Source organism: Ursus maritimus, unplaced genomic scaffold (assembly GCF_017311325.1).
Source record: "Ursus maritimus isolate PB19 unplaced genomic scaffold, ASM1731132v1 scaffold_29, whole genome shotgun sequence".
Lineage (NCBI taxonomy): Eukaryota > Metazoa > Chordata > Mammalia > Carnivora > Ursidae > Ursus > Ursus maritimus.
Window position 1 is genome coordinate 3,709,254 of NW_024425452.1, and position 70,848 is coordinate 3,780,101.

The 70,848-nt window shown below is 43.7% G+C and overlaps 2 protein-coding genes and 1 non-coding gene across 4 annotated transcripts in view; 2 read left to right on the forward strand and 1 right to left on the reverse strand.

Annotated features, from left to right (window-relative positions):
- Nucleotides 1-2,969: 2,969 nt before the first annotated feature.
- On the reverse strand, nucleotides 2,970-3,073 carry LOC121105749. Its single transcript, XR_005838398.1, has one exon. It is a non-coding gene; the product is annotated as a U6 spliceosomal RNA (small nuclear RNA).
- A 16,546-nt stretch (nucleotides 3,074-19,619) lies between these two features.
- Nucleotides 19,620-41,318, forward strand: SPATS1 (spermatogenesis associated serine rich 1). The gene is made up of 8 exons (XM_008691960.1): nucleotides 19,620-19,668; nucleotides 26,893-27,040; nucleotides 29,222-29,346; nucleotides 30,612-30,773; nucleotides 35,129-35,249; nucleotides 35,842-35,904; nucleotides 40,928-41,043; nucleotides 41,290-41,318. The coding sequence occupies exons 1-8, from the start codon at nucleotides 19,620-19,622 to the stop codon at nucleotides 41,316-41,318; spliced, it is 813 nt and encodes a 270-aa protein (XP_008690182.1).
- Nucleotides 41,319-48,953: 7,635 nt separating this feature from the next.
- Nucleotides 48,954-70,848, forward strand: part of CDC5L (cell division cycle 5 like) — a 46,439-nt gene continuing 24,544 nt past the window's right edge. The window contains exons 1-9 of one of the 2 annotated variants that reach the window (XM_008691852.2): nucleotides 48,954-49,264; nucleotides 51,554-51,657; nucleotides 53,238-53,399; nucleotides 53,990-54,117; nucleotides 55,447-55,546; nucleotides 61,976-62,194; nucleotides 63,994-64,138; nucleotides 65,675-65,863; nucleotides 70,375-70,532. In XM_008691852.2, the coding sequence (XP_008690074.1) occupies nucleotides 49,220-49,264; nucleotides 51,554-51,657; nucleotides 53,238-53,399; nucleotides 53,990-54,117; nucleotides 55,447-55,546; nucleotides 61,976-62,194; nucleotides 63,994-64,138; nucleotides 65,675-65,863; nucleotides 70,375-70,532 (1,250 nt within the window). In that variant the 5' untranslated portion in view covers nucleotides 48,954-49,219. The remainder of the gene's footprint in view (nucleotides 49,265-51,553; nucleotides 51,658-53,237; nucleotides 53,400-53,989; nucleotides 54,118-55,446; nucleotides 55,547-61,975; nucleotides 62,195-63,993; nucleotides 64,139-65,674; nucleotides 65,864-70,374; nucleotides 70,533-70,848) is intronic. The other variant, XM_008691853.2, reaches the window with a different exon arrangement.

A 70,848-nucleotide genomic window follows, 5' to 3' on the forward strand; every position in this document is an offset into this window, starting at 1 on the left:
TTGCAATTATTATCTCTGTTAAAACTCCATGTTCAAACCGATTGCTCCATCTTTCTTCAGCGGGAGCCCCTTAGATTTGACTTCCAAGTCCTTTTGTCTTGACCCTGGTAGTCACTGATAGGTTTCTTGCTTTCTGTTATGGCGAAATATTTCTGGCTCACATGGCACATTTTTTTTGCCTTAAAACTGCCATTTCCAAAAGTCCTGGTTACTTTTAGTGGGAAACGATATTTCCAAACTACAAACTGGGTGCTAGGGATGCTCATTGCTACTGGGTTAGTCATTGTTTCTAGGTTTTTATGGGGGACAGAAATAGGAAGAATATCTATTTACAGATAAAATGCTCCATTAGAGGTGGGTTTTTTGTTTTTTGGGTTTTTTTAGAGAGAAAGAGAGCAGGTGGCAGGAGGGAAGTGGGGGCAGATGGAACAGGAGAAAGAATCTGAAGCAGGCTCCTCACCCAGCACAGAGTCTGATGCAGGACTCCATCTCACCCTGAGATCAAGACCTGAGCTGAAATCAAGAGTCAGACGCTTAACCAACTGAGCCACCCAGGCGCCTCTCCATTAGAAGATTTTAAGCACAGGAGTGACATGACCTGCTTTATGCTTTTGAAAGATCCTTCCACTGTGAGAGGAGGGACTATGAGGGCATGAGGGGGAAGCAGGAATGCCTATTAGGATGTTGTTTAGGACAAGACTGAAGCAGCAGAGAGAAGAAGTGCTTGGATTCAGGCCATATGTGGACACAGCTATGAATGGGATGCGGGGTAGGAGGGAAGAGACTCATTTCTAAGTTTATGACCTGAGGAACGGGGCGCCTGGTGCTGCCATTCAGTGGCATGGGAGAAGCCTGCAGAAGGGGCAGGTCTGTGGAAGGGAAAAGAAGAGTTTGCTTTGAACATACTAAGTTCAGACATCTTGGAGATGTCACTTGATGGGTACACAAGTCTGGAGTGCAGGGGCAAGTCAGAGTTGCAGCTATAGACAGGGCAGTCTCTAGTACACCGGGGGTCCTGGCTGAGCTAAGATCTTCTAGTGGAAGAGCGAGATGAAGGAGAAGCAGAGAGGCTCAGTCCTCAGCTGCATCCTGGGGAGCTGGAAGAGCAGAGTCCCACAGGAAAGCTTGAGAAAGCACTGGGGCTCAGGAGGAAAACGAGAAAGAGGGTATTCACCCCAAAGCCTCAAGAAGAGGAGATGATGTTCGAGAAGGAGGGAGTGGCCAGTTGTATCAAGTGCTGCTGAGGGTTGGGCAAGATGAGAGTGGAGACCTGACCAGAGGACGGAGTGAGATTGGAGAAGTTTCAGTGGGCGGCTGGGAAGGAAAGGCCAAGGCGATGAGAGGGGCGGGCTGAGAAGGCGGACCCAGGAAATACAGACAGCTTTGGAGGGAACTGGCAGGAACAGAAGCAGGAAAAAAATAGTAGAGGCTGGAAGGGGCTGTGGGCTCAAGAGACCATGTTTCTTTCTTTGTAAGAACAGCCACATTACGGCTTGTCTGTGTGCAGATACGTAGGATCCGGCCCAGAGAAGAAACGTGATCAAGCCAGGGAACGAGAGGATTACTGCAGCGGCAAAGTTTTTAAGTATTTGAAGAGATTGAAAACTTCAGTACAAAGTGGAGACATAGGCCACAGCCAGGGGCTGTGACACTCCTTCTATCATATGGTTCGGGAAGGCGGTTCGGATACCAATGCTAGGAGGCCGGTGGAGGTAGGGCTGGGACAGCGCGGGAGTACTCCTCCTCCTGGGTCTACTTCCTTAGTGAACATGTAGTGAGCAGAAGAGATGAAACTGCTGCCTTGAAAAGCTCCTTTAAAGCAAACATGCATTTGATTCTGTTTTTTAAAGATTTTATTTTTTATTTGAGAGAGAGAGCGCACGCGTGAGCAGGGGGAGGGGGTGGGGGAGGGGAGGGGCAGAGGGAGAGGGAGAAGCAGACTCCCTGCTGAGCAGGGAGCTGGGGTGCAGGGCTTGATGCAGGATCTCAGGACAGTGTTGGCTGCTCATTTCAGATCCGGAGTAATAATAACTTTTTTGTGACTCTGTAGGGTAACAGATGGTAGCTGGATTTATTGTGGTGATCATGTCTATAAATATCTCAATGTATACGAATAGTGGAATCATTATGTTGTGCCCCTGAAACTAACACAACGGCCTATGTCAGTTATACTTGAATAAAAACAGAAAGACTTGGGGGCACCTGGGTGGCTCGGTTTGTTGACCTGCTCTTGGTTTTGGATCAGGTCATGATTTCAGGGTCCTGGGATTGAGCACCACGAGGGGTTCCACACTCAGCAGGGGAGTCTGCTTGAGGATTCTCTCTCTCCCTCTTCCCTCCCCCCACTCAAGCATGCTCATGAGCACACGCGCTCTCTTTCTTTCTCTCAAAAAAATAAATAAAATCTTTAAAAAAAGTAAAGAGGGGCACCTGGGTGGCTCAGTCCTTAAGCGTCCTCCTTTGGCTCAGGTCATGATCCCAGGATCCTGGAATTGAGCCCTGCATTGGGCTGCTTGCTCAGCGGGAAGCCTGCTTCTCCCTCTCCCTCTCTCTCTCTCAAATAAATAAATAAAATCTTAAAAAAAAAAAAGTCAGAAGGGCCCCTGGGAGGCTCAGTCGGTTAAGCATCTGCCTTTGGCTCAGGTCATGATCCTGGGGTCCTGGGATCGAGCCCCACGTCAGGCTCCCTGCTCTGTGGGGAATCTGCTTCTCCCTCCTTCCGCTGCTCCCCCTGCTTATGGTCTCTCTCTCTCAAATAAAATAAATAAAATCTTTTTAAAAAAGTATAAAAAAAAGAGCGGCCTAACTGACTGAGCCACCAGGCACCCCACAGTGGCTGCTATGCATTCCTGTCAGCAGTGCACCAGGGGCCCCATACCCTTAACACTTGTTATTTGGTATTTTTCTCATGGTAGCCATCCTAATGGATGTAAGGTGTTACATATTACATATACATGCAAGTTTTTTTTTAATATGTGGAACACGTCACAAATTCGCATGCGATCCTTGTGCAGGGACCGTGCAGGTCTCCGTACCGTTTTAGTTTTAGTACGTACGCTACCGAAGCAAGCACACAGTAGATGACTGAAAAACCCACAACACTAAATGTGCAAGAGGAGTTGAACTATTTATTATTTTATTTTTTTAGAGAGAGAGCACGAGCACACGCAAGTGCATGTATGCCCGAGAGCCTGGGCTGCTGGGAGGGGCAGAGGGAGAGGGACAGGGAGAGAATCTGAAGCAGGCTCCACACTTGCTGTGGAGTTTGACACCGGGGCTTGATCTCAGGACCCTGAGATCATGACCTGAGCCGAAATCAGGAGTCTGATGCTTAACTGACTGAGCCACCCAGGCGTCCCGTGAACTCTTTTTGATAGCAAGAGTAAAGGGTAGAAAAGGCTTAAAAAACCTCTCTAAACAAATAAAGTCTAGTTCATGGTAAGCCTGCCAAAGTGTTTAGGAGTGGAGTGGAGTGTCCTGATATTTGCAACTGACTTTGAACTGACTTTGAATTGCATCAGAAACGGATTCATTGACGGATGGGATAGGTGTGTGGTGTGGGGACAGGGCACATACAGACAAAAGTTAACAACTGTAGAATCCCGGTGGGCATATGAGTGCTCACTGTATCATTCTTTCAACTTCTCTTTGTATTTGAAGTTTTCGTGATCTTTTCTTGGGGGAAATTTTATTCGTCTTGGGGAAGGTTTGCTGCGAAGGAGTGAGAGTCCTTTAGTGAACGGGGCCTCAAGAGGCTGAGGGGACCCCTCCAACAATGCAAAGGTCCTCAGGGGGAAACTGTGGGGGACCAGCTGGCCTAGAACTAGGACCCTGGAAGTACATGGGTGCCAGGGTAGGACAGGAAAGAGTAAAAGGATCAAGGTGACCAGGTATGGAGAGTGGGGAAGAAGGAGGGCAATTGGAATCTACCTTTGAATGTCCTTGGACAAGGAGATTACATATAGTACTTACTGGTTTTCCTGTTGTCTTAGGCACTTAAAGCTCAAGAGAGCCAAGATAGCAATGTGAGCTAGTGGAATTCAGCTTGCCACTTGGGCAGGATTTCCAAAGGCCAAGATAGTACCAGGGCTCAGGGTTAGGTTCTCAGGATTGCGAATCCAGAAATGAAAACATCTGAGTGCCCCATGTGTGCCCAGATCCTGCTAGCCCCCTTCACGGGAGTTTACTAACAAACCAGAACGGTGAGATTGGGAATTGCTGAGTGGATCAGATGCTTGGGGCAGATGGCCATTGCATTTTCTCTCCTGTGGGCTTGAGAAACCAATATCTACAGAAGCCTCCTTAGCGAGCAGAGCAACATAGCGAGGGAATGAGTGGGATGCTGGGTAAGTGGCTGACACTGACTTAGGCTGGTTGGATGCAGGCCTGCAGGTCCAGCTGGAATGTTTGCCTTGGCCGGACTTAGCACACTCTGCCCTGGACAGGGCTGGAGACACATTCCCACGTTCTTGACCCGTGGTCTTCTCCTTTCCAGATACTACACTTCTTCCGTTACCAGATTTTTTTCCTTCAGGTGACACAATGGATTAGGTTGTGACATCTTACGTCAGTTATCCCCTGGGTATTTTCAATGACTTCTTAACCACACTTTGCATGCAGGAGTCAGAGGTACCTAAGGTCACCCCTGGTTGGGGGGTGGGAGGTGCTAAGAAAGAAGAAAGGCTGATTGTAGAGACAGATCGCCAGCTGAATACCCTATTTAAGTCAGATCCTTTTCAGGGTTTATAGTCTCTGTGGCTTCTGTTTGGATTTAATCCTGTGAGTTTTTCATGCCTCCCACTTATCCTTCCCAGCTGGTACATGGAGCCACTTCCCATGCTTTGGAAAGTGGCATTTTTCTGTAACATTCTATTCCTACAGCACATCTTTGGTTTGAGCTAAATCAAGTCTCCACTTACCACTGATGTTGAGTCTGATGGGATTTTCTCTCACCATCCCAGCAGCAGCTCCTAACAGAGCAGCCTTTACCTGACTGGCAGATAGAAAATTACGCATCGTCACGATCTTGGCTAACGGAGGTATTGTAGGCGTTTGTCAAGACTTGTGTCAAAACATTTCATTGTGTGTAATTAAAAAAAACACACCCCTAAACCGATATTGAGTCTAGTTGATGACATGCAATGCTGAACTGTTTAGGGGATAAAGTTTTCTGATATTTGTAACATGTTGTGAAATGCATTTGAAATAAGGTGAATTTCGAGATCTTCATTTTAGACAGTGGGGAAACAGACACAGAGCTTGTAGGCCACGTGTTAATGGCGCAACATCGCTTACTGATTTGTATGTAAAAAGTAGTATTTATTAAGTTTTTTTCTGATTTCAGAAGAAGTTCATGTGTATTGTAAAAAAGCTGAAGATTTGAGTAGCTTCATTTCAGTGTGGTTGCGAATGATGAGGTTGTGTTGGGTGGGAAAACACCTTTCCGTTGTGGGCCTGAGATACTCTGGTGCTGCGAGGGGCTGGAAGAGGGGGTAAGGTGTTAAATAACAAACGTTCAACTGCGGAAATTCGAAAGATCGAATTGGCTTTATTAATCGATTCATAAATTGGACAGCACCCCGTCTAGCAAGTAAAGGAGATCTCCAAAGGGCTACAGAAAAGGAATTATTTTTAAAGGTGGAGAGGGAATGGGAAAAAGGAAATGATCAGCAAAGAATCCATTGTTTTAGGCAAGGTCGCCCTCCTCAGGGGAACTGCAGGGGTGTGTCAGTAAATTTCTTAGGGCTGCCCAGGAAATTCCTGTGTTGACAGGTGAAAGGCCACATTTCCGAGGGGTTGACCCTGCAATTAGGTTAGGTATTAAGTCTGGGTTTACTGACTTGGAGCCTTAACCTAAGTGACACCATGTTGGGCCTGTGGTTTTCATTTTAACAATACACAGAGAGCATGTCCCTGAGCCCTGCCCCGTTGCTCAGCAGTGGCTTCGACTAGCCCCTCACTGGCATTGGCGGAAGTGCCTGAGAAGCTTTCTTAGGGGTTGCACGAGTATGAATCTATTCTCTTATCAGTGTTGACCATGGCCAGGGGTCCTGGGTTGTGTTTTTTCTTTCCTTGAGAGAATCTGGAAAGAAGAAATTCTGGGGGCGCCTGGATGGCTCAGTCGATAGAGCAAATGGCTCTTGTTCTCAGGGTTGTGAGTTCGAGCCCCATGTTGGGGGTTGAGTTTCCTTTAAAAAATGATAAAGGAATTCTGTATGTAATGCTATGAAAATACCTCCAACGGTGAGAGAATCGTGTGAACGTATGCTAGTGCTGTGCACAAAGGGATAGAGAGAAAACATACATTTGCTTGGCTAGCTCTGGAAGGGGCACACAGCAGTAACGGTGGGTTCCGTTGGGATGGGTGGAGGTAGGGCCTGGCTGGATGGGGGAAGCGATGGGAGCGAGGTTTGCCTTGTATAGCTTTCTATAGTGTTTGATTTTGCAACATATGTACGTGGATTCCTATTCAAAATTATAGTATGGAATAAATAAAAAGGGTTAATTTTTATGGGCTTCGGCATTCCCTGACTAATCACGATTTCAGTCATAAGGACCAGCACTACACTGTGACAGACAGATTTTGTCTTTTTTTTTTTGAGAGGGGGAGGGGCGGGGGGGGAGAGAGAGAGAATCTTAAGAAGGCTCCACGCCCAGCGAGGAGCTGGACGCGGGGCTTGATCCCACGACCCTGAGATCATGACCTGAGCCGAAATCAAGAGTCGGATGCTCAACCGATGGAGCCACCCAGGCGCCCCCAAGACTCTGTGTCTTAACAAATGTGTCAAGGTACAATACTTTGATTTTATTGATTGAATTTATTGGTTGATTTTATTTCTCTGTTTTTTTTTTTAATTTTGTTTGTTTATACTATAGGTGTGTTTATCATCACATGCTTCCCCTTTCATAGAGATACGTGGGCAGACCCCCGCCTTTGTGGGACTCGGGGGATGCAGGATAATGTTGTCTTCTAGAGCGCATGCTACAAAAGCAGACATTATGTGATGTTTGTGGTTCCTGGGAATCAAATCCGGTGACTCGCCAGGGTATCTGACTTCCCTGTGGCTCCCACCTTGTTGCTTGAGCTTTTAGGGATGCAGAGGTCGTCACTCTGGCTTTGGTCTCGAGACTTCTGATGAGAAGCCCTTACGCAAAATGTATTGAATAAATTAGAACACAGACTTCCATTATCCCGTCTTGAAACGGGGCCTCTGTCTGTCTGCGAGTTTGTCTGGAGAATGCAAAACCAAACACAGAATAAGGAATCCTAACCTTAATGCGATTTTCATTTGCTATCAGCTTACTGCGTTGTCTCTGAGATGCTGTTAAAAATACATGCAGGATGTGCATGAGATGAAACAGATCAAAATTCAGATTGACTCCAATTTCCACTGCCACTCCATTGCTCTGGCCCTCTGGCTTCTAGAGGCTTTAGCCATCTGGGGCCCAGCCCAGAGCATGTGGGTGAGGACAAAGATCCCCTGAGCCGCAAGAAGAGCTGCCTTAAAGCTCGAGAAGCTCAGTTAAGGAGGGTCCTTCCCCCCCTCACTCAGGGCCTGTGGAATTAGTAACGTATTTTATATTAATAATAATAGCTTTCCCTTATTGGGCACTTACTATGTGCCAGGTAACATGCTTTCTATGTAACAACTTAGTTAATCCTCACAACCCAACGAGGTAAATTGCTATTATTGTTCCCATTTTATGGATGAAGAAACTGAGGGAGGTTAACTGATTGCTTAAGGGTATACAGACAGTGAGGGATAGAACAGGAATTTCAACCCAGGCAGCCCAGCTCCCGAGCCTAGCTTATCAACCACTTCTCCTGACTTCCCGGCTGAGCGTGTGTTTGCACGCGTGCGTGCATGCATGCGCGTGTTTAAAACTAAAAATCTTGGCTAGTCGGTTTTCCAGCTCTCAGCACATTAATAGTGGGGCCACTGGAAGCAAGCATATTCGTAACATCAAGAGATGGCCTCATGGTGATGGAGCCGAAGAACCCACAACCCTGAGCAATCTGGGTCCTTGCTAGGAGTCAGCCCTGCACGGTTCAGGGTAAAGCCATGATGAAAAAATGTATAAAGGACGGCTGTGGCAGACACTATAAGCCGGCCCTGATGTTCAACATCCCCTTCTCTCTCTTAGTGCGAGAACCCCCCAAATTTCCCATGGACCGCACCTGCTGGGTCTCTCTTACTGCTAAGCATGGCCGGGTGGCTAAATTTTGGCTGCTGGACTCGGAGAAGTGAGATGTGCCCATTCGCACAAGCTCTGCCCTCTGCCTTTTTCTCTCCACAGGCTGGGATGTGGTCTTAGGGGTCCGGGTGGTGAGAAGGGAAACCTCCAGGGATAACAGCAAGGGACGAAAACAGCTTCACCCCGATCCTGGGGAGTCGCATCGGGTGCCCTGGACCAGGCATTCTTGTGTTCCGGGCAAGAGAACGAACTTTCTCATTTAACCCATTTTATTTATTTTTATTTTTTAAGAAAGATTTTGTTTATTTATTTGACAGAGAGAGAGAGACAGCCAGCGAGAGAGGGAACACAGGCAGGGGGAGTGGGAGAGGAAGAAGCAGGCTCCCAGCGGAGGAGCCTGATGTGGGGCTCGATCCCAGGACTCCAGGATCATGCCCTGAGCCGAAGGCAGACGCTTAACGACTGAGCCACGCAGGCGCCCCTCATTTAAGCCATTTTAAATCTCTCCCTCAGAGCAGCCAAACTCACAAGCCAATGAATACACCTAGGACGTCGAGGAAAGGTTACATTATGTTTGCTGCATTTTGTTAACAAACCAAGGAAATATTCAAAGCATTTTAGAAAGAGCTCAGTAACAGGGTTTGAGGCCTAATAGGGGCCACATTACGTGTTTGGAAACATCCCGGAAACTTTCTCAATGCTGGCAGAAAAAGGAGTATACTCCACTTGGTTGTTGTAATATGGGGAGGATAGAAATTCAGTTCGGTCCCACAAATATTTATGGAAAGGCTGCTATGGGCCAACAGAGCCCTTGCCCTCAGGGTGCTTACAGTCAAGTGGGGGGTGTACAAGGACACTGGCAGGTGAGCACGTGGACATAAAAAGTCATCAACGTTGGTGGGCACATACTGACCCTGACCTGGGGCATCGGGCGAGGCTTTCTGGAGGAACCCGCAAGCAGAGTCCTAAGGCTGAGTGGAAGCTTTGCTGGCCATGGTTCTAGCTCCTGCCAGTGTTACACTTTCCTTAAACAGAGGAGTATCTGTGTGTTATGGAAGCTGGAGCTGAAAAGCCCATTCTGAGGATTCTCTGCCTTGAGAAATGTAACTCACGAAACTAACATCTCGAGTTTCCCTCTTTTTCCTTTCCTTCTCCTTCCAAGATCTTCCCATGCATAGGACAGATTCCAGTAAGCTTGAGGGTAGGGATGTGGGTAAGCAGATGTTACCTAGGATATATCCTCCAGCAATCAGGAGGGTCTTAGCTAATAGTGTCTGTTCTTTCATCGTTAAGTAGCGGTAAGAGCTGAAGGAGTGGCCTCAGAAATTAAGCGTGTGGTCACGAAAGGATGGGTTGGCTCACTCTCTCGCCCTCAACGACAGGCTGAGAGATAATGGGCAAGGTTTTTAACTCCAGTTGTCAGTTCTGTGGATGATGATGTTACCCTCCCTGGAGCAGGGGACTGTTGGGAATGATAAATTGAAGGTATTAGAGGGCACTTGGCAGCCTGAGAAAGAAAGGCAGTAATTAATGACTTTGGAGCAGTCTCGTGAAATATTGATGCCTGAAAGACACTTGACATTTTCTTTTCCCCAGACACTACGAACTCAGGAGAAGCATCCAGACTGTGGCAGTTGGGGTAGAGGGGTGAGCTGCAGAACACAGAGGAGAAGCTAAGAAAGACAGCGTAGAGCAGTCAGGAGAGCTGTCTTTCCCTGGACTGGGGTTTGAGGCTAGCTTCCTTGGGACCTCACCCCAGACTTTCTTTACCTTTCTAGTCCCCAGAGTTAGGACTTGGGTCTGATTTTAGCTGAGCCCTAGTCAAGCCAAAATTTAGCAGTATATGGTCATGGATTTTTAAAAAAGATTTTATTTATTTATTTGAGAGAGAGAGAGAGAAAGAGAAAAGGCGCAAACTGGGGGAGGGGCAGAGGGAAGGGAAATTGCTGGCTCCACGCACAGCGTGGAGTGGAAGCTAGGAGCCTGCCACCACGGGGGGAGGGGGAGGGCTCCATCCCAGGACCCTGAGATCATGACCTGAGCTGAAGTCAGATGTTTAACCTACTGAGCCACCAGGCTGGTCATGGATTTTTAAGAAAATTGCTTAAATTTTATTTTAAGGAAACTTGCCCCCCCATATATGTGCACACACACATACATATACCTGTGTGTATATATATGTACACATATATGTATGTACGTATATATACATATAAATGTTTTTCTTTGGGGTGCCTGGATGGCTCAGTCAGTTAAGCATCTGCCTTCAGCTCAGGTCATGATCTTAGGGTCCTGGGATCGAGCCTCACAGTGGGCTCCCTGCTCAGTGGGGGGTCTGCTTCTCCCTTACCCTTTGCACCTCCTCCCTGCTTGTGTTCTCTCTCTCTCAAATAGATAAATGCAATCTTTTTTTTTAAAAAGATTTTATTTATTTATTTGACAGAGAGAGACACAGCCAGCAAGAGAGGGAACACAAGCAGGGGGAGTGGGAGATGAAGAAGCAGGCTTCCAGCAGAGCAGGGAGCCCGATGCGGGGCTCGATCCCAGGACCCTGGGATCACGCCCTGGGCTGAAGGCAGATACTTAATGACTGAGCCACCCAGGCGCCCCATAAATGAAATCTTTTAAATTAAAAAAACATAAATGTTTTTCTTTGACTTTTAAGGAACACTTGTCACAATTTGTTTTTCATGCAAAACTGTGGCCGGATAAAAAAGATCCTAAAAATGAAATAAATAAAGTATCAAAACAAAAAGCCCTTGAATTTTGCTGAAATGAAATTTCAATTATAAATAAGAAGGCTTCTGTTTACTTGTAATGAACATTGTCCTCTTTGACATAATAGATAAATCTATTGAATAGTAACTCTTTGGCACACTGAGCTAAGTACTTGAATTTTAATTTAATCGCTCCCTGCAAAAAAAAAAAGAAAAGTATAAATTGCTTCCTGATGTTCTTAGGCGAGAGTGAAATCTGCAGCCTAGGCTAGGAAGCCCTGTGTCCCGAGCTCTGCGTCCCCCTCTGCATTTTCTGTCCCCCTACCCGGTTTCACTTTCTTCACAGTACTTTTTTGTATCTCTCATCTTCACATTTATTTCCCTCCATTTAAAAAAATTATTTATTTGAGAGAGAGCATGATGCTGAGCGGGGAGCCTGACCCAGGGCTCAATCCTGGGACCCTGAGATCATGACCTGAGCCAAAGGCAGACGCTTCACCGACTGAGCCACCCAGGCGCCCCTCCACCATTTTTAACCTTGTCATTGAAATATAATATAGGTGCAGAAAAGTGCATTTAGGTGAACTGCTGGATGGATTTTCCGATCGTCATGGGCTTAAGAAATGTATTTTTCTTGTGAAATATACAGAACATCCTTACCATTCTAACTGTTTTAAGTGTACAATTCGGTGGCATTCAGGACAGTTGCATTGCTGGGCCACCATCACCACCACCCGTCTCCAGAATGTTTTCGTCTATCTCAGCTGAAACTGTGTCCCCAGGCAACACCAGCTCCCTACGCCCCTCCCCAGTGCCCGGGGAACCAGCATTCTGCTTCTGTCTCTATGCATTTGACTTCTCCGGGGACCTCCTGCAGGGCCGTGAACTTCTGATAGGAAGTGGACTGCCTGTGGCCCTAAGACCAGACACAATGTGCCTCTCGTTTCCTTTTACTGGTGTAAATTAATTAATGTCCAGCTGAGTGCTGACAGTCCCCAGCCAGCAAAGGTGCTTGAAGACTGTTCTCATAGATTTTTCTCTCGTTTCCTATCATCACCGGGAGAACTGCTCTGCCGCTAATGTTTCAGAGTCGGATTGTGGTCTCCAGCGGGAGTAACAGGAGCTGCCCAGTGAACTGCTCTTGCCTGTCACAGTAATCAGTGGATTCCTTCCGTTAAGTGGATTTGGTTAAGTGCTCAGTGGTGGTTTGAATGCCATCTCTTAGAATAAATCGAAGCCATGTTTGAAGGATGCTGCTTCCAATAGTGATGATTTCTGAATTTTTCTTCTTCATCTGCTCTGAAAGGCTTGCTCTCTAAATATGAAGGTTTTGTATTCAAGCGTCTCTGCTTAGAAGAAAAATGTGTTAAGTATGCAGTTCTGCCTCGTTCCTGCCCCAATTCCTCCCCTAAGTCTGAATCCTGTGTAGCTGAGCAAGGAACAGCTGGAACTTATAAAGACCTGTTTCATCCGGGGGAAAGGCACATCTGGTTTAGAGTGTTTTTGGAAAATGAAAAAGCAGAATCAGAATTTGAAAAGATTGGAGTGTGTTGGGGGAATGTGTCCATGCCTTATTCCAGAGCTTGAGAATCGTGAGGACATTTGGTTTGGAGGAAGCGGGCAGTCCTGCAAATGAGGCCTCCCTCTCTCCAAAGCCTCATAGAACCAACCCAGTGAGCGGTCCAGGCGTCAGAAAAGTGGATCAGAATTTTGTCACAGGAGTTGGAGAAGACAGAAGAGAAGCTGTGTTTCCCTCCACTTTAAAGTAACAAGGACCGGGGCACCTGGGTGGCTCAGTCGGTCAAGTGTCTGCCTTTGGCTCAGGTCATGATCCCAGGGTCCTGGAATCGAGTCCCTCATCGGGCTCCCTGCTCAGCTGGGAGTCGGCTTCTCCCTCTCCCTCTGCAGCGCCCTCTGCTGTTCCCTTGCTTGCGCATGCTTTCTCTCTCTCTCTTTCTCTCTGTCTCAAATAAATAAATAAAATCTAAAAAAAAAAATAAAGTAACAAGGACCAACAACCTTTAACCCCTGTTGTTTTGGAGGGACTACTGAGGATGGATAAGTTTCATTGGATGAAATTATGGTTCTCAAAGCATAATGCCCTTCCTGTATTGGAAGTACACGGCCACGCCCTGTGCCACGTGAGTTTGTGTTTATTCCCCCACTGGTATGGATGGAGGCTCTGTCCTCCCTTCAGTGGTTTTAGGCTTTCCCACATAACTTGCTTTGGCCAACAGAATATGGGCAGAAGTGACAGCACGCCGTTTCACTCAGCCCCCTTGTGCTCATGCCAGTTGACGTGAGAAGAGCATGCCTCGGGGAGATGCTGATCCAGGAGCATGAGGCCAATCTCAGGGAGCAAACCTGAATCTGAGCTGCACCTTGGAGCCAGGCTGACCCGCAGCCTAAAGTATATTGACCTTGTTGGCCTCTAAATTCATGAATGATTGAATACATGCTTGTTGTAGGCTGCTAAGATTTGGGGAAGTTTGTTACAGGGCAGTATTATGGCAATAGCTGACTAATGCAAAGGCCAAAATGCAGAAGCAGAGAGTAGAAGGTTAAGTGAAGCAGACGGTTAATGCCTAAGGAAGGAAGTGACGGTGGGGCCTGCACAAAAAGCGAGTAGGGAAGGGCCTCCAAGAAGAATAAGGTGAGGACAAGAGGCAAGGAGTATTAGAGTTGCCGCAGCTCCTGCAGATATTGCGATGGGCCGTGGCATGGGAGCAACACACACACACACACACACACACACACACACACACACACACACCCTAGCCCCTCTGTGCCTTTGATGAGCAGTGGGCTTTTCTGGTGTCATTGTTCAGTGTCATCTGGGAGGTTTCTGGGGAGGGAGTCGGTGTTGGATTCCTAGGAAGGTGTAGACTCCCGATTTTAGGGTCTACCTGGGCTCGTGGTTGCAATATATGGATGGAGCACTAATGGAGAGGTGGGGCATGTGAGATCTAAGGACAGAACTCTGCTGAATGGGTATTAGCACCATCAAAATGTGTTTTTTTTTAATTTAAATTCAGTTAATTAATATATAGTGTATTATTGGTTTCAGAGGTAGAGGTCAGTGATTCATCAGGCTTATATAACACCCAGTGCTCATTCCATCCCATGCCCTCCTTAATGTCCATCACCCAGTTACCGAAATGGTTTTGTTTTTTTTTTTAAAGATTTTATTTTTAAGTAATCTCTACATCCAATGTGGGGCTCAAACTCATGACCCCGAGATCAAGAGTTGCACCCTTTACTGACTGAGCCTGCCAGGTGCTCCTGGGATGGGCCCTTGGAAGCACATAAGCCTGGTGTGAGCTGGGGTCTGTAAGGTCTTGTGACCTTGGGGAAGTAATTTAATCTCTTCCTACGGAGAGTTGGAGAACGGAAATAGTCTTAGTACCTACCCCATAGGCTTGTCCTGAGCTGTGAGAGACAGTGAGCCCCTGCCACAATGCCCGGCACAGAGTGAGGCCCTCCACCAATGACCATGCTGCCATTTTGTAACAAGAACTGATATCCAGTGTTCGGGAAGGAATTGACACATCTTGTTTTTCTGAGCCTAGATCTTTCATAAAGACAGGAATTCCACCCAATGGATTATGAAGTCCTGAACTCTTACTGGCCTACTCCGAGCAGAAAGCAGTTCTCCCACCATTTTTTACGTTCTTGTTCAGTCCACATCAGTCCAAAGTCACTGGCTTTTGTTGTCCCTCTTGTTTTCTCAGGGAAGTCTGTTTATTCTGAAGCTTGTAGGGGAGAGCAAGGTGGAGGCGGACCCGAGGAACAGATGGCCGAGCTCAGAAGGGTGCCCCACCTTACACCAGCTTGGGCTGTGGGCAGCACTATTTTCTAGTTGGCTCTTCCACCGCGAGCTGGGAAGCCCCTCTGTCGCACCTATGGGGAATAAAAAGGATCAGATGACCTTATCACAACTTCAGCTGCGGTAGACTTAGCGAGACTGTTCTCTAAACACTCACTTGCATTTATTTTCCTCACCTACTGTATATGACTGCTCGGTTCTGTCTTGTGCTCTCCTTTTCCAGGGGGAGAATTTTCCAGATCACTGGGCTCCCTGCCCAGCCATTTTTACATTTTTCTTAGCGTTTGTGTAGAGGAGCCCATTTGCCCCAGAAAGCATTTGCTTCCAATAATCGGTCCTTCGGGGGGCTCTTTGTCCTTGGTCCTGGTTCAATAGCTGAGTGGGGACACAAGGGGATTTAGCCCCCCTCTTCACAGAGCATGTGGTGATGGGGTAAGGGGGATGCCCTCACTCCCTCCCCAAAGGCCTCTGACTCTTCAACAACCTGCAACAATGAAAATGGCTTCTACTGTTTTCTCTCCTCTCTCTTTCCCCGAGAGAACAGGCCAAATGTTGTTCGGGTCCTCTTGCATCAGATTTGAGTTTGTACTTCATTATAGAAATCTAGTCATAGCAGGAAATGCTCTTAACAAAAGTGCACACTTGCTGGCTTCTTACCATGTGCCTGTCATTCTAAGTGCTTTATGCGTGTTTATTCATCAATCCTCTCAATTACCTTTCAGAGTGGGTACTACCATTGTCCTCCTTTAGAGATGAGGAAACTGAGCCTCACAGAAGCTCAGGAGCTTCCCTGGAGGTGCACAGCTGCCTCCCCCCAGCCCTCCCTCCTCTTTCTTCCTTATTTCCACTGCCTCTCGAGGTTGCTGGGGAATGCATTCCATACAGGTCAGCCTCTGGGCACGGAGTAGGGTGGGGACAGTGGGAAGTGGACCCGGAGAGGCACAGGGAGGATATGAGGATACGTGGCATACACCACTTTCGCCTCCTTCTTCCAACGAGGGATCTGCAGGGACCATGTCTTATTGGGTCAAACCTGCTCTTCAAGGAATTCACAGCAACCCCATCACATTCAGCCTTCTCCCTTCTGAATCTATAGAGAATGGGCCTTGCACTCCATTTGCTGGTATCCTTACGCTGTGTGTCTGTTTTATATATTGTGTATGTTATTTATATATATTTAAAATCTTATTGGTTTATGTTACTTTGATATCCAGGCCAAGGGGAGTTTTGTGCTTGTGGGGACAAGCATCACCACGGGCCTCTCCGGGGCAGTCTGGCAGCCGAGGATGGGAATAGCCTGGTCGGCACGGAGATGGCAAATGGACCCTCATCCTGCTCAGAGCACATACTGAAGGCAAGAAGGTTCTCGTGGAGTGGCTGAGACTCTCAGCTCCGAATCTAGAGAGATTGGGTTTACACTCCAACTTTGTGCGTTCCTGATTGGACTAGTGCTTCACCCCCTGGAGTCTGTCTTTCCTCATCTGTGGGGATGGCTCTTACAGCTCTTTCCTCTCCTAAGGATTAAATGAGATCATGAATGTAAAGAAAGTGGCACATCAGAGGCGCTCCCGTCGGGAAGGGGCTGGGCTTTACTCACCTTTGAATCCCTGCCCCCAGCACAGGGGCCAGCACGTAGCAGGTGCTTGGGAGCTATTTCCTGACCCGAACGGAGGATTTGGGTGCTGGAAGCGTTATCGGGTTCCGATGTAATTAATGCTCCTCTCCCTTGTCTCTGTAGAGCCCCCTTGCCTAGCACTGAAGGTCTTCGAAGGTGATTGTATGTCAGTAATCCATTTTCCCAGCGCCCTCTTTGTCGGAGGCCCTGTGATGCCTCAGCCTGAGGGCAACAGTAGACTCCGGCACCTTGTACTTCCCATGGCCTGGCTTACACTGCCCTCTGCCGTGCGCTTGCGGGACAAGCATGTTAAAGGAGGGTTGGCGGTGACTTTTTCTTGACATTGGAGAAGAGAGGCCCCCCTATAGGGGCTCTTTGCAGTGCTCTTGTGGGGAGAGGTGGTGTTTAAGACCCCCTCCCCAATTTAGCTTGCAACTCATGAGGCTTACCAAACACAAGAGGCTTTATAGCAACGTCCCCGACCATTTGGCCATCGGATAATGCCATCTTTGTAGGCTCAAATTTCTCAGGCACTTTGTGTTTGGCCCTGGCCAAAAAAGGAACGGGGTTGAGTTTATTCAATACGATTCATGCGTCTGCTATCTAGTTTCTTCTGAATCCCTGGGCACCTAATTGTTAGAACTGTCCCAGCTGCTCCAAGGGTCTGGGGGTCACAGGCGGCATCGGATCCAGGTGAGAACGGGAATGGACCCTCCCGAGCTGGGGCTTGCAGCAGCTTGCCTCATCAACCTGCTTACCCCACCCTGCCTTCTGTCTGTTGTCCCTTCTCAGAGCTGACCCCTGTCTGGGTCCGTGAACACGAACCCACGTCAAAGTAGGAAAGTGGGGGCTAAAGACCAGGCTACCTCCCATTGACCTCGCTGTGGAAACTGCTAGAAGTGTATGTACGCCAGAGCCCCAGCTGAGGTCCCAGCTGATGGCCAATACAAGTCACCAGACATGAAGGAGGAAGCTCCAGGCACCTTCTGACTGCAACCTCATGAGAGACCCCAAGCACGAACAGCCTAGCTTAGCCTCGCCAACCCCCCAACTCGGGAGCTAATAATGATGGTTGTTTAAAGCCCCAGAGTTTGGGGGTGATTTGTTATACGGCAATAGATATCCAGGAAAAGTGGTTTATTAGGATTTGGGATTCTGGGTATCAACACTGCTTTTCTATATTTTCCAAGATTTCTGCAGTGACCATTTATTTCTTTTATAATTGTTATTCAGAATAAAAACACGGGAGCGCTTGGGTGGCTCAGTGGATTGAGCAGTTGAGCGGCTGACCTCAGCTCAGGTCATGATCCCAGGGTCCTGGGATGGAGCCCCACATCAGGGCTCTGCTCAGGGGGAGTCTGCTTCTCCCTCTCCCTCCGCTTCCCCCCCCCCCATGCTCTCTCTCTCTCACATAAATAAACAAAATCTTTAGAAAAAAAGAAGAAGAAAAAAAAACACAGTCTAATTTTTTTCCCACTTCACCAAGGGAGAAATTAGGTCTGAATTTGAATTGAGGGACTTAAACCAGATTTGGGGAAAAATTTTCCATGCAAGATTAATTAGATGCTGGAAAGCACTAGAGACACATTCAAGTTGGTATGAGGGAAAGAGTGGTCGATTTGGAGCGAGGAAGCTTGGATATGAATCTTAGTTTTTCTGGGTGACCTTGAGCAAGTCCTTGCTCAAATTCAGCTTTCTATTTTGAAAAATGCAGCTGGCTGCTTAGGGAAGATAACATCCAGCAGGGCGCCTGGCCCAGAAAAGTGGTAGGTGATCCTGCCTCATCAATGCCAATTATGAACAGGCATCTGCAAGCTCTGTGCGGGGCCCATCCTTCACTGCCACCAGAGGCTGCAGTTCCAATAACAAAATCCGCCTGGAGAAAAACCACAACTTAAAAAAAAAAAAAAAAAAAAATCCGGAAACACTGAGCAGCTCTCCCAGAGGTCCCGGCCTGCGCCGCCCGCCCGAGTGGCTGGGGGTGGGTAGCGCCGCTCTTCCCGGGACCCCGGCGCGGGGCGGAGGGCGGGAGCGCGCGGGGCGGAGGGCGGAGGGCGGGAGCGCGCGCAGCTGGTGTCCTGGCAACCCCGGAACGCGTCTCTGCGCCGGAAGCCGGCGGCCCCGCTGCGCTCTTGCCCTGCGCTCCGGTTCTTGGCTCGTCCGGCGCCCGGCACTTCTGCCGCCGGTTGGTGCGTTGAGCTCGCCGCCCCCTCGGGGGAGGTCTCCTCTGGGGGAACGGGTGCAAGCCCGGGAGGTGGAAAGGGAAGGAACACCTGGGACGGGCGGGGCAGTGAGTCTGGGCGCGGGAGAGAACCCACGGGAACTCCGGGGACGTCCCGACCGAGAAAAGCTCGGCGAGAGGGAGGAGGGTCGGAAGCTCGGATTAAGATGCCAACCCTGCCCTCTGGACTTTTCAATGGCTTGTAGACTTTCTCATTGCTTTGATTGATGCCTTTCTTACAAAGGTCTTTTCTTGGTCTCCGTGTTGCTTTTAATACTTCAAATCAACACTCGAGGTTGAGTCCACGTACTTTTGAAACGGTCCACGGGACTGTCCTCTCCCCTCCATCTGCAGAGCGCCCTGCAGCAGAGAGCTGGAGAAAGTTCAAGAGAAAGGAGACTCCGACATGACCACGGTGGAGAAGAGAGACAGTTGAGTTGAAGAAGTCGGGAGGGCTGGGTGTGGATTTGGTCACCAGATCCAAGTATACCGAGGCCAGGAAGTTCCAACCACTTGAAGTTTAAAGGGAGGCCAGTTTGCGGGCATATTAAAAGAATTCCTTGAATAGTAGCCTATGTCTGTGTTAACCCAAGATCTTTTTTTTTTTTTTTAAACAAAGTTTATGGAGTGATAGTACAAAGCTCCTGAAGAGGGAGGGACCCGAGAGGCTTGCCCCTTACCCCAGAATCTCATGAGGCAGATAGTAGCTCAGAGCAGAGGTTCTCACAGGTTACCCCCTTGGATCCCGTAACAGCCCCAGAGGTGTATTACTAATGTGTAGAGAGAGCCAGAGGTTTGACCTGCCCAAGGCTTCAGTCAGTAAAAGCTGAGATTTGACCAGTCTTCCTGTCCCCAAACCCGTGCCTTTTCATTCTTTTTCTTTGCTCAGACAGTAGACTTGGGGCACTGTTTATTGGATGGGACAGCTCAGGTGGAAAGTATGAACATTTTAAGGAAAGGCTTACATTAAATAATGGATGGCGGCTCCCTAATTGGTTCTGAAGGCTGAAAAGGATGTTTGGGGGCGCACTGCCTTTACAGAACATGGCCATGGAGCAGAACAGCCACGGTCTCTCAGGAAACCTTGGAGCGGGTATATGCCTGCGTTGGCATTTGTGAGTGGCCTGTATGCTGCAGAAAGGGAACATTGTAGAATGTTCTGTCTCTGCCCCACTGGAATCATAGCTTGGTACTCAGTCTTCTGTATTACAGATCTCCCATCTCATTCTCCTTTACAAGTGCATGGAGAGGAGGGAAGTCTGAGTCCCATACGCACCTATAAGCGGGGACCAGAAGAGCAGGAGTTAGAACCAATAATGTCCAATGTGGCTAGGTCAGCAAGGAGAAAAAGGCTTTGGGATTCTAGCTTTAAGCTCCAGACTTTTCAATAATCTGCAGGTTGAGCTCAGGCAAGGGAGGGAGCTGCTGCTTTAAAGGTGGGGTAGAGGCGCTTCATGTTTTTGAGTTAGGGGTACTGGAAGAGCCCCGGACCCTGAGATCCCCAAAGATCTGTGACTTCCTTTTCTGCCCTGTAGGTGTGTCCCCTCAGGAGAACACATCTGTGCTCAGCTTAACGTGGAATCCACCGGTGTCAGGAAGGAAGGGGTTCCATGAAATAGTTGAAGATGAACGCAAAACTGGGGGTGAGGTGCATTTTTCCAGCAAGGAGGGCCCATTGCTTTCATGACTTCTCAGGGGAGTCTGTGATCGAAAAAAGGGTTAAAAACCACCATCCTGGACCCTCAGGCTGTTTGTTGAGCCGATAAGCAGGGGTGAGAAACTGAGTGTTTGTTTAAAAGGTAAACACATTAAACTAACTTGGTGTGATGTATTATTTTCTGCCGCCAGACCATGCTATTGTGAAAATGAGCTATGATGACAAGTGTGTGAGATGGCCTTGGTTATGTAAGGTGTTATTCCTGCCCAAAGACATGGAAATAATTAGCGTCAATTCCCCAGATGGTACCAAAGAAACAGACTTTCTTCTTAACTCCCTGTTTCCGCCTAAATCCCTTTCTAGTTGCCAGAACCTTCTCTCGGTCCTTTCTGTTGAGTCATCTTATCCTCCTGTTTTAGTGCACCTGTTAGAGCTTCCTATGGTATGGATTACAGGACGTGGAATTTGAATAACAATGACCTCGCTAAGTGATGACCTTTTCAAGAAGGGTGTGCCTTAGCTTCTCTGTGTCACCTGCAGCCTCCTGCGCTGGAGAGGTAGGGGAAGTGTGGGGAGCGGGGCTGGAGAGGTCATCGACTTGCTGGAAGTAACTGGAGGTTACTTTACACGATGGGAGCGTTACTGTCAGAACGGAAGGGGTCAGACTTGGCAGTTCCAGCCCTCTTCTACTTGAGGAGATGGGGAGACGCAGCCAGAGGCCGTGTCTAAGTGTCTCCGGGTTGTATTCTTCTTCCAGGAAGATCCTGCAGTCAGCTGGGTTTGGAGGATGTGCTCTCTGCCTGTTGAGCAGAGAGACCGCTCCTCCTACCCCTGCCTGTCAGACAAGCCTTCCCTGTTACGGCGGCCACCTTCTAGACAGTTGCCAACACGAGACTTCTTAAACAAACAAGGAAATATGCTAAATTTGTAGACAGCGATTTCACTGCTTGCGGCCCAGGTTATGTAATATATTTCAGTTTTGCCCCTAAAATGAAAAAATTAGAAAAACAAACCAAGAAACTTGTGATGCCATCCATAGCAACAAATTCTTGCTTTGGTGAACTCTCAAGTCCTCTAGTGGCAAACATACCATTAGACTTGTTTACATGCTATGAAAAGACAACCACTGGGGCGCCTGGGCGGCTCCGTAGGTTAAGCATCTGACTCTTGACTTTGGCTCAGGTCATGATCTCAGGGTCATGGGATCAAGCCCCACTTCAGGCTCCGGGCTGGGTGTGGAGCCTGCTTAAGATGTTTAAGATTCTCTCCCCTTGCCCCCCTGCTCCCTCCCCACCGCCACCCCCACCCCCAAAGTGCTCTCTCCTTCTCTCTCTAAAATAAATAAATCTTAAAAAAAAAAAAAAGGCAACCTGGGTGCCTGGGTGGCTCAGATGGTTAAGCGTCTGCCTTTGGCTCAGGTCATGATCCCAGGGTCCTGGGATCGAGCCTGTCATCGGTCTCCCTGTTTGGTGGGGAGCCTGCTTCTCCCTCTCCTTCTACTGCTCCCCCTTGTGCTCTCTTGTTCTCTCTCAAATAAATAAATAAATAAAATCTTAAAAAAAAGCAACCATTGTTTAAACTGTTAAAACCTATGGGCAAAAATCATTATAAGTAAGTGCTCTAATAAATAACTCAGAACTTACATATGAGTATCAACCCGGAAGATATCTCTACTCTTGCTCTTACTTCTTCTCTACACGTGTGGATCCTTTCTGCATCCTTATAGATAAATTTCGTATAGTTTTCATAGATATGTTTCTAGAAGTAGAACCACTGGATCAAAAGTGCCCTTCTCACAGGCTTTAGAGGATGCATATGGCCAAGGTGCTTTTTAGTAAGATGGAGACGTTTCCACCAGCAATGTACAAGAATGCCATTCCTCCAAGCTGAGCCAACCTGGGGTATTTGCAAGCTCATAGCAAATACTGGTATCTCGTTTTAAATTCAGCTCTTTGATTACTAGGAAGGATGAATTTTTTTTCCAAGTGTGTGTTGGTTATTTGTGCATATGTGTGTATGTGTGTGTGTTTTAATGAATCACCTAATCATGTCCTTTGCCCATTTTTTTTCTCTTTGGGTATTTATTTTCATCTTATAAATGTATAAAAACTCATAATTTGTCATGACCATTAATTCTTTTTCTTACTGTGTATGCTATAAACTTTCCCCTGGTTTATACTTTGCTATGGAAGTTTTAAATGTATATGTATTTAAATCTATGCGTCATGGGGCGCCTGGGTGGCACAGCGGTTAAGCGTCTGCCTTCGGCTCAGGGCGTGATCCCAATGTTCTGGGATCGAGCCCCACATCAGGCTCCTCCGCTGTGAGCCTGCTTCTTCCTCTCCCACTCCCCCTGCTTGTGTTCCCTCTCTCGCTGGCTGTCGAATAAATAAATAAAATCTTTAAAAAAAATATAAATCTATGCGTCTTTTCCTTTTTTTTTTTGCCTATATTTGATATCTTCCTTAGAAATAACTTTCCCAAGCTAAGATTATATAAACATTCAATTATCATTTTTTCAGGTACATCATTTATTTGAAGTTTTATATTCAAATCTATAATTCATCTGGAATTTATCTGGAAATTAACTAATTAATTTATTTTATTTTCATTGCAAATGGTTAATTCATTGTTTCAGCAATATTTTTTTTTAAAGATTTTATTTATTTATTTGACAGACAGAGAGACAGCCAGCGAGAGAGGGAACACAGGGGGAGTGGGAGAGGAAGAAGCAGGCTACCAGCGGAGGAGCCTGATGTGGGGCTCGATCCCAGAACGCCAGGATCACATCCTGAGCCGAAGGCAGACGCTTAACCACTGAGCCACCCAGGCGCCCCTGTTTCAGCAATATTTTTGAATAATCCATTCTTTCCTCATGGACGTGAAATACCACTATTATATAAAATTTTATTCTATCTGCATTTTCTCTTTTGTTCTCTTGATTTATCTGTTAGGGTTAGTGTCAGTACCATCTCGATTATTGTAACATGAAGCTACATTTTATAAATTATACTCTATAGCTTTGTAACCTTGAACAAGTAATTGGACGCTTAATTTCTTTATGTGTAAAGTTATTTCTATTTTATTTGCAATTATGGTATTTCATTGCTAATACTGTTTACTTTTCTTAAAAATCTGTTTTTCTTGAACTTTGTTTATCTACATTATTCTTTTTTTCCATGAGGCCATAGTTCTAATAATCTTTATTTCATTCATTTCTGTTTTTATTTTATGATATCCTTTTTTTAAAATCATTTTGGGAGGTTTATTCTTTCTTTCCTTATTTCTTGCATTGCAAGTTTAGCTCATTAATTTTGGAATCTTTGTTTTTTTGTTTGTTTTTAAAGATTTACTTATTTGTTTTAGAGAGAGAGAGGGAGAGAGAGAGAGAGCACCAGTGGGAGGGGTAGAGGGAGAGGGAGAGAGAATCTCAAGCAGACTCCGTGCTGAGCATGGAGCCCGATGGGGGGTTCGATCTTATGACCCTGAGATCATGACCTGAGCCGAACCCAAGAGTCGGATGTTTAACTGACTGTGGCACCCAGGCACCCCTGGAATCTTTGGTTTTTTTAGCACTATAACCTGTCAATTCTAAGATGGACATTTTTCAGAGTTTGCATCTCTGAGGTTGGATTGGTCTTACTAGTACACTGGGCCCAGCAGCAGGTGTGAAGTAGTTGTTAGAAACTTCGCTGAATGAGCACTGAATAATGCAGAAGGTGTATCTGTGTCTTGGAAGAACATTCCAGAGGCATTTGAGGAACACTCACTTAAGAAGTGCTGCATCAGCCATGTGCTTGTTGCACTGAGGTCAATTTAGGTGGAAAATGTGGAAATCAGTGATTGAGTTGAAAGGCGGTTCAGTAATCAGACTTTTAAATGCAAGTTTTCAGAATGGTTTCACCAATTTGCTTTGCTTATGTTTTCCTTCTTTAAACATGTGCATGAATAATATGTGCTTAAAATCTACATCTAAGTAAGTCTGAAAGAGTGCTTCAATAAATATATAATAAAAACGAAGTGGTAGGGACACCTGGGCGGCGCAGTCGGTTAAGTGTCTGCCTTTGGCTCAGGTCATGATCCCAGGGTCCTAGGATCGAGTCCTGCATTGGGCTCCCTGCTCATTGGGGAGCCTGCTTCTCCCTCTGCTTGTCACTCCCCCCTACTTGTGCTCTCTCTGTCCTCTCTCTTGTCTCTCTCTCTCTCTGACAAATGAATAAATAAAATCTTAAAAAAACCGAAGTGGTAAAGCATTCTGTCATAGTTTAATTGGCAGCCTTTGTTCTTTGTGGTACATAAAATACTAATGTTATTGTAAGTGCTGAGGCTTCATATTTGGTGAAATACAGGATAGACAGTAAATGCATTTCAGGCTCTAGTTTCTACTTACTGCTTTACTTGGATAACCACAAGTTTTGATTTATAGTACTTATGTCATTGACCATTAAGCACCTCATGATTTCCATCGCGATGTCCTCTTTCATATGAAATATTTAGAAGTGTGGTTTGAGTTTCCAAACGTACAGATGTTTTTGGCTGTCTTTTTATTATTGATTTCTAATTGTATTGCATTGTGGTCAGAGAGTGTGGTCTGTGTTACATCTGTTGACACTACTTTTAGGGCTCATAGATGGGTGGTTACTCCTCTGGCTCCTGGGAAACTGTGCTCTCCTCTTCATAGCTCTGTCTTTCTCAGCCCCTCCCCCTGGGCTCCACTCCACCCAGCTCCTCACACCTCAAGCAACCAGTTGACCCTTCCTTTACCTGGGGCTCTCTAGGTGCCGTGGCATATTCCAGAACAGCTCTTCCCATGCTTGGCCAGCTCTGAGAATCACTTGCGGTGCTTCTTAACCATACTGACACCCAGGTCTTCCCCTGTAGGTCTGGGTCAGAGCCCTGGGATCCGAGTGTTGAAGTGTCCCAAGGTGATCCTCATGACTCAGCAAATTCGAGAAACTCTGTGCAGTTGGGGATCAGGAAGTGGGATGGGATAGAATGCAGTGGTGGAGCTAGACTTGAAAAGGAGGAATATCACTGCAGAACGTGAGTCTAATTGCTGCAGGGGAAGGAGGACTTGCTCAAAATGTGGGTTCCCAGGCCTCACTTAGAGAGATTCTAATTCAGTGGGTCTGTGATGGGATTTGAGAATCTGTATTTTTATTTATTTATTTATTTTTTAAAAAGACTTTTTATTTATTCATTTGAGAGAGAAAGAGCACGCTAGAGCAGGAGTGGGGCGGGAGAGAGTCAGAGGGAGAGAGAGAAGCAGACTCCCCACTGAGCAGGGAAGCCCAGACCTGGGGCTTGATCCCAGGACTCCAGGATCATGACCTGAGCCGAAGGCAGACACTCAACTGACTCAGCCACGCAAGTGTCCCGAGAATCTGTATTTTTAACAGGCTTCTCAGGTAATTCCGACACAGGCAGTCCTTATGCCATACCCTGGAAAAACCGAGAATGGGGATCCTGGGAGGGGAGGGAAACATACTCAAGAGTCACAGAAGTCTGACTCCTAGTTTTTGTAATTTTTCTTATAACCAGAGGCTACATTGTATCTATCAAGCTTTTATGCACTAGAAAGCTATGCATATAGAAATACGATATCCATTCCTCTGACTTTTTTTTTTTAAGTGGCTGGGCAGGCACATAGCTCCATAGAATGATGAGAGAACAGACTGACTTTCACGAATCAGTAACTACAGCAGAGTGAAGATAATGGTTATGATTTTGTATTTGAGAACACTGGCTTTCAGGACTCCCTTACTTGGGGAGTTTGAGGAGTTACAATTCTTTTTTTTTTTTTAAGATTTTATTTATTTATTCGACAGAGCTAGAGACAGCCAGCGAGAGAGGGAGCACAAGCAGGGGGAGTGGGAGAGGAAGAAGCAGGCTCATAGCGGAGGAGCCTGATGCGGGGCTCGATCCCATAACGCCGGGATCACGCCCTGCACTGAAGGCAGACGCTAAACCGCTGCGCCACCCGGGCGCCCCGAGGAGTTACAATTCTTTTTCACTTATTTGCTCGAATATTTGTTGAGCATCTACTTTGTGTCAGGCACTGTTCTGGGTGCTGTGAAGATGAATAAGACATAAGTCTGCTGGGGAAGATGTGTATATAAGTTAATGACGATGCTACAGCGTGGGGGAACCCGTGGAAGTTTCTGATGGCAGTTCTTTGCATTATTCATCAGTCTTTCCAGGAATAAATCCTTTGGAAGATTGTCTTGAGATGCTCAGTACGAGGTACAGATACCTAGCTTGATTCAGATGTTGTCCCTTCCGTTTAACTCCAAGTGGGTAAACTCTGGAGACACAAGTAGTCTAGCCTAGTGGTTGGGATTTTTGACTTCAGTGTCACAAGGGCTGCGATCAAACCTGGACCTAGGTGTTTATTTTCTGCATGACCTTAGGCAAGTTGCCTTAGTTCCCTCATCAGTAAAATGGAAGGATAAGCAATACTTATCTGTGGGGTGGTGTTAATGGGAATTAAAGTGGGATAACGCGTATAAAATGTTAACATAATCTTCTATATACGATACACGCACAATAAATGTTAGTTTAAAAAAATAATGTATATAATCTAGGGAACAATAAAAAATAGTAAGATGGAGTGGTAGGTATTTCATTTCATTAATGAAATCCAATGGTGATGTGTTACAGGTACTAAACACAGGGATTTTCTGGAATCTAAGGGATGCTTTGCCAACACAACATCCTCTGGCAGAAAGGCCGGCCCCTCCTCTTCTGTTGAAACATGTCTTAGTGTGAGTGAGCCTCCAGGCCTCTGCAAAGCGTCCGTTCACCTAGAGTAAGTAAGGGTGCAGTAAAGACCTAACTATTGGGATAGATTCTGACCAGGAAGCCAGCATTCTGAGAGGTCATGACATGTTTGGCAAGAGCGTGGATTCTGGAGCCGGACTGTCTAGGTTCAAACCCCAGCTCTGCCAAGTTCGTCTGTGTGAACTTGGGAAAATTACTTTACCTTCCTGGGCCTCAGTTTTCTCATCTGTAAAATGGAGATAATACTTCATAGAATTATTTTAAGGTTTAAGTGAGTTAATACAGGGAAAGTGATTGGAAGACTCCATGACACACAACACGTGTTGTATGCATGCTTGTCATTATGAAGTTCAAAAGCAAGGGAAACTAAGCTATATTTTTTGGAATACATACTTAGGTGGTAAATCTTAAAGAAAAGCAAAGCCATGATTACCATAAGAGTCAGAGTCAGGAGAGTGGTTAATCCTCGTGGATGGGGACACACAAATGGTTCCTAGTGAGCAGTGGGTTGGGGGAAGAGTGGGAGGGGAGGGCTGGCTTTATAATTATTTATAAAACTGTATTGGTTGTGAGTACTTTTCTCTGTTTAGATTTCTTTACAGTAAAAAGTTTTGGAAGCCCTTTTTTCTAATCGCTTTTGTTACAAGGAAAGTAAGTACACTGTAGAAATTTTGAAAGAATAAAAACAATATTAAAAATAAAAATCATGGTAATTCCACCCCTTAGAGAATCAATTTTAATGTATTTTTTAAAGCTTTATTTTTAAGTCATCTCTGCACTCAATGTGGGGCTTGAACTCACAACCCTGAGGTCAAGAGTCGCACGTTCCACAGACTGAGCCAGCCAGGCTCCCTTAGTGTTAACATTTTGATGTTATTTTTTTATGTGCATAAGAAAAAAAAATCTTCACCCTTCTAAAGTGTGCAACTCAATGGTTTTTAGTATATTCACTAAACCATTACCACAATCAATTTTAGAACATTTCATCACCCCTAAAAAGAAGCCCGTCCTCTTGAGCAGTCACTCCATGTCCCCTACTCCCCCAGGCCTAGATAATCACTGATGTACTTCTTATCTCTATAGACTTGCCTATTCTGGACCTTTCATATAAATGGAATATGTGGTCTTTGGTGTCTGGCTTCTTTCATTCAGTGTTATGTTTTCAAGGTTCGTCTATGTTACAACATATATCAGTACATCATTCCTTTTTTTAAAAAAATAGGAGTGAATTATATATAACATAACATTTGCCATTTTATCCCTTTTTGCCCATTGATATTAATTACCTTTCAACCATCACTGCCATCTTTTTTTAAGGATTTTATATATTTATTTGGCACAGAGAGAGAGGGAGGGAGGGAGCACACACAAGCGGGAGGGCAACAGTGGGAGAGGGAGAAGAAGGCTCCCTGCTGAGCAGGGAGCCCCACTCAGGGCTCTATCCCAGGACCCCAAGGTCGTGACCTGAGCCAAGGGCAGACGCTTAATGACTGAGCCACCCAGGCACCCCCAACATTACTACTTTTAAAACATTTTCATCAGTCCAAACAGAAGCGCTTTACTCATTAAGCAACAATTCCCCATTCTCCCCTTTCCCCAGATCCTGGTACTCTAATCTACCCTAATCTACTAACCTGATCGACTTTCTGTCTCTCTGGATTTACCTAGCTAGATATCTCATATAAATGGAGTCATACAATATTTGTCCTTTTGTGTTTGGCTTATTTCACTTAACACAGTGTTACAAGTTTCATTCATGTTGTAACATGTATCAGAACGCCATTCCTTTTTATGGCTGAATAATATTCCATTGCATGTCAATGCCTCCATTCATCGGTCAGTGAGCATTTGGGTGGTTTCCACTGTGTGGCTGATGTGAGTAACGCTGCAAAGAACGTTGGTTTACAAGTATCTGAGTCTCTGTGTGCAATTCTTTGGGGGTATATGGCTAGGAGTGGAATTGCTGGGTTACAGCATAATTCTATATTTAACTTTTTGGGGAACCACTACACTGTTTTTAAAAATGCATCTTTCAACTATGTCAGTCCCCTCAAATTGTGAGTAAATAAATGATATGTCATGGACATTTATGGAACGGCAGGCCTAGTTGTCGTGAGGAAGGGTTATTGTAGCGTAAGACATGTAAAATCAGGTTCTAACTACCAATTTAAACACATGGAAGAATCTAATCCTTCCGCTTCCTTTCCAGCCTGGCTGCAGATTTGGATCTGAAATCCTCCTCCTCACATTCTGATCACTCCTCTGAAACCTCATTGCCTGAAGTCCCAAAAGAGAAATATCCTGAGGAGTTCAGCCTGCTTAAATTGCAGACAAGTGAGTACGTCATAGCCCCGCCCCTGCGTGCCTCCGCGCCCAGGGCTTTCCGGAAGTCTGCCATACTGTCGGGCACCGTTCGCTGGAGACTCAGGAAGTGCCGCGTGCCTGACATGCTTCATCTCTAATTCTCATAGTGACTGCGGGGGAGCTGTCATTATATATTTTCCAAAACTAAAATGGCTTTATATAAAAACCATAAAAGTACCATGGCAAATTATTAAAATAATAATAAAGGAATATTTATAGTATAGAAACCCCTTCCCCAGTGTTTTCCCGCAGTAACCCCATTATGCCCTCTAGCCGTGAGGCATTTTGAAACATGTATGGGCGTGTATGTACGTACTTAGGTATATATGGGTTGTAGTATATATACAACCATACTTGCACTTGTGGAAAATAGGATACAAACTATTTTCACTCAAGGCAAATAGATCATGGACCTCTTTTTGTGTCATACATATAAATCTAGGTGGCTAATATAGACCTACCCATTTTACACAGAAGGCAACTGAGGCTCGGAGAGACTTAGTCACTCATACGAGAACACCCAGCTAGGAAGTACAGTGGTGGGATCAGAATCCGAACACGCCTGACTCCAGAGCCTGTGTGCTTTCTCGGCCACCATGGAGCCCAAGGGCTTCTCAAGCAACCCTAAAGCTGTTAGGGAGTCTCTCATTGTTTAAAATCGCTTTAGCGGTTTATAGGAAAAGTATTGAATGAGGAAGCAAAGACACAGACAGGTCCAGCAATTTGCCTGAGGTTCCACACGGGCCTTTCTCATCTGCCCGGGTTGCATGGAGACATTTCCCGGTGTCACTCCAGCGCATGCGTGTGCCATTGCTGCTGCCCACACCGCAGTCCATCAGGCTAAGTTGCCGTGGTTTGCCCAGCCCTTCGCTGGCTGATGGGCATTCTGTTCTTCCTACCCACTTCTCAGAGTGAAGGTTGGATCGTAGGTGTGTGTGAAAGTGTCTCTGAGCTTCCCATTCCATACATCACTTCCAACCATAAAATTGGCTTTATTTTTGGAGGAGAGGGTGAAAAGGGGAAAAAGGCCTCTTAGATACCTTTCTCCCCACTTCCCTTCTTTTTGGGCCTCGTCTCCCAGAGGTTAACACTGCTCCTGATATAGAGCCAAGGGATTATACAGGTTGATAAAGTACAGGCCAGTCAGAGAACGTCTGGGACGACTTTTCTGTCATTTAATTGCATTATGTGAGGCTGGGAGCGATGCTGATGGAAGGATTTCTGATGTCTTGCAGAAGATGGGCAGCGTCCGGAATGGACATTTTACCCGAGATTTAGCAGCAATATCCACACCTACCACGTTGGAAAGCAGTGTTTCTTTAATGGCGTCTTCCTCGGCAACAGGAGGTCTCTGTCAGAGAGAATGGTGGACAAGTGCTTTGGGAGGAAGAAATATGGTAATATTTTCCTCCTGGACCTTGACTGTGCCATGCCTAAAAATACACTCTGGATGTGGTTCAACATTCCATGGCTGGCCTCCGCCCTCTGGGGTCACCATGTCACTCTAGTGCAGCCAGGAAGATGGGAAAGTGAAGGGGATGGTTGGCAGACTGCATTTTCTGGCAAAGAACTCACAACATATGCTGATCCACATTTTTGTTTTTCTCTGAATTTCATAAAATGCTAATGTGACATTTAAGTCCTCAGATAAGTTCTCTCAGATACTTATTAATAGAAACCTTCATTCAAGTCTGCAGAAAATAATTTATGTTTCAGTTAGACGCTGCCCATCATGTGTATTTAAATTGTACATTATATTCTTCAAAAGGAAAATATCCCATAAACCTTAGCCTGTTATTTCATAGCTTATTTAATTAAAGGTAATTGAGATGTGTATATATATGTATATATATATATAGAGAGAAAGAGTTTGGAACATGGTGAGTTCTCTGTCCCAACCTACATAATAGATTTATGGAACAATCCTAGGGTTGCTGAGTACCAACGGACCATGATAGCACATTCTTCTCAGGAAATACCTGTATGGGAGGCAGCCATTGCTTCATGGATTGCTGTAGCAGGAATACAGAGAGAAAGAAATAGAAAGTTCTCGTTTTTGAGTTTCAAAATAGGCTTTTAAACTCAGAGCAGAGACAAATAGTTTTGAAGATCAAGGCTTTCGTTTGGATAGAGGACACACAAGAAGCCATTCTAGAGGAGGTGTGGGGGAGGCTTGAGGAGTCCTGCATCAAAGTCTAGCCCGTGATCAGATGGGCCTCTAGCTGGGGTTTCTGCCTCAGAGCGTGGCTGGGACGAGACCTTGAGCCTTAGCGTGAAGTGGCCCCAGCTCTACTGAGCAGCAGAGCCTCGAGAGCTGTGGGCAATGTCTGGGCAGAAAGCTGGCCTCAGGGTCTCACCCACCCGGGAGATATGGAGGAATAGCTGCTTTTTTTGTGCCCTGTGAAGACTATGGAGGTTGGGACCCAGAGAAAGAATGAAACAAAGGTAGCAAGCCGGGAGGGCTGCCCAGGTCTCGCAACTGAAATGCTGGGAGACCACCGTATGACGCGCTGGGGACCATCAAGCCAGGGATCGTAGGAGAATAAACTGTTGCTTCACCTGATGCATTGTGGAGGGGGCTGGCTTGCTGAGGATCAGACTAGATGACACATGTTAGCAGACAACAGAAGCAAATGCCAGCCTTCAGAGAGTAGCGGAGATAAGGTGAATATCAGATTCCAGTGTGGTTTGCAGTCAGTGACCCTGGACCCAAAGCCTTCCACCAAAGCCCTGATAGCATGTGAGCCTGTGCACACCCTGACTTCTCACCCTCAGCTGAGATGCAGCCATTGGGTAGAATAAGAAAGATCTATTTAAATATGAAACAAGTGGGAAAAATCAGGAAGGGACTAAGTTTAGCTGTATGGTACTTAGGAATGCTCTTGGCCACAGTAGGATGAAAACCAAATTGTCAGAGGCTTAAATTGTAAGATATTATATGCTTTTTTTTTTTAAAAAAGATTTTCTTTATTCATTTGAGAGAGGGAGCGTAAGCAGGGAGAGGCAGAGGGAGAGGGAGAAGCAGACTCCCCACTGAACAGGGAGCCTGATGTGGGGCTTGCTCCCAGGACTCTGAAATCATGACCTGAGCTGAAGGCAGATGCTTAACCATCTGAGCCACCCAGGTGCCCCAGATAATATGTGCTTTTTTTTTTTTAAGATATTTATTATATATTTAACTAGAAACTTTGAAATCTAGGTGGCCTATATATGGATTGGTTGCCCAGTGATGTCATTGAAGATACAGGCTCATTTTGTCTTTCTGTGCTGCTATTCTCAGATTGTGTTGGAGTTTTGTCTTCACACTGACCATAATCTTATGGTCATAAGAGAACTGTTGCAGTTCCAAGCATCACATCTATATTTCGAAACATGAAAAAGAGGAATCTCTCTTGTTGCCTTTCCCTTTTAGAACGAAGGGAAAATTTTCTCATATGGTCCTTAGGAGACGTCCTTCCACCTGTGTCTCACTGCCTAGACCTGGGCCAGCGGCAAGTGTTTATCAAGGATAAATGGGATTATCACGATGGACTCAAATCCTAACCCTCATGCATCACTCCCCTTCTAACTCAAAGTAAACATTATCCTGAATTTTGTGTATTATTATTTCCCTTCCGTGCTTCCTTCCTTCATTCGTTCCCTCCTTCCTTTCTTTTATGATCTCTATACATACTGAATAAATGCAAAGGTGCAATTTTGAAATATTTATGGAATATATAGAATAAGGTATCACAATCACTTGCGTGCTCCTTATTCCATTTAAGAAATGGAGTATTGTCTTTATATTCAAAGGTTCCGAGAGGCCCGTTCCTGAATACGACATCTTTCCCCCCAACTCCACTGAGAACCCCTATTCTACCTTTATTACAAAGAAAAACTTTTTACTGGGGACATTTTCAAACATGTGCCAAAGTTGAGAGAAGAGCATAATATTACCTGATCGCTTAGCTTCAACAGTTATCAACAGGTGGCTTATCCGGGTTCATTTTTACCCCTCTCCCCCAGGGATTATTTTAAAGCAAGTTCCAGGCAGCAGATAATTGCATCTGTATACATTTTCAGTGTGTACATCTAATAGATATGGATTATTTTTATTTATATGACCACAATACCATTTTCATATCTTAAAAAAACGAACAAGAATTCCTTCATATCACCAAGTATCCAGTCAGTGTTCAAATACTCAATTGCCTCACAAATGAAATATTTAAAAATATTTCTAGTTTGAATCAGGATCCAAATAAGGTCCACACTTGGCAATTAGTTAAAATGTCTCTCAAGTCTCTCTCTCTCTCTTTTTAAATTATTTATTTATTTATTTATGAGAGAGAGAGAGAGAACATGAATGGGGGGAGGAGCAGAGGGAGAAGCAGAATCCCTGCTGAGCTCAGAACCCAACTCAGGATGGATCCCAGGACCCCGGAATCATGACCTGAGCTGAAGGCAGACGCCAAATGGACTGAGCCACCCAGGTGTCCTTCAAGTCTCTTTTTAATAAGTCCTCCCCTTCTTTTTTCTTGCAATTTATTTGGTGTAGAAACTAGGTCATGGGCACCTGGGTGGCTCAATCGGTTAAGCGTCTGCCTTTGGCTCAGGTCATGATCTCAGGGTCCTGGGATCGAGCCCTACATTGGGCTCCCGGCTCAGTGGGGAGCGTGTTCTCCCTCACCCTCTGCTGCTCCCGCTGCATGTGCTCTCTCACCCACTCGCTCTCTTTCAAATAAATAAATAATGGCTTAAAAAAAAAAAAAGAAACTAGGTCATGTATCCTGCAGAGTTTGCCACAGTCAGGATTTTGCTGATTACACCCCTTGGTACCATTTAACTGGTTTCTCTGTCCTATGTATTTCTTGTAAACTGAGAGTTGGACCTATAGGCTTGATTCCTTTTAGTGTGATTACTTCTTAGGTGACATCCAATGACTTCTTTAAACCCGAAATACAATGGTCTTTTCCTGTTTTTTTCTCTTCCTCGATCTCTTGCAGCGCTCGATACTTTTAAGCTTGGCACTGGACATTTTTTTCTTTCGTGACATTCTCTTCTCTCTTGTTATTTCTTGGATAAGATGGACAGGCAGCATCATGACTGCCAGTCAGCTTCCATTATGAACTGAAATTCAACACCTTTATTATAGAAAAAAACGAATCAAATTATGTTTCATTAATGGTTGGCTCTAACCCATTAGCTATGATCATCAGGCCATTGGTGGAGTTCCTTAAAGGCCTAATTTGTTGCCATAGAAGGAATAATAAAATGTCATCTGTGGTTGTAGGTCGTAGGGAAATTGACCTGAAAATATAATTTTTCTCTTCTGCAGCTCTTCCTCATTAGCTAATTTCCTTCTGAGATCCAGTCGGAGAGACAGAGCCCAATTACGGTTGTTTGTTAAGCTTTATAGGACACAGGGATTCAAAGTGCACCAATGCTCAGATTTTAAGCAGACTTCTTGCTTATCCTTTGCAGATACCCTTGATTCACTGTTCACTTTACACCAAAACATCCCCTCTGAACCTAAGCTATTCTTCTTTCCCAGGCTGGGGTAATCATGACACTTTCTGGAAAATCTCCCAAACACAGCGTTTGTCAGGCACACTTTTCATCTTCTCAAGGCAAGACCATCACAAACACAATAATAATATGTACCTCATAATGAAACATGAAATTATCTAGTTCCCATTGTCATATCGATAGAGCCTATCTTTGGATTACCGTCAGTCCTTTTTATGATCTTGTTTTTAAATATTTTTCACAGATATTGATCCTAGGAATGGAATACCAAAGTTAACTCCAGGAGATAATCCATATATGTACCCAGAACAGAGTAAAGACTTCCACAAAGGGGGATCAACTCTCCCACCAGTGAATTTCTCCATGTAAGTGTATGTGAATACTAGGGTTCGTTTGTTAATTTTAAAGGACTTATATCTCTCCGTACTATATATGTTATATTTCATAAAGAGTAGATTCCAACAAACATGGTTGCTGACAATTTCTAAAAAAGTTCATCCCTAGTCCCTTAGCGTCCACACGTGTGCGTGTGTGTAATTGAAATTATACACAGGATCTTGACTACAAAAAGGGGGTTGTTAATTTTGTCCCTATTATTGTTACCATGAATCCGAAGTCTTTTCAGTTTCATACCGAGTCAGATTGTTTATTAGCGACTACAGTTTGGATTGATGTACCCTTGGAACTAATCTCAGACCAAAGTGATTGAGGAGAAAGGGAGGTTCATTAAGTTAAAAGAAAAATAGTTAGTATATTACATTCATATTTTAAAAAAATAATCATGTTTGGTTTAATGATGTTTAGTAAAAATTGTAATAAGAATCATGACCTTTACAGTTTTGAAGCCCATAGGTGGCCATTAAAACCAGAAAAGAAGACATTTTCACTTAAAAAAAAAATGTATCGATCCCTCTGCCAAGCCATACCGATTATATGGTTGTCTGTTCTGTTTTTCAGAGTGCCTTATGAAAAGAAATACGATACATTTATTCCACTTGAGCCTCTTCCACAAATTCCTATGTGAGTTCTGTGCCACGGTTTTGTATTATCCGATCTTTATGAAGTTATCAGTTATTTATAATTTTCTCCTATGGAGTAGCTCATAGACACCCAACACAGAGGGACCTTTGACATCCCAGCAGGTGGGGCAGTTTGTGTGGAGGGTTTTGGTGAGACACTAGGAGGACAAGTGCTGTGGAGTCTGGCATCTGGGTTGCCCATGTCTTTAGCCAATAATATGGACAGTCTGCCAGAGGCCCTGTGTTGGGCTAGGTATGCACTATGGGGGGTTTATATGGAGCAAAAAGACAAGGTCCCTGATTTGCAAAACCCAAGAGCTGTTGGAAAAGAAAGACCCACGCTTAAATGAGTGCAACCAGGGAGGATGGTTAGAGTTTGAAGAGGCAGAGAAAAAGCCATCAGAATATTCTCGCGCTTAAGGGAAGTATCATCCTTCTGATCTGATATTTTAAGTTCAGCTCCATTCTGAACCTCATTTATTTTCCCAAGTAGGGTTTAGACCTAGAAAATGATATGTGTGAGTATAAAAAATTTCACTTTCCAGGGGTGCCCAGGTGGCTCAGTGGGTTAGGTGACCAACTCTTGATTTTGGCTCAGGTCATGATCTCAGCGTCCTGGCATTGACCTGTGCCAGGCTCCCTGCTCAGTGGAAGTCTGCTTGTCTTCCTCTGCCCCTCCCTTTAGCCCTCCCCTGCTTGTGTGTGCGCTCTCTCTCTTTCTCTCTTAAATAAATAAGTAAATCTTTTTTTTTCCAAAAGATTTTATTTATTTATTTGACAGAGATAGAGACAGCCAGCGAGAGAGGGAACACGAGCAGGGGGAGTGGGAGAGGAAGAAGCAGGCTCATAGCGGAGGAGCCTGATGTGGGGCTCGATCCCATAACGCCGGGATCACGCCCTGAGCCGAAGGCAGACGCTTAACCGCTGTGCCACCCAAGCGCCCCTAAATAAGTAAATCTTAAAATAACTTCAATTAAAAATTATTTATTTATTTGAGAGAGAGAGAGGGAGCTTGAGTTGGGGGGGTAGGGGCAGAGGGAGAAGGAGAAGCAGACTCCCCACTGAGCAGGAAGCCCAATTTGGGGCTCGATCCCAGGACCCTGAGATCATGACCTGAACTGAAGGCAGATGCGCTTAACCAACTAAGCCACCCAGGCGCCCCCCCCCCCCAATTTCACTTTCTAATACAAAACAGTCTCACATAAGTATGGCTAGAGTGGGCAAGTGACCCACATTCTGACCCACCAGAGCTCAGCTGGGAGACCAAACCCCGGAGCTCAGTGGAAATAAAAGCCTTTTATTCCAAGCTTGGGAGCTTAAGTACCATCACGATACTGTATTATTACTTGAGGCACATAATTAGGGCCTCGCATGTCTGTACTGTACATTTTTTGGAAACACTCTGCTAGAATATTTAAAAGTAATTGCAAGGGCACAAAATAAGTCTTTTTACATTTAAAGAAGACTGAAATCAGGGGCGCCTGGGTGGCACAGCGGTTAAGCATCTGCCTTCGGCTCAGGGCGTGATCCCGGCGTTATGGGATCGAGCCCCACATCAGGCTCCTCCGCTGGGAGCTTGCCTCTTCCTCTCCCACTCCCCCTGCTTGTGTTCCCTCTCTCGCTGGCTGTCTCTATCTCTGTCGAATAAATAAATAAAATCTTAAAAAAAAAAAGAAGACTGAAATCATATCAAGTATCTTTTGTGACCATGATGGTGTGAAAATAAAAATCAATTACAAGAGGAAGACTGGAAAGTTCACAGATGTATGAAGATTAAACAACATGTTCCTGAGCAACCAATGGGTCAAAGAAGAAATGAAAAGAAGAATAAAAATATACTTTCAGGCAAGTGAAAATGGAAATATAACATACCAAAACTTATGGTATGCAGCAAAAGCAAGTCTAAAAGAGAAGTTGATAGTAATAAATGCTTATGTTGAGGAACAAGAAAGATATCAAGTGAACAACTTAACTTTACACCTCAAGGAGCTAGAAAAAAAGAACAAACTAAGCCTGAAGTTAGTGGAAGGAAGGAAATAACGAAAACCAGAGGGGAAATAAATGAAATAGAGATTAAAAAGACAATAGAAAAGATCAATGAAAGGGCTTTTTAAAAATTTATTTATTTTTTAAAAAGATTTTATTTATTTGAGAGAGAGAGAGAATGAGCAAGGGGGAGAGGCAGAGGGAGAAACAGACTCCCTGCTGAGCAGAGAGCCTGACATGGGGCTCGATCCCAGGACCCTGAGATCATGACCCAAGCCGAAATTAAGAGTTGAACACTTAACCGACTGAGCTACACAGGCACCCAAGATTATCCTTATTTTTTATTTTTATTTTATTTTTTAAAAGATTTTATTTATTTATTCGACAGAGAGAGAGACAGCCAGCGAGAGAGGGAACACAAGCAGGGGGAGTGGGAGAGGAAGAAGCAGGCTCATAGCGGAGGAGCCTGATGTGGGGCTCGATCCCATAACGCTGGCCAGGATCACGCCCTGAACCGATGGCAGACGCTTAACCGCTGTGCCACCCAGGCGCCCCTATCCTTATTTTTTAAAGAATTCTGCCGTTTGTGTTGATCTCTTCCTTTTGGCTGAAGGATTACTTAACAGATTTAAAATTTCCAAGTGGAAGAGGTTTTGATTTTTATTTTGTAATTCAATTTTTACTTTTATCACCTAATGACCAGAAAGTACTGTTTTTATTGTTTTTATTTTATGGAACTTACCAAGTTTTCCTTGTGACCTAATACACGCTCAATTTGGGGACTGACTCTACATACATTTGAAGGTGTGTCTACTTCAACAGGATGCAAAGTTAGATACATACCCAGAAGATTTACCTTTTTTTTTTTAAGATTTTATTTATTTATTGCATGAGAGAGAGAGAGAAAGCAAGCGAGCGCACATGCGGGAGGGAGGGAGGGAGAGGGAGAGAGAATCTGAAGCAGACTCTTCACCCAATGAGGGTCTCGATCTCATGACTGGGAGATCATGACCTGACCTAAAACCAAGAGTTGGATGCTTAACCGAGTGAGCCATCCAGGCACTCCAGATTTATCTTTTTGATTAAAATTGTTCATTTGACTTAGCTTGGACTGAAAACGGGTGGGTTAATATTAATGTATTTCTATCTTTATTGTTAACTGTATCCATTAACATTATAAAAGTATCTTCTTTTTAGACAAACCAAAACCAGACTCTTAATTGTAGAGAACAAACTGGTGGTTCCCAGAGGGGAGGTGGGTGGGGAGGATGGGTGAAACAGGTGATGGGGATTAAGGCATGCACCTGTCATGATGAGCACTGAGTAATGTAGAGAATTGTCGAATCACTATATTGTACGCCTGAAATGAATATAACACTGTAAGTTATAACACTGCACTGGAATTAAAAATTTTAAAAACCTTCTTTTTCTCATTTAATGCTTTTTGTCCTGTATTATACACTGCCAGATATTAAGATTACAACTCTTACTTCGTTTTGTTTGCATTTGACTAATATACCTTTACCCATTTTTTTGTTTTTAGACTTTCAAATCACTTTTTTTTAGGTCTGTCTTTTAGACACAGAGTTGGATTTTGCTTTTGTGAGCCAACCTGAAAATTGTTTTCTTTAATAGGTGAATTAAGGGGCTCCTGGGTGGCTCAGACGGTTAAGCGTCCAAGACTCTTGATTTTGGCTCAGGTCATGGTCTCGGGGTTGTGAGACGGAGCTCTGCAGTCACTGGGGAGTCTGCTTGAGATTCTCTCTCCCTCTCCTGCTGCCCCTCCTCCGCTCATGTGCATGAGCTCTCTCTCTAAAATAAAAAATAAATCTTAAAAAAAATAAGTGAATTAAGATAATTTGAATTAATGATTTGACAGATTTGATTTCAATTCTATCATAATATTTTGTTACATTTATTATGTGTATTATTTTTATCATAAGTCTGTTTTCTTTGATTGCTTCAGCAAAAGTTAAAAAGAATTATTTCTTTTGATGTTAAGGAATGCTTCTGGTTTTGTTGTAGTGATTCTTTATGCTAGTATCTTTCTATATTGCCCAGGTAAGATCCTGCTGGTCTTATTTGGGCTTCTACTATTGGTTTGTCAGCTTTACATGATATCCGTGACTCCCACCTCTTACCTGTGTGGTAATCCGGTTTCCTTCCTGCAGGGACTTCCCCATCCCTAGCAGATGTATCAGGACATTTTTTCCAATCATGGTGCCTTTCTCCCTAAATATATGAAAATTGGAGCTGCCAAAAGATGAAAAGATTCTTCATCTCTTTTCTCTGACTCATCCCAGGAGTCACAATTCCTGGTACCTCTTGGAACATACACAGGGTGGCCCAGCCTATGTCCTTTCCAATCTCTGCAGACTTGGGGGGATGCTGGGGGTCTGCATTAGCTGAGGCCTCAGCAAAACAACAGAAGGCACACTCAGGTGGGATTCTGAAGAGAGCTTAATGGAAGGACTGTTGACAGATGAGTAAACAGGTCAAGGGAAATTATATGGAAGGGCGAAGCCCCTCTGAGGCTCTCTCCAGGGGGCGGCTGTTACCACTCCCAGGACAGCGAGAAGAGTGATTTTGTTGCCCAGCTTGGCGGGAGATGGAGAAGAGCTGTCTGGAAGGGACTGAGGCCGTGGAGAGTGCAGCTGCGGCCAGAACCTGGGGTACCTCAGGAGATGAGCGGGAGTAGAGGAGTTAGGTGAGAAATACCCCAACCTCCGCTTGCTTTCTGGTCTCCTGCTGGTGCCTCCAATGCGTTAGCCAAGCCCGGCTCCACGGTAGGGGCATATGGTGGGGTCCAGGCGATGCAAGTTGCAGAGGTCAGCTGTCTGGGGAGAGAAGGGCAGAAAAGAGATCTGGGTTTGGGGGAGAGGGAAATGCTGAACAACCATCGTGGTGTTGCATTTCGTCACTGGTCTCCTAAATTGGAAGCCTTCTTACCTTGGAGGATGCAGTCCCTTCCCCACTGAAGGTGTCTGTGCGTTTTGCAGCAGACAAACTCAAACTCAGGTGTTGTTTTCTTTCTACAGCTTGCCTTTCTGGGTGAAGGAGAAGGCCAACAGGCTGAAGAACGAGATAAGAGAGGTTGAGGAGCTTGACAATTGGCAACCAGCGTCCCCCTTGATGCACAATTTACTCCTTCCTGGTGGGTTAAAGAACTTTCAAAGAATAGTATAAAAACTGGAGGCAAGCCCAGAAGAGCAGGCTTTTGAGAGGCTTCGTGGTGGAGAGGAGAGAAGGCAAAGCCTCTCCCAGAGTGGATGGTGTCCTTTACCCCAATGTGGTCCCTTGGGCCCATGTTACGGTCACGCATCGCTGGTTGAGTGTGTTGGTTGAGCACTGTTAGTCTTGTAACGGAGCACAACCTTTAACACCGTGCCTCTATCCACAGGTTCTCTGGATTCTGCAAGACAATCCTGAACAGAAACAGGCCCATAGAACTTGTACTGACTGTAGTCTGGAGAGCCTCTTCCCAATTGATCGCTTCTGTCCGTGTGACTGCTCAAATGTTTGACTTCGATGAATAATCCCTGTGCTTTGCTCTTTTTAACTTTCTATTTTGAAAACTTTCAAACTTACAGAAAAGTCATGAGACTCATGCAATGAACAAATGCCTACATGTCCTTCACCCAGAATCTACAATTGTTAACATTTGTCAAACTTTGTGCATTCTCTCTCTCTCTCTTCTGTCACTCTCATTATTTTGTGGGATTATTTGATAATGAGTGGCCGACATCATAACCCTTTGCTCCTACGTACTATATACTTCAGTACGTATCTCCTAAGGTCAAGGATCTTCTCCAACAGTTGCAATACAAATATTGAACTCAGGGAAATTAACACTGATGCAATTCTACTGGTAGACGACCCACCTTCAGTTTTATTCAGTTAAATTTAGTTTTTGAAGGATGCTCTCAAATCAATGGTAAAATGCAGACGTGGAGTTTTCATTAATTTGGTAAAATTGTTCTCATTTTATTAATACCATTTGAGATTTTCTCTACTATTTGCTTGGTACATGTCAGAAAAATGCGAAGGCTGGATCTCCGCAGGTAATTCATACCATTGTCCTGCAACTCCATTCCCCACTTCTGTAGCATTTGTCCACACAGCCATGCAGGACGAGAGCTCAATGAGGACCAGTCCTGAGTCTTAGGGCCTTTCATCAATCAGGCAAGAAGCAAATATTTGGAGAAAAAGATGGGAACAAAAGCCAACCATATATAGTCAGGCTCTGACCCTCTGCAGTCTAGCCAGTGACTCGGCATCTTCATAGCCAATCTGCTCTACTAAGGAGACCCTGCTAGTTGGCTAATGAGGTCTGCAGGTCTGGTCTCCCCAAACCTGAAAGTGGAAAGAGAGAATTGGGGCCCACACTGACACTCAAAATGCCCAAGACACAAGATACGATTTCTTTCCCTGTCAAAGCATTGTCTCTAGACATAGCCGAAGTAAATGAAGCAGGTTTAGACCACCGTACACCCATGCTGTCTTCATACTGGCCTTTGGACCAACTAGCAGAGAACATGGTGGTTCTACCACCAGCAACTGTCTGACCACTCCCTGGCCTACATCAGCTCGCCTCCATGCTGATTCTCTTGCCCCTGGGACACAAAGCTTACCCCTATCCCCAACAAAATCCAGAAAAGAAAATAAAACCAAGTAATTTAGAAAAGGAAAGAAAAAAGAGGTTGCCAACAGATTTTCTCAAATATATCCACTTCTGAAAAAAAATAATTTTTTGTGCTTCCATGACTTAAAATATAAAAAAGTCAGTTGCAGTTGCCTGTGCGGATGGACAGTGGAGAACACAATATAAATGCAGAAAGTGATTCTGCAGGAATTTCCAGATGGGATTATCTAAGCGGAACAGGAAACTGCTCTCAGAGGGGCCTCTTGTGTTTTGGAATGAAGAAGTCCTACACAGTAAAGGTATGAAGAAAAACAACCCAAGTATAGTTTCAGAAGATGTATAGCAGCCTCTAGATTTCGAAGAGGTCTATGTAATTCCTACCCACGGCTCTAAAACGAAGTGGATAGGATTAAAAAAGAAAGCTGTTGAATAATTGACCCCCTGGAGTTCCAGTGCTACATTCCATCTCCTGGAAATCAGGGCAATTTTCACTGGATTTGGGGCACATCACATTTTGGGGCCACTGTGGGCCCATCTCAGTGGTCAGGTCTACTCCTCAGCATTGCCAACAGCTAGTTCCACTGCTAGCTTTGGGCAGGACATAAATGCACGTGGATGCAGCTTTTGGGGAGACTAAGGCATAGACCAAATGGCCAAGTGGGAAAAAATATCTGGGTGTCCTAGCTGTTCCAGTCCTCCTTTCTAGACACAAACATGTTAGCCCTTTTAAGGTGTGAAGATCCCCTTCCCCTCACTTTAGGTTCCTTCATAAATAGCATGTGTGCAGGTGTGCACGTGGGTGAGTGCGTGTGTTCATTTCTTTAAATAACTGCAGCTCGCAGGCTTAATAGAAACAACCCGTATGTGACACTTCCAAGTATATGCATTAGAGTAACAACTTGACATTGTACACAAGGTATTCTAATTTCAGATCCTGGGAAAAATGAAAACTGGCTCCTGTGGCGTGGAGGGAATATTCTGTTTAGGGCTAATGGCTCCGAAGTCCAAATAAGCTAAATGAAGACCATTCCAAGACTGTTTCTATAGTCTCTGCACTCTCAGTTGTCAAAATATTAAGATATTAGGATGATAACTTTTACAAATTCCACACACGATTTATGAATATTCTGTATAATTCCATTCATTGTCTACGTTTCCAGTATGAGGTATCCAGTTTGATTGGACTGTTTCCTTTTGCTCTTAGGCATTTGACCCTCAAAAGCTGGGCGGATAAAAGCCTTGTTTATAGGATCTGACTTGCTGAAGTATGTTAGAGCTGGAGCTCCTCCAGATTATGCTAGTGACCGAGAGCTGGAAAAGCAGGATAGAGTGATGCTTTGACCTGAAACTGAGCAATGGGCTTGATGTGGGATAGTGCACCTCTTAGGGGGTCTACTGGCCAGGTTCCCAGTGGGCTCTAGGAAAAGACATGGGAGCCCTTTTGGTGTCCTTCCAATGCTGGGGAACTCTAGGAAGGGTTACGTCCTGAGCCCACCCTGGGGATGGGGGGACCCTTATTGATTTGAGGAGTCAACATTCAGGCTCCCAAACCAGGACTGTGTAAGAGGTACATCTGTGAAAAGTAAACATTTCTTAATATGCATGGAGGGATCCAGCTTCATATCAAATGAGAAGCCAAATATCCCAATGACTTGTTTTCTGAGGAAAGGTGTTGGTCTCCACCAAATATGGGAACAGGGTGGGGGCAGCTATCAGTGGTGATGGTGTGCACATGGCTCTGATTATCTGCTTAGGAATGTGTTCTTTTGTTTGGGTGCAGTGTGGGGTGGAGTAAAAATCGGGGTCCTTTTAGAAAGGGGGGACAGATGGACACGAGGCATATTTATACTAAAAATTATGGTTTTTTTTTTTTTTTGAAATTCAAGTTTAACTGGGAGTTCTATATTTTTATTTGGTAAATCTGGCAACTTACAGAAGTGGCTCCAAGGAGATGGATTTGAGGTCTAACTAGGTAAAAGTGCAAGACTCTGAGATGGGTGTGGGGGAGCCATGGGAAAAGGACAAGTGGCCACAAGGTGGATGGTGGTGCTCTTCCCAGGGTGACGTGTGGTGTCTTTACACACTTAGAGAAAGATGCCGTCTTGGCAGACATAGTCCTGTGGATGCACTGCCTGGTAAGCAGCGTGCAAGCTAGATTTCAGCCCCCTTTTGTCCCTTGTGCAGTGAACTACTTATACCACCATACAAGGCAGCCCAGTACTATGTACTGAAATAAGGAATGCTGGACAAGTATAGGCTTTATGGAGGAGCTCAATTTTGGGAAGTTGAATTTGAGGAAGCTGTGACACAAGTGGAACTGTTTGGGATGCGGTTGGGTATATGGGTCTGGGGTGCATAAACATAGAAAAGTCTTTTTTGAGAAATATAAATCCCAAGTCTGTGCCATGTGGATGCAGGGTCTAGATATAAATCACCTGACCAGAATATTGATCCCAAACTGAGAAATAAGCTCAGAAAGACTGTTGAGCCTCTGTGTCCTGAGAAAAAACAAAACGTCTTCGGGAACACTGCCACCTCAGGACACAGGGGACTCCCTAGAAATAATGAATATAAGCACCCGAGGGAAAAAAAAATTACAAACTACAACTAGATCCATCACAAAGTAGTGTCAGCAGGTGAAATCCAAGCCAATTTAACATTACGGTATGATTTACTAGCATTTAGGGTGCATGGAATTCCATTTCTACCCAGACATTAGCCCCTTCCTGCATTAGCTAAAGAATTTCTAAATGGAAGGGAGAGGCTTAGGGGTAACAATCTGGTAGACAGGGTAGGGCTAGAGGTTTTGTCTTGAAATTATATTTGCAAAGGAGCACAGTGTTCCTACTGAAATTCCATCTGTTTATTTGGGGAGATGATGAAGATTTTGAGGGTGGCTATCCTCTGCCCCGGATGCCTCGGTATTGTCACAGGCTTCTGACCCTAGCTTTAGCCCTTTCCTGCACAATTTGATGGTAAAAACAAGAAGGAAACTAGAATTTCGATTGTTTTCTTGGCTAAGCAAAGTTGGCTCAGTCAGAGCCAGCTCCTCAGGAAGGAATGAGAGGTGGGAAAACAGAGGACAATGCAACTAACAAACCCTCCTGCTAACATCTCTTGTTACTCCTTTGTAGCTGGATGGACTCCAGCTTCTTTGTCCTGGGCCAGAGTTTCCCCAGTCGTGTTTCTTAAATATCAATAGATATTATAAGAAGAAAGGTTTCCAGGGTCACATTAGTTTGGAAATGCTATATTAAAAAAGGAGTATATTCATCTCCTAGAGCTATAGTAACAAGGTACTGCAAAGTGGGTGGCTTACAATAAGAAAAATTTATTCACTCACAGTTCAGGAGGCTGGAAGTCCGAAATCAAGGTGTCAGCAAGATTGGTTCATGCTTGCGTGCTCAAAGGGAGAAGATATTCCATCCCTCTCTCTTAGTTCCGGTGTTGCTGGCCATCCTTGGCTTTCCTTGACTTACAGATGCATCATTCATTCCAACCTCCACCTTCTTCTTCATATAGGGTTCTCCCTGTGTGTCTACCTCTCTTCTCTTCTTATAAAGACACCAGTCATTGGATTAAGGTCCACCCTACTCCAGTATGACCTCATCTTAACTTGATACATCTATGGAGATGATTTCCAAATAAGGTCATGTTTACAGGTGTCAGGGATTAGGACCTGGAACATATTTGTTTGGGGTGCGCAATTTAACCCACGACAGGGAGAAACAGGTTTCTTCATCTTAGAACTTCTATACTGGCTTTGATTTTGGCAGCTGTGTAAAAGGGAGTGGACAGAGCATGCTGCTTTTTTCAAATTCAAATAATTATAAAAACTTGTTTATTTTTAATAGAGTATCCCCCTGCAGCCAGTGCTCTGCGGAAACATATGTGGGTGAGTGAGGAAGAAGTGGAGCCTCTTTCTCATTAAGTCTCTGTTTAGAAATGACCACTTACTTTCCTAAAGATCACAGTGACTGACTATATAGTCTGGTTGCTTGATGATGGCTGCTCCTCATGGCTGTCATGCCAGAGATCCTTGGCAGCCCCTGGGGTGGTGATGGCCTCTTTGTGGGGGTCCCAAGCCCTGGCTGATGAGGTTGGGGTGATATGGTGGGGGTGCTGGCCAATCCATGCCATGTTGAAGGATAGCCTCTTGTGTTCATGGCTATACGGTCTGTTTTTAGACATCCCGGAACTGGCATGATGTTGCATTTTTTTTTAAAGATTTTATTTATTTATTTGACAGAGATAGAGACAGCCAGCGAGAGAGGGAACACAAGCAGGGGGAGTGGGAGAGGAAGAAGCAGGCTCATAGCAGAGGAGCCTGATGTGGGGCTCGATCCCGTAATGCAGGGATCACGCCCTGAACCGAAGGCAGACGCCTAACCGCTGTGCCACCCAGGCGCCCCCTGATGTTGCATTTTCTGAATCCTTAAGTGAGACATGCAGTGTGCATGTTCAAGGGTGGCTTGGAGGACATTTGACAGGGCTGCTCTGTCCCAGTGGGCCGGTTGTACAATGCATGCTCCTAGGGGGCACTATTTACATCGTAGACATGGTAGATCTCACTTTCTTGTAGTAGATCTCTTGTTTCCAAAACATCAGTATTTTGTGACAATTCCAGCAGTGTTAATAAAGTGCCTCAAAGAGGAAGCACCTTTTTCTAGTTGGTACAGAGGTTTACGTATAGGGTAAAGGTGGTCCTAGTGAGGAGAAGACATCATCATGGACACTTGAAATGTTAGATCTGAAATGGCTCTTGAGAGAGGACGGGTCCAACTCTGATTTGTTAGGAATCTTGCTTACAAATAATAAAAACCCAACTCCAACTGGCTAAAGTCAGAAAGGGAACTAATCATAACTCAAGAACAGGGATGCACCTAAGACCGAGGAACATACTGGATCCAGGGACTCCGGCATAGTCAGGACCTACCTCTGTTTTTTAATACTCTCCTCTCTGCTTCTCTCAGTCCACCTGGAACTTGCTTTATTCCCTCTTAGTCTACATCATACAGAAATGTGGTGACAGACAACTCCTGGGTGTCACATGTTAGAGATGCATTGGCCAGTAGAGAGACTGGCCTCTTCTGGGTTCCAGTGTTAAAATTCCCGGGTAGGAGACTTAATTGGTTCAGCTTTGATCAGATCAATCAAATGGCCAGTGTGGGGTGTGTGTGTGTGTGTGTGTGTGAGAGAGAGAGAGAGAGAGAGAGAAACAGAGAGAGACAGAGGGAAAGAGGAGAGAGTAAGAAAGAGCGAGACACGGTAACCACAGTAACTGAGTGAATGATGGGGGCTGGGGTGGGCAGGAGGTAATGGTCACACATCGTATAGAGAAGCATTGCAAACAGAGGTCCAGAGATAGAAAATGGCTTGTCACCAGTTGCATAGACAGTTGATAGCAGAGGTAAGAGTGGACTGAGATCTTACATGGACAAGTCTGTGTATTCTTCATAAGCCAACATTGCTTTCTCTCAACAAAGTAGTGATTTTATTGGTACAACTTCCCATTTCAAGGCAAAAAAATTTAACAAAAATGTAATCAGAAAATTCTGTAGCTTTTCCAGAAGAGGCAAATGAAGAAATGAAGAAATATAAAAAGGAAGGCATTATATAAATACTCAGATGTTTCCCAGTCCGTGAAATATTTTCATACCTTCCAGGGCTGACACCAAGGGAATGTTTTGAAATGGCAAAGGACACCGAGTGAGTCCCTGGGAGGTAGAATGGCAGTTTGACAATCTCTACCACATTGGGTTTTAGGTATGTCTCAATTTGCCACCCAAATTTATGAGGAGGCTTTAACACGACTTTTCAGATGAGGATACTGAGACTCAGCAAGGTTATTACCCAAGCTGATGAAAGAGCCAAGATTTCAATCCAATCCGAGTTTGTCTAATACCAGTGCCTATCAATGGTAACTCTTATCATTCCACATAGACTGAATAAGCGACGAATGGCAAGACATTTTTGCAGGTTTCTGGGACAATCACCGATCATCTGGGGTTGTCTTCTTGTAACAACAGCTGCCACTTTTGGGCGCAGTTATTATACGCCAGATATTGGGCTAGGTTTAGGATCCCATTTAATCTTTAGGACAGCCCTATGAGGTTGCTATACTATTACCTCTATTTTACAGATTAAAAAAATTAAGCTTAAATAAGATTTTTCCTTTTCCTTAGTATTCTGCGAACAAATTCCTATTAGTTAAATGCCTAGTAAAGCGCTAAATTAATAAATTAACGAAGCTCTTCTTAGAGCAGCGGGGCCAATTCTGCACGCATATGTTCCCTCTCTTCGCCACTAGGTGACGTCACGGTCAACCCCACCACAACCTTGCCTACTAAGGGCCACCGGCTATAACTCGCGAGAGCCGTGGTTTCCTCCAACCTGTTTTGGGCATGCGCGCGGCGTAGGGCGCTTTAACCAGAGGGGTTTGATGGTTTTCTGTCAGTCTTCTTAGACTAGAGCTTTAACAACAAGGCACTTATTCCTTTCAGCAACCGGGTTCTCGCGAGACTTGCTATTCTGCTTCCCCCCACCCCAGCCTTACGCTTGCGCAGATCTCTTCAAACCAGAAGGTCGCGCTTGGAGGAAGTGGTGGCTTTAGGTCCCGTGGCCGCAGCGCCGTTACTACTTTCGTGAAGCTTCTCTCGGCCGCTTGCCGAGACACCCCGCAGCCAAGATGCCTCGAATTATGATCAAGGGGGGCGTATGGAGGAATACCGAGGTAAGTCCCCTTTTCCCGCCGTCCGCTGCCCTCCGCCCCCTTCGGCAGCTTATGCGCACGCGCGCGGAGGTCGGGGAGTCGAGGAGGATGCCCTGCGGGGTCTGCGTAGGGGGGGCACCGCGGGGCGGACCCTCGGGGCTTAATCTGGTGTCCGGCCCTGCGTTATTTAAGCACCCCAAGGACAGGGACTGTGATTTAACCACTGGACGTGGGAGGCACTTGTTAGGCCCTTAGTGAATATTTCTTGAATCGAGGACGCGCCCCCGCCCTGGAGGAACTCGCAGTGTAGAGGGGGCGGGGCAGGACATCAGTGAGAGTTGGTAATCTGGCACACCTCCGTCCCTCCGCCCGGGCACAGTGCTTCTCTGATAACTCAAATATAGGGAAGTGCTGTGGCCACAACTTTGTTTCTTCGTTGACTTCCTTGCAGAGGGAAGCAGCTTGAGCGCCAAGTTCAGGGCCCGTTTATGCCCGCAACCCTCTTGTTATCTGTTATCATGGCATAACTTGTCTGTCGTCACGACAGATCCAAGGCCTGTCTCTTCCTGTCACTCCGCCTCAGCCAGGATAGAAGCCAGATAGGACAAACTGCCTACAGTAGTCTCTTTGCTTCCAGAAATGCAGTGGATGATGCCAATGGCTAACCGAAGGGCAGAGGTGAAGGAGTAAAATACAATTAAGATTTTGGTGTAGTTTGTGTTCAGGGTGCACTGAGTTTGTCAGTTTCCTGAGCACATTCTATCTTTTTACGCAGTGTCTTTTTACTTCTGGTGCCTTCTTGGAATGTCCTCCTACTGCTTGACATCTTTCTGACCATCCTTCAAAACCAGTTCAGAAACTCTTGAAATTTTTGCTCAGTTATTCTGTAAAAATAAGTTACAGCCCCAGTGGTCCCATGGCACGTCTTGCTTTACCCTTTTGCAAGCATCACAGTCTTCTGTGTGTTGCTGGTAAATTACTTAACCTCTCAGAGCTTCATTATTTTAATGGGAATCATCATCATCATCATCATCATCATCATCTTTTGAGGATTAAATGAGTCAACATTTAGAACAGAGTCTGGCACACAGGAGTTTTCAGAAAGTGCTAGTTGATATTGCATTTTCCCAGCAGACAGCACTGGGAGAGGACCAGGTCTTGGAATCCCTAGAACTTAGGACAGTAACCAACATGAAATAGGTTGTTTGGCAAATGTTTGCTGAATAAATCCAGTGGGCTGGATAATTGCTGTATGTACTTAGTTGAAGATGTGTTTAAGTCTAGCAGTATTGTAACAAAGTTACACATAAAATCCCTGACAACCTTGTCTCACAGCTTGCACAGAGGGAACTAGGCTGTTTAAATTGGAGAAGAGATGACTTCTGGGGGAGAGACAGATGTACAAAATCAAGTAACAGCAGGATTCCTGTGTAGTGGCCAAAGCCCTGCAGTCTTTTTAAATCTCTGATGATGGTGGGGGGTGGGGTGGGGGTGTGGAATGGCTCATGTATGACGCATGTATCTCAAGTGTGGAAAATGCCCCAAGTGCATTCATCTATTGCTCTCTTATCCTTGGGGTCTGTAGTTTACCTTTCTGGACTCCCCTGGAATTGGTGAATTCCATATCAGAATGGGTCTTCTGGTGAAATAATAACTAGAGCATGGAGGAAGAACTGACTGGTGCGGTAGGGAAGAAATACTTAATTCCTAGGTCAGACCTGAAATGTGGAATTTTGAGTCAAAGCAGGGGTTATGGGACTGGAGAGAAAGTGGTATTTGTAAACTGGAGTGGACAATGGATTCACCAGAGTCTTGACTTGCTTCTTGAGGGCTGGTTAAGGCCTATTTCATTCTCTTTTCCTAAGTACGCCAGACCTGGTACAAGGTAGGTGTTCAGGAAATGTTTTTTGAATGAATGAATAGATGATTGAGTTGTATCCCTTTGAGGAGGATAACAGTCAAACATTGGAGAGTACTTTTTGTTAATCACAGCCAAGTAGGCTTTCTCAGATTGGGCTATACTCCCAGTTTATTGGGGTGGGGCAGAGTTTGTGTATAAGGAAGCGTAGGATGTCCTTCTGAGGTATTTCTTCTTAATTTTTTGCATTTCGCCAATTCTGGTTTGTTGTTTATTATTATAGTAATTGAAGTTTTTGTACTCCCCCCCCCCTTACCTAGGGGGTGTGTGTGTGTGTGTGTATGACTTTCTCTTTCTCCCTAGCAATCCTGTCAGAGTTAATTTAAATTTTGTCTTTTCTCACTTGGAATTTTGTGATTGAATATATTGTTTTTCTTTGACAATTTTTTTAGGATGAAATTCTGAAAGCAGCGGTAATGAAATATGGAAAAAACCAGTGGTCTAGGATTGCCTCACTGCTGCATAGAAAATCAGCAAAGCAGTGCAAAGCCAGATGGTATGTACCACTTAATGAGTGGAAAGCAGAAAGCGACCTTAATTATGATGAGGAAAATGTCAGTTCTTTGAACCTTGCCAAAGAAAGCAGGCAGTGTGATAGAACAGAAAGTACGGAGTGGGAGATGGGAATTTAGATTTAAACCTTAGCTGTCACTTGCTTCCTGTGTGATTCTAGGCAAGCCATTTTTCTATCCTCTCTTTCTTGTCCCTATTTTCTCCCAATTGGGATGATAGTAGTTGGCCTTAACTGATGGAAATATGAGGTTCAAACCAGTTAATGTGCTTGAGAGTGTTTTGTGAAGCGTAAAATAAATTTACTTTTAGTACTGATGGACCCCAGTTTGTAAATGGATTGCATTCCAAAAGTTTGTAAGTTGATTTAGAACTTACTTTCCCAAAGAAATTAATGATAAATAATGGTAATTTTCTAGGCTAGCTCACAGTTAGTTGAGTTTTCTAATAGTTGAAATACTGTTTTTTTTTTAAAGATTTTATTTCTCTCAGAGAGAGAGAGTGAGAGAGTAAGCCTGAGCAGGGGGAGGAGCAGAGGGAGAAGCAGACTCCCTGCTGAGCAGGGAGCGCAATGTGGGGCTTGATCCCAGGACCCTGGGATCATGACCTGAGCCGAAGGCAGTGCTCAACTGACTGAGCCGCCCAGGTGCCATAATAACAGTTGAAATATTGTATATTTGCTACCTCAGAATATAACTTAACCCAACACTGCACCTGTGGTGTCCCCTCTTAAGTCACTGGGTAGTGGACACATTAAGCCCTTGGCGTGGGTGATCTGGCCCCAGCCTTGACCCATGTGGTACTAGGGTCATATTTTGGATTGTATAAGAGTGACTTAATTTCCCAGTCACTGGGTGGGAGAAAGGATCAGAATGTAGAGATTGGATCCCAAAGAGAAAGATGGTCCTCACCTGAAGAAGTTTTGATTTCTGTTTCTCTTAGTGGAGCTAAGCTCCTGCCCCAATATTTAGTAAGGCTTGTATCTTATTTGCCAGCTAAGTAGACTGGATGGAAAAGGTGGGTTGGGTGGTGTGATAGGAAAGATAGAGGATGGCATAGTAGTTTTACTTAAATTTAGAAACTCCAAATAAAACATATGATGTTGGAAAGCATTTAGTGAGTGTAAGTCAGATACTTGAAGTAAGCCAAGGTGTTGTGGGAACTGAACCAAAGTATGAGACAGTGTTTTGAAAACTAGAAGCACTAAAAGTGTGAGGTGTTACTGTCTTATTTCAGATAATTTCAAAACCTCTAATAAAGTGTAAAATGACTGAAAACGATGAGAAGGAAGGCATATGATCATGTTTCAATTAGGTTACCTTTTTCAAGCATTATTAATCTTGCATAAATAAAATACAGTAGAATTTGGTTGACTTAGAGAATATTAACTGGGGTAAAGTTAACCAAATAATGAACATTCTGTTGTGAACAAAGAGCAGCTTTCATAATTGAAGGCTGAAAGTTAGCTTGTCTTTTCAGACTCTAGAGGTTAGTCTGTCTAATGTGTAAATAGAATATTCGTGCTAGGTGACAGATTTAACATACAAAATGGTATCTTTTTAATAGGTACGAGTGGCTGGATCCAAGCATTAAGAAAACAGAATGGTCCAGAGAAGAAGAAGAAAAACTCTTACACTTGGCTAAGTTGATGCCAACTCAGTGGAGGACCATTGCGCCAATCATCGGAAGAACAGCCGCCCAGTGTTTGGAACACTATGAGTTTCTTTTGTAAGTCGGTTTCCAAAAGCAGTATCAAAATATATGTATATCGTCTGAATGAGGCTGAATAAGCTTTTAGCATGCTCTGTCTTTAAACATTTAGTTGTAGATCTGAGTAAAACGAAGGGAGCTAAAGCTATTGAATTATATACTCTAAGTCTCATGTGATGGATTAAAATTATATACTTGTTATATATCTTTAAAAGAATAATTTAAACGTGTTAGACAAATCATATATATTTATTCTAGAAAATTGAGGGAAAAGTAGTAAAAAACCCCAAAAAGTCACCCATAATCACATTGCTGAGAGTTAACCAGGACATCTTGGTTCTTCATTAAAAGTTTTTTTATTTGTATAGCTTTCCTGCATTTGTGATTAAGGAGCTGCTTGGATTGTATTTCATAGTGAATGGAAACAGTCATTGAAATTAGAATTTTAATACCGTCTCTTTCAGGTGAAGCAATAGTAGAATCACTTTATTTTGTGAATGCCCATCTGTTGGGGTTTTGAAAGAAAAGAATGCCAACGCTAGGGAACCTGGTATTTCTGAGACTGAATGGTGTGCTAGTGTGACTAACTTCTCTGGGCCTTTTTCTAGGGATAAAGCTGCACAGAGAGACAATGAAGAGGAAACAACGGATGATCCACGAAAACTTAAACCTGGAGAAATAGATCCAAATCCAGAAACAAAACCAGCAAGGCCCGATCCAATTGATATGGATGAGGGTGAGTGTATGCTCCTGAGGAATTTATTTCTTCGGTAACCATAGATTCCTCCAGTCTCTTTTTAACTCTCCTTGAGTTTCTTTCTAAGCTTCTCTGACTTTTTAGAACCCCAGTTCTGTTTGCATTTGTTCGTCGCTTTCTAAATGTGTCCAGTCTTTTGTAACGGAGTAATTGCTCTTTCTGGACACTGTGTCTTTAGCTTTTGAGTTTTCAATTCGTGTAATAAATTAAGCAGAGTAATACTGCTAGACAGATTTCCTAAAGCCTAGTGGTAAGCCCTTGAGGCTTCTGTTTTCTCATTCCCATTACATGGAGAGAGGTGGCGACAACAAGACAGGATTTGGGGTTCCAGTCCTATTAACTACTTTGACTTCAGGCAGGTAGTTTAATCTTTGTGAAAAGGCAGCACTGCAGTACTATGAGGCAGACTTAGGATCCCTTCTTCAGACATTGAATCAAGAATCAATGGAACTGGGTTTTAGACTCAACATCTGCCACTTACTAGCTATTTGACCTTAGGCAAGTCATATAATCTTTCTGAGATTTGATTATCTTTCCTGCCGGATGGAGAATAATAATTATCTTACCCCACAGGGTAATTGTGAAGCATTCGGTGATTATTTGTTGAGATTTTAAAATTTAAAAGTTTAAAGGTAGTGGTTTCCACCTGCATCATTGTCATTTGGTGAACTTTTAAAAACACAGGTACCAGGACCTCCCCAGGAGATCTGAGTCAGTAAGCTGGAGTGTGGAGGGGGTAATTCTGGAATCTTGAGTTTTTTTACAAGTTCCCTTGTGATTCCACTGGACAGCCTTATATAGGAATTGCTCTAAGGTATCAGTAAAGATATCTGTTTTATTGTGGGAGCCATGGAAATGTATTGGAAGAGAGAAATAGAGGGAAAAAAGGTGTATCTAATGGAGATTATCCATTTCTTTATAATTAAGTAGTTTTAATAATAGTTTTTCATGATTGGTGCTGTCAGTTGATGATAATGAAGGACGTATGTATATGATAAATATACTCTACCTGTTATATTTTACTTAGCTCTTCTCAACATTCCTGTGAAATAGGACTTGTTACTCTCTTTTTGAAGATGATAAACATGCTTAGGGAGGGTAAATAAATTATCCAGGGTCACGTAGCTAGCAAGTGGTGGGCCTAGTTTTTAACTTCGGTTTTTCTGACTTCAAAACCCAAGCTATTTCCATTATGCTATGCCGTAAAATGATTACATTTATGGATTTTCTCTTCTTAAGCAGTACAGTGTGTCTCACATACCTTGCTTCTGTTGGAGAATTTAGTTTTTCTTCTCTTTATTTTTGCAGATGAACTTGAGATGCTTTCTGAAGCTAGAGCCCGCCTGGCAAATACTCAGGGAAAGAAAGCCAAGAGGAAAGCAAGAGAGAAACAATTGGAAGAAGCAAGGTATGGTTGTTTCCGTCTATAGTTGAACAATTAGTCTGTGGATTTTTAGACCCAGTAAAACTGTGATTTATCAACTTTGTTGGGTGAGTAATAAAAGCTATAGTTGAACAATTAGTCTGTGGATTTTTAGACCCAGTAAAACTGTGATTTATCAACTTTGTTGGGTGAGTAATAATTAGAATTGTCCAGTTCCAAGTTTGCTAATATTCTCGGAGTTCCCTTGTAAGCCATGAAAAATGATTTCATCTTTCTCTTGCTGCTTTCAAGATTTTCTCCTTGTCTTTGGCTTTTAGCATTTTTAGCATGATGTTTCTGTTTGTGGATTTCTTCCAATTTTTTTAGTAATCTCTACACCCACTATGGGCTTGAACCCACAACCCCAAGATCAAGAGTCGCATGCTCCTCCAGCTGAGCCAGCCAGGCACCCCCATACTTTGGAAAAGTCTTTTTTTTCCCCCAACTGTTGTAGAGTAGATACAGGAAAAAAAAATGTATTGAAAAAGATGCTGTAAGAAGTAAAAGATGTTGGCAGAGGTAATGCCCAGATAGTCACTTGGTATGTTAATTTGTTCTGTTAACGTAGGAGAGCCTCATTTGTTGTGACCATCTTGGGAGTCAGATGGCTAGAGGATACACAAGGCTATGTGACTTCAGCGTGACTGCCACTTAATCTTCTTGATGGTATTGTGCAGGCATTGGCTGTGAAATAGGAAACTTGGCTGGATGTGGAAGGAGTTAATGAGCCTTGAACCAAATTTTAGGCTCTTATAGAAATTTTCATTTGAAAAGTGAGTGGAATTAAGTATTGCTGTCTGTTCAAGGTTTTCTCCACTTTCCCCTTCCTTTTTCCTTTTGGTTAGGTCTGTGATTGACATGACTTCTAATGGCCCAGAAACCAAGATGAAGTGGATAAAGGGAAAATCTGAATTGTGGAAGAGCTTATTAGCTTTTGGAATTCAGGCATTGGAATAACCTCAGCCTACACAGCTGCCTTTTTTGGTCCCCACACTGGGAAGTACTTCCTGACTCGATGACTAGCATTGTGTTGATAGTTTACCCAGTAATGACTTTGAGGTGCCAGATCCTGGGATGGAGGATTCTTTCATGCCTGAGGATGCTTGTTGGCATAGTTGGTCAGTCACTAGACCAAAATAGTTACTTAAGGGGGGTTTGAATGGCCTAGAACAGTAAACCAAGAGGAGATGCTCAATTTTCTGCCCAGTTTCATTTTTCTCTTTTGTACACTATTTAAGGTTAAGTAATGTGAGTAGGGTTGAAAAAAATTCACTTTTTCATTTTTGTCCATTGGTGTTTGGAGACCAGATATTTTGAGCTCTTTAACCATGTAGATTGGGCCAAGGATGCTTCTCTCTCAGTATAACGTACTGCTTGCTTTTAAGTACTGTTTTGCAGATTGAAATTTATTCTGTACTATCCCATAGATTTTCTTGTAGAATCCATATATCTTAATAACTTGTGTTGTACATGTATCTTATAGATTAGATTGGTTTGTATGCAGAATACATTGCAGGCCTATTTCCTTTAATGCTAAATTACAGATCTGTTTTAAAGCTTTTCATTGATTATAAAAGTAATACACCTTTCCTCCTGTGTTGTACTATTTTCTCTTTCAGGAGTGGTTGATAAGATGCTACATAGCTTGGTTTTATTCACTTAGCGTTATATATTGTAAAGGTTTTCTGATGTCATTTGAAGTCTTTATTTCCTTTATTATAGAATGAAATTGTTTTACAAACCTTTCTTTCGATGCAGAGGTACGTTTACGTGTACACACACACACACAGTAACATTTGTATGAGTTTGGATCATATTGTATGTGCTGTTTTGATGAGAAGTTAGCTGTTAATCTAATTGGAGTTCCTTGTAAGCCAGTAAATCATCTTTGTCTTGTTGCTTTGAAGATTCTCTCCGTGTCTTTGGCTTGTAGTGTTTTTAGCATGTTTCTGCTTGTGGATTTCTTTGTGTGTCTGGCTTGGGGTTTGTTGATCGTTCTGGATGTGTAGGTTCCGTGAATTTTGGGGAAATTTTGGCCATTATTTCTCTGACTATTTTATTCTTTTTCTCTTTTTTTGGTATTCCTGTTGTGCATATGTTGGTGCGGTTCATGATGTGAGGCTCTGTTCTTGTTTCTTTTTCTCTTTTTTTTCTGGATTGTGTAATCTTGACCCATCTTTCCGTAAATTCGCTTATTCCTCTGTTGGTTTGCACCTACTGTTGAGCCTTTCTAGGGAAGTTTTCATTTTAGCTTTATACTTTTCATCTCCACACTTCGTATTTGGTTCTTTTATTTCTGTCTCTTTACTCATTTTTTCTGTTTGATGCAACATTTTCATCATACCTTCCTTTGCTTTTTTAATCACGGTTTCCTTTTTTTTTTTTTTTTAAAGATTTTATTTATTTATTTGACAGAGATAGAGACAGCCAGCGAGAGAGGGAACACAAGCAGGGGGAGTGGGAGAGGAAGAAGCAGGCTCATAGCAGAGGAGCCTGATGTGGGGCTCGATCCCATAACGCCGGGATCACACCCTGAGCCGAAGGCAGACGCTTAACCGCTGTGCCACCCAGGCGCCCCTCCTTTTGTTTTTTGAACATGAATGGCTCTGCTCTGTTGAAGTCTGTCTACCAAATCTGACATCTGGTTGTTCTCACTGGCAGTTTCTGTTGCCAGCTTTTTTTCTGGTGTATGGGGTCATGCTTTCCTGTTTCTTTGCATGTCTCAAATTTTTTTGTTGGGAACTAGACACTTTAGATGATATATTGTAACACTTCTGGGTACTATGTTCTCCCCACCCCTAACTTCTTATTGTTATTTGCTTGTTTGTTTAGTGATGGTGGGTTATTTTAGTGAAGTCTCTTCTCTCCTTCCCTCCCCTCAGAAATGTAAAGCCTCTGATGTTGCTCCTCACGGGTGGGGGGTGTGCTGTCCTGGGTATGCCCACAGTCACCCTGGGAGGATGCGGTCTTGACAATACTTTGACATCTTTTTCCCTGGCTACACCCAGTTTTTAAACTCTACTAATTGCCAGCTGATTCCTATATTTTCAGCCTTGGCGGGCATAAATTACCCTAACAAACTGATCCAATTAAATTTGGGCTCCTTTGAAGGGATAGTTTCTGAGGTCAGTGTTTGGTATTTGTTCTGACCCCAGAAAGGTGCTCCCATTTTTCTCTTTCTTTGTTTCTCTCTGGCAAACTCGTGGGCCTACAGTTTAGCCTGTATCTTCAGTGAATCTAGCAGTGTCTTCCCAGTTACCTTTCATAGGTTCCACCATTTTTGAGAGTGCCCTCAGGCTTGAACATTTTCTCCATACTCTGTGGCAAATGAAGTCAGTTTCTCTTGTGTGTTTGTCTCTGAAGGACTTCCCCACCACAGGGGCCGAGTGCTCGGTGCGGGCCGCAGCCCCGGGTCTCCATGGCTTGCTTGTCCTGTGGAAGCCCCATCCCGCAAGCCGGGGCAAGGACCCCTTCCTGGAGCACCAGAATTCTGAGTAGCGTTGTACCCAATGTAGAGCCTCTGTCTGGGTAGAAGAAGGAGGTGGGAGGTGGCCCTGGTTCTGGGCAACTCTTGATGGAATTTAGCCTCTGCAACAGGTTTCTGGAGGCAGGGTGGGAATTGCTGATGCCCTGCCCCTCCTGGAGGGAAAGCCCCCCTATGGGGAACTGGAGGGGCGAGAGAACCCTGTGTTTTTGGCTGCATCAGTGTGGAGTAGAGTTTCTATCTCCCAGAGCTGAGAGGGGGTAGGAGAAGAGAAAGTGGGTCTTAATTCAGATACCACAGACTCTCACTTTTTTTAAACTGGAGCTGGGGCGCAGGTGTACAAGAGCACCCGGCTCCGGGGGTCCCGAACAGACCAGGTTTGGCCACTCGTGGCTGACAAAATCCGAAGGTATAGAGACGACTGGTGGTGAAACTCCTCTCTTCGTGCGGAGAGCACGGACTGGCATCTCCAAGACTCTGTCCAAAGTGCCGAAAAATATTTCTAGGTTTATATAAGGAAAATGTGGGACAAAGGTCAGTGGGTATGTGCAGGTGTGCAGGAAAGGGCAGGTCCGTCACTGTCTTGGAGTCAGTCACGCAGGGTCTCTCTGGCTCAGGGCAGTCCTTATTGCTTGAGGGGTAGTTTCCATTCCCATCAGGGGTTGCTTTGCCTGCAGGGTCTTTTGCCTGAGTTAAGAAATAAGCTGGAAAGAAGAACTTAATCAATTAGGAAGTACAGACTGGGGGCGCCTGGGTGGCTCAGTCGTTAAGCGTCTGCCTTCAGCTCAGGGCGTGATCCCAGAGTGCTGGGATTGAGCCCCACATTGGACTCCCTACTGTGCTGGAAGCCTGCTTCTTCCTCTCCCACTCCCCCTGCTTGTGTTCCCTCTCTCACTGGCTGTCTCTCTGTTAAATAAATAAATAAATCTTAAAAAAAAAAAAAAAAAAAAAAAAAAAAGAAAGTACAGACTGATGTCACCATGGAGGTAGTGGAAGTCCTCTTTTAGATTTTCTTGAAAAAATGTTTCTTTATGTGCTGTATCTCCTTAGGATCCTTTCCAGAGACTTAAACATTTTTCCTTTCCAGAGCTTTTTTTTTTAAGATTTTATTTATTTATTTGACAGAGAGAGACAGCCAGTGAGAGAGGGAACACAAGCAGGGGTACAGACTGATGTCACCATGGAGGTAGTGGAAGTCCTCTTTTAGATTTTCTTGAATAAATGTTTCTTTATGTGCTGTATCTCCTTAGGATCCTTTCCAGAGACTTAAACATTTTTCCTTTCCAGAGCTTTTTTTTTTAAGATTTTATTTATTTATTTGACAGAGAGAGACAGCCAGTGAGAGAGGGAACACAAGCAGGGGGAGTGGGAGAGGAAGAAGCAGGCTCCTAGCGGAGGAGCCTGATGTGGGGCTCAATCCCAGAGCACCGGGATCACGCCCTGAGCCGAAGGCAGACGCTTAACGACTGCGCCACCCAGGCGCCCCTTTTCCAGAGCTTTTTAAAGGTTGTTTTTTTTTTTTTTCCTAATTTTCGTCAGTATGTAGGAGCAACTTCCAGCATGAGGCTCTGCATACTGAATTTTCTTCATTAATATTGTAAATAACTTTTCTCATCATTAAATCATTCAAATTATAGCATCATGGGAAAATACGAAAAAGTAAAGATGAAATGAAATTCCAACCTCCAGTGATTGTTATTGTTAATATTTTGGTGGACATGTTTCACATCTTCTATGCATATGTTCACTGATAGATACGCATGTAATTTTTACATGTTGCTCTGTGAACTTGGTAACATTTTTGACACACCAGTATGTCTTGGGCATCTTTCCGTGGCAGAGTAGATTGACAGGTTTTTTAAAAGTTATGCAGATGGCTGTGTAATATCCTATCTTATAGCTGTGCTCTAAATGCCCTTAGCTAATTTCTTACTATTAGATGTCTAGATTGTGTCCAGTTATCAGCTAATGAACAGTGCTTGGTGAAGTCTTGTAGCTAAATCCTTGTTCATGGTATTCATTTCTTTAGGCTAAAGGCTGAGGAGTGAAATTGTTGTGTTAAAAAAATATGAGAAACTTTAGGGATTTTAATGTATATTTCCAATTTCTCTTTGGGGAAAGCTATACCAGTTTACTTTCCATTACCAGTGTGCGTGACTATCCACTTTTTGCATGCTTGCCATTAAAACAAAACAAAAAACTGAACACTATTAATGAGATATGCAGAAATGGTACTTGATTTAATTTGTGATTCTTAGCTAAGTATACCTTTCATCATTTTGGTTATTTTTATTTTTTTCCTTAGTGAACTATTTATTTCCTTCTGTTTTTTTTCCCCCTTAGGATACATTAAAAAACATACATAAAAAACCCTGCATAGATTCTTTATATCTAACTATTGCCCATATTAAATTGCAAATGTTTTTTCCTGTTACTTGCCTGTCAATTTTGTTTCATGATTTAAAAAAATAGTGCTATAGAGATATAAAATTAAAAATTCAAAGCTGTTGGGGCAACCGCCTGGCTCAGTTGGTAGAGCATGCAACTCGATCTCGGGGTTGTGAGTTGAAGCCCCACGTTGGACGTAGAAATTACTTAAAATCCTAAAAAAAAATTCAAAGTTGTTGATCTTTACTGTTGCCCTTTATATAATTTATATCAGGTGAATACATTCCCATCCAGAGATCAGACACATATTTACTTGTAGTTCCTTCTGGTTTTTCTTTTTGCTTTCTTTTTGCTTGTGTGTGTAACCTTTAAATCAAAAGGTGAATTCCAACCTCCATTGTTTTGGTGAATGGTGTGAGGTGAGGATTTAAATAAATATTTCTTCCCCATATAACCAGATAGTTTTCTTAACTCTGTTGGATGATCTGTCCCTTCCCCATGCTGTGTGATTTTCAAAGTGATCCTGTGATCTTTTTCTTCAGGCGTCTTGCAGCCCTCCAGAAGAGAAGAGAACTTCGAGCAGCTGGCATAGAAATTCAGAAGAAGAGAAAAAAGAAGAGAGGAGTCGATTATAATGCTGAAATCCCATTTGAAAAAAAGCCTGCTCTTGGTTTCTATGATACTTCTGAGGAAAACTACCAGGCTCTCGATGCAGATTTCAGAAAATTAAGACAACAGGATCTTGATGGGGAACTAAGATCGTAAGCTGCCTTTCTGATTTTGAAAATGAAAAAGTGTAGTCGGAATTTTATGGCGGGCCATGCATTATCCTTGTCAGAGCCAGATTTTTATTATTTAGGACAATGTGGCCGACATAGTGTTTTTATTTATTTACTGGATTCACCTTTCTGAGAAAACCAGTGACCCTTGCTGTCATGTTTTTGGCACAGAAGGCTGTTTGCATCTCTCGAAATGTCAGCACTTGGCTCTTAGTGTACTGTCTGCTCACTGAGTCACCATCTTAACGTTTATGTACATCTGTGAACGGGTTAGTTATTTGACTGATGGCCCAAGGAATCTGTCAAAATCTGGTCTGGTTCTTTTTGTCTTTTCTAGTGAAAATTTTATCTCGGTTTTTCTTAGAATGAAATTAAAAGAAAAAAGTTACTGGTGCATACTTAAATCTTTTTACCTAATGGGGATAAGTAAGTGTATTTATAAAGTGTTTGTCTAAGGGTGCAGATGATTTTGCCTATTTCTAGGGATTTTTAGGGTTTCTCCATTCTTGCTTTTGAGTATTGTGGGGAGAGCCCTTCCTGATTGTCAAAGAGTTTTAGTTTTCTCCTCCCTCACTGATGTTTCATTTTTGTTGACATGAATTGGTACTAAACAACAGATGTCAGGCACTGTGAAACAACATTTTCTTGGATGTACTCCATTATATTTATTTCTCAAATTAAGACCTTGTTTTAGGTAGCCTGTGCAGATGAAGAGGTTGAAGTGGGAGAGGATCATCTGGAAGGGGCAGGCTAGATGGGGCCGACATGCAGACTGGGAGGAGGCATTCTTGAAGCTTTCAAAATGTGGCCTCAAGCCTGGTGTTTGTAACCATTTGTTAGTTAAAATATCTTTTTTTTTTTTTTTAAGATTTTATTTATTTATTTGACAGAGAGAGAGACAGCCAGCGAGAGAGGGAACACAAGCGGGGGGAGTGGGAGAGGAAGAAGCAGGCTCACAGCAGAGGAGCCCGATGCGGGGCTCGATCCCACAACTCCAGGATCACGCCCTGAGCTGAAGGCAGACGCTTAACCGCTGTGCCACCCAAGCGCCCCAGTTAAAATATCTTTTAAAAAAATTTATGAATTAAAAAGAATCATGAACAGAAAAGAATCATAATGAACAATTGAACACATTTTTAAAGATTTTGTTTATTCGAGAGAGAGACTGGGAGCAGGAACCGAGAGAGAGGGCAAACAGACTCCCCGCTCAGTGTGGAACCCTATGCGGGGCTCGATTCCAGGACCCCGAGATCATGACTTGACCCAAAATCAAGAGTCAGACGTTCAACTGACTGCACCCCCAGGTGCTCCGAAGAACAGTTTTAAAGGGAAATTTAAAAATTCAGTGTTTTAATCCCATCCCCCTGTTCATATTATTTCCCATTTTTTATGCTTGTCGTCTTCATTTTCATATGTACGCACACGTGCTTTTGTAAGAGTATTGTGATGTGGGAGTAGTTCTGTTTTCCCTTTGAAATTATACATAACATTTTGCTTATCGTTATAGTCTTTATATAGGCTCAGTGTTTGGTACATAAGTTAGTACTATATCTTATTTTCTTAATAATTCTATTGCTATTCTAAGTCTGCATTCCTCTTGAATATAGTGGGTAAGTGATGGTGTAGGGGCACAACTTAATGTATTTGGATTTTCTTTTTAGCAGTTATTTTCTTAGGAATGGGATTATTTTTTTCGAAGCGTATGAGTATTTATATGGCTTTTACTGTTACTGATTATATGTAACTTTACAAAATCTCTTATCTACTTTGATTCATGATAGTGAAAAAGAAGGAAGAGACAGAAAAAAAGACAAGCAGCATTTGAAAAGGAAAAAAGAATCTGATTTACCATCAGCTATTCTTCAGACTAGTGGTGTTTCTGAATTTACTAAAAAGAGAAGCAAACTAGTACTTCCTGCCCCTCAGGTAATCTGATAAAAGCAGTTTTTTCGTTGTGTGAACTCATATGTTTATCATTTCCTTAGCAAATGTTTGAGGGTTTATGTGCCAGGCTTTTGCTAGGTGTTGGATGCCCTTAAGAAGTTCACAGTGTGATAGGTGAGCCACATAAAAATAAGTTATTGTGATATAGTACGATAAGTAACAGTTTCTCTGTATCAGTTATTCTGTCAGGCCTTAAACTGTTCCTGTGATGGTTTAGTAAGTAAATTGTCAGCTCTTAGCAATTTGCAAACAGGTTATCGCTCCTGGCCTCTTATTGTAGCTGACTAGCATAAAGGTGATGTTTGGCTTTGTGGACTTCAGGCTGCTTTCTTTTTTAAGGATTTTGTGTATTTATTGGAGAGAGAGAGAGAGCATGAGTTGGGGGACGGGCGGAGTAGGAGGTAGAGGGACAAGCAGACTCTGTGCTGAGTGCGGAGTCCTATATGGGCTCCTTCTCACGACCCTGAGATCATCACCTGAACTGAAACCAAGAGTTGGAGGCATAACGGACCGTGGCACGCAGGCGCCCCTCCCCCCTTTAAAAAGCAGGCTCTGAGACCAGCGTGGAGCCCAGTGCTGCCCACCCTGGAGCCCAGTGCTGGGCTTGAACTCTCGACCCTGAGATTAGGACCTGAGCTGAGATCAAGAGTCAAGCGCTTGACTGACTGAGCCACCCAGGCGCCCTTAGGCTGCGTTCTTATAGGGAATGTTTTACCGTGTCATACTTGTCTTTTTGAAACAACGGCTGTGAAAAGTAATGTGGGAATTATGGAGAAGAGAGAGAGAAACACACCCTCATTCAACTTATCCAGGCTCTCTTCCTTTGACTTAATTATAGTTGGTCAAAACCATGGGAGTTTTGAATAAGCTCTTGTTTTATTTTGAGTAGTACAGCTCCGTAGAATTGGGCAGTTTAGTGGAGCAGAGGGATGGACCTAGTGTGACAGAAGAGGTTCTTTCTCCTCATGATGTGCTGGCTGCATCAACACAAAATTCTTGGGCATAAACGTGACATAAGTTTGTCAGATGCTGCCATTCCAAGTAGTGATATTTCTTAAATTAAGAGTTTGCCTGTAGCTTTTTTCTTAGTTCTCCTAGGATGCTTATTTTTATAAAATTACTAAGATAACACCTTTTGATTTTTCTTAGGGATCTTGTGGCTCAGTGGACTCTGATATTTTAATTGGTTTTCTGCCCCCCCTTTGATAGTTTTATACAAACATGATTATTTTATGTTCTTGGTTTATTAATATGTTGGTTTGAAAGAATTTCATTATGGAAATATAAGACTTTGCAGCTTGAAGTATATCATATATGGAATTTCCCCCCATATTATGTAGGGAAGACTTTTAAAAACTTTATCATAGAAATTTTCAAATCCACAAATAGTAAAGAAAGTAGTACCCCTGTACTCAACACACAGCTTCAGCAATTCATCTTTCTGGAATGTGTAAGTTTTAAGCTATGATGTTCTCCCGGTTAAAATATTGCTGCATGCTGATAACTGTGTCTTTTTAGATTTCAGATGCAGAACTCCAGGAGGTTGTGAAAGTAGGCCAAGCAAGTGAAATTGCACGTCAGACTGCTGAGGAATCTGGCATAACAAACTCTGCCTCCAGTACTCTTTTGTCTGAGTACAATGTCACCAACAACAGCATCGCTCTTCGAACACCTCGCACACCAGCTTCCCAAGATAGAATTCTGCAGGTAACTGTCATATAGTAGTGTGAGCCTTTCACCTCGTTGTCCTTGAAAATGTTATGAAGGAGAACAGTATGTGATTTGGTTTGTTTCTTTTAGGGTAAACAGTTTGAAACTGAGTCCTGAATGCATGGATTCTAGAGATTTCTTTATTAAGGAAACTAAATTAGCAGATTAATTAGGTGGTTTCATGTTTACATTTATTAATTCGTAGGTTCTTTTTTTTTTTGAGGCCAGCTCTTCCTCCTTCATTAATCTTTAGTATCTGTTAATAAAGCACAGTGTTCTAAAATTTCACATTGCCTAGTAATCCTAGAAAGCGGATGTAGGTAGTCGGTGATTTTTTTTTTTTTAATTTAAATTTTAGTTAACATACAGTCCATATTGGTTTCAGGAGTTGTAGTAGTGATTTTTAAAACTTCCTTGCATTTCTGTACTTAGCTGGGGACAGGCTGCCATCAGTACTGTTTCCCTCTTTCTCCTGAACACATGGGGCGTACAGCTCTATGTGTTCTTAGGGTATTTATATGCCAGAGAATAGCCACACCTAACAGAACACTATTGATCACCCTTACGTCTCATTTCCTCTTCTCTGATAGTCAGAAATATAATTTTTTTTAAAAGATTTTATTATTTGATGCAGAGAGACAGCGAGAGAGGGAACACAAGCAAGGGGAGTTTGAGAGGGAGAAGCAGGCTTCCCGCTGAGCAGGCGATGCGGGGCTTGATGCCAGAACACTGGGATCATGACCTGAGCCGAAGGCAGATGCTTAATGGCTGAGCCACCCAGGGGCCCCAGAAATATAATTTTTAATTTATATATAATATCTATTTGTTTATTTAGAGAGCAAGTACACACAAGTGGGGTGTGAAGGGGCAGAGAGAGAGGGAGAGAGAGAGAAGATCTTAAGTCTGATGCAGGGCTCGATCCCAAAGCCCTGAGATCATGATCTGAGCTAAAATCGAGTCGGATGCCTAACTGACTGTGCCACCCAGGCACCCCCAGAAATTTTAAGGTCTTGATTTGGAGTCAAATAAACTTAGTAAGAGAAAGTTGTGCTCCTCATTGCTTGCTCTCTAGAGGCTCCAGTTAGAACTCTTTGTTTTTACCACCTTTTTGCTGGGACACTTGTTACTTATGGATTTATTTTTAGTTTTAGCCATTTTTCCAGTTGGGAGTTTGAACATTTGGCTCTCACACCCTCTTCTTCTACCATGCATATGCACTCTTCCCATTCCCTCATATTCCATTATGATTATATCATAATTTTGATGACTGTAAACTATTAATTGCTGAGCCTACAAAGTGCCTTATAATTACTCTACTGCACATTATTATCTTTTTCTTTGAGTTAATGCTTATTTTATTCACATGCTAAATTTTCTCATTACTTAGTAGGAATTCAACTCTAGACTTGACACTGTATGTGTAAATCTCCTGTAATCTGATCAAATTTTAGATATTCTTAGCTTTTTGAAGAGGTCTTTCTCAAAATTTCTGCATGTTCTATTTTGGACTGATTATTCTTTAGATCTTGTTTACAGCTTGTTCTCTTATTTCCTGGCACCCTAGAAAATCCCTTCGATTGCCTCTTCCCTGGCTCCCATGCCTTTGGTTTTCTTGGTTTACACCCTTATTAGTGAAGCATGTCCTTTGGTAACTTTCTGAGGATGGGTTCATGGCAGATGGAATTTTTAAGACCTTGCATATATATAAATTTCTGTTCTGTCCTCTTAACTGATTGATAGTATAACTGGGTATAGAATTTTAGGTTGAAATCTTCTTTTCTTTTTTTTTTTTTCTTCCCCCTTTTAAGTAAGCTCTGTACCCAGCATGGGGCTTGAACTCATGACCCTGAGATCAAGAGTTGCATGCTCCACTGAGTGAGTCAGCCAGGCATTCCCAGATTGAAATGGTTTTTGATTACAGTTTTGAAGGCAGTGCTCCAACATCTTCTGGCTTCTCTTACAGCTATTGAGATCACCTGTGCCATTTAGGTTGTTAATAGCAAACCCCTTTTTCTCTCCCTCTGGAAGCTTATATGATCTTCTCTTTTTCACATGCATATTTCTTGGTGTGGGTCTGTTTTTAGTCACTGTGCTTGGTACTTGGTGGATTTTTTCATTCTGGAGACTGACTCATGGTCTTCGATTCTGGGATGTTATTTTGAAAATTTTTGTTTCCTCCTTTCATTGGTCTGTTCCTTTTTATGAACCTCAAATTCTTATTCCTTTCTGGTTTCTTGTTTTGATTCACCTTTTGATTTATTGCTAGGAGATTTTTTTAATTTTATCTTTGTTCAGTTTTTGAATTTTTTACTATCACATTTTTAATTTCTAAGAGCTCTTTTTAAAAATGTGTTCAGTTTTTAAGTGTCTCATTTAATGAATATTTTGTCTTCTTTCTCTGAGGCTATTAATGATGGTTTTGTTTTGTTCTTAAAAGTTTTCTTTTCCCTGCATAGTATTTAAGTTTCTTTTGTTCTCTGTTTTTTGTATTGGCTATTTCCTCAAATATCTTGTAATCTTTAGCTCTCTGCCTATATCTGCCTATTTCTAAGGGCTAAGGGCAGGGCAATTAAAAGTAGACTAGAAGCTCCTTGGGTAAGGCCTCCTTGATTCCAGGCTGAACTGGCTGGGGGGGTTTCGTTGGCAAATTCTCCCCCCCCAAAGATTTATTTATTTATTTTAGAGAGAGAGCTAATGTGCACGGGGGAGGAGCAAAGGGAGAGGGAGAGAATCTCAAGCAGATTTCCCACTGAGCATGGAACCTGATGTGGGGCTCAATCTCATGACCCTAAGATCATGACCTGAGCCGAAATCAAGAGTCAGATGCCCAACCAACTGAGCCGCCCAGGCACCCATCATTGGCAAATTCTTGATGTCAGTATTTCTACATCTTTTCTTTTAGGTTAGTCAAATTCCTGAGAGAAGCGGCTTCCAATCTCCTGCCCAGAGGTATAAAGCTGGCCAGCCTTTTGGGAGCCTAGTTGGGGAAGAATGTTTGTATTTGGGCTGGCAAAAAGAACACACACAGGACTTTGATAATGTGAAATTCAAGGTTCCTTCCAATGAATATGAACAACACAGTAATGGAATGAATAAGCCTTGCTCTGGTTATCTTCGTTTTGCCCCAAAACTTACCAGCTTAAAACATTTTATTGTGTTAATGGTCTCTGTTGGTCAGGAATTTGGACAGGGCACAGAAAGAATGGCTTGTCTCTGTTCCATGAAGTCTAGGGCCTCAGCTAAGAAGACTCAACATTTGATGGGGTGTCTTGACACATAGGGGCTTGAATCATCATCTTTCCATGTCTGGTAGTTCATGCTGGCTGTGGGTTGGGTCCTCACCTGAGAATGGGGAGTAAATCTGTGTGGCCTCTCGGTGGCTTGGGCTTTCTTTCAGCATGTGGCCTCAGAACAGTTGAACTTCTCCCATGGTGTCTCCAGGCTCCAGTGGGGGTGTTGTAGTCAGTGTGGTGGAAAGCTGTGTTTTTGTTCATCCTTCCTTGGAAGTCAAGCAGTGTCACTTTGCTGCATTTTGTTAGTTATAGGTAATTCACAAGGCTACCTGGATTCCCTCTTGATGGGAGTCGTATCAAAGTTGAATCGTAAGAAGAGCACATGAGATGAGAGATATGGCTGTGACTATCTTGAAAAATGTAGTCTCTCACAGGGCTGGAGTTGGGGATGAGGAGATTGTGGGTGCAGTGATAGTAGCGAGTGTAGGGTTGTGGTAGAGGGGCTAAAGAGAGCAATGTCAGACCTGCCTAAAGAGAACAGCAAGACTTCAGAAAGGAACCTGCTCTCGTGAGTTTTCTCAGGAAATGGATAGGCCAGTTAGTGGTATCTTAACTTATCAGTAGAGGAAACTGAGACTCAAAGGGGCTAATGAAGACTGAATAGAGTTAGTGATAAAACCAGACTAAAATCTGGGTGTTCTGGTGGCGCCTGGGTAGCTCAGTCAGTTAAGCATCTGACTCTTGATTTTGGCTCAGGTCATGATCTCTGGGTCGTGAGGTTGAGCCCTGTGTTGGGCTCCGTGTGGAGCTTGGAGCCTGCTTAAGATTTTCTCTCTTTCCCTTTGCCCTTACCACCCCCCCCACTCACGCATGTATGCACACTCATGTGCTTGTGTGCGTGCACTCTCTCAAAAAAGAAAAATCTGGGTGTTGTGACATGTAGCCTAGGCTCACCTGGGGAAATCTGAATTCTTAGTTCTTTATGATTGTAAAGAGATTTGGCACAGGTAATAGGTCATGATAATTTCATTTCAAAACATTTCTTGACATTTTAAACTTCATTCCAAAACCTCTGAGATGCTATATTAGGCTGACAGAGGAATAGAAGTATTGAATTCTGCCACGGCCCAGAGTTCATTCTCTGTCTCGGTGTTCATTAAGAACATGTATAAGAATTCCGTCTCCTTTGAGATTTATATAGTAGGACCAGAAGAGAGGATTCTGCTCTCCTGGCTGAACTGTTAAAATGCACTTCTTTACCTTCTTGTTTATCAGGAAGCTCAGAACCTCATGGCCCTGACCAACGTGGACACCCCATTAAAAGGTGGACTTAACACCCCTTTGCACGAGAGTGACTTCTCAGGCGTGACTCCACAGCGGCAGGTTGTTCAGACTCCAAACACAGTTCTTTCCACCCCATTCAGGTATTGTGAGTAAGTAAACCTTTTCTGTTTTAGGAAAACTTGAATCCAAGGATTGGACGTGTTTGCTTTAGTAATGTTGATGGAGAATGGAAATAAGGGTTTAATTTGCCTTTTTGATTTCTTCTCACTCATAGTAGTAAATAACATCATAATATCCAGGAATTGGTTAGAACTATATGGAACTTTCTTCTTTTTTCAGGGTTTCCGATGCTGTCACCTTGTTGCTGAATACATTTTATCTGATTTAAAAGAACAAATCATCCACTGTTAATGGTCATTTGTTGAATTTTAAAAAAGTTGTAGTCCTTTATCTGTGTATTACTAT

Excerpts from the sequence above, each read along its gene's own strand:
- SPATS1 (XM_008691960.1), top strand. The coding sequence starts at position 19,620 with ATGGCCATGGAGCAGAACAGCCACGGTCTCTCAGGAAACCTTGGAGCG. Across the intron at positions 27,041-29,221 it reads AAAGCGTCCGTTCACCTAGA|CCTGGCTGCAGATTTGGATC; the intron begins GTAAGTAAGGGT and ends CTTCCTTTCCAG. Across the intron at positions 30,774-35,128 it reads CTTTGGGAGGAAGAAATATG|ATATTGATCCTAGGAATGGA; the intron begins GTAATATTTTCC and ends TATTTTTCACAG.